At 39.3% G+C, this 56827-nt stretch overlaps 1 long non-coding RNA gene across 1 annotated transcript; it reads right to left on the bottom strand.

Moving 5' to 3' along the window:
• Nucleotides 1-28343: 28343 nt before the first annotated feature.
• LOC134056563 (uncharacterized) lies at nucleotides 28344-32934 on the bottom strand. The gene is made up of 3 exons (XR_009934162.1): nucleotides 32814-32934; nucleotides 30731-30866; nucleotides 28344-28737 (listed from the first exon to the last, which is right to left on the bottom strand). It is a non-coding gene; the product is annotated as an uncharacterized LOC134056563 (long non-coding RNA).
• Between the last annotated feature and the right edge of the window lie 23893 nt (nucleotides 32935-56827).

Genomic DNA, 56827 nt, shown 5'->3' with positions numbered 1-56827 from the left:
TTTCCCCCAAACCTTGATCCTCCCTTTGCTGCCATTGCTAGCATCTTTGGGCAAGTAACTCCTCTACAGGTTATTACTTTATAATTACACTTACTCTTGAACACTGATCCCTTCCTATGTATGTATGTGTAGGGTTGTGTATATAACAAAGAAAAACAGAAAAATTTCCTCTTGATGTAGTGCTCTCTCTTCCCATCTACCACCCATTTCTTCCCTCTGAATGCAGAGAACTGCTGCCATCTCATATATCTATCGTTCTCTTCCCAGGAAAAAAGTCCCTTCTGAAAGCTGCTGAGCTGTAGCCGCAGCAGCAGGATTTGATTGATATATGGTTCATTCTCTCACTGAGTTACTCATCAGTGCTTATGCACCTCGTGGTGATGATGCCCAGAGGATGCTTATGTGTCTCCCTGCATAAGGGTCAAGCCCATCACGTTCTGAGATGATTTATCTCCATCTACTTTTGAGAGATTCAGAGTGCACAGCTGGGATTACGGCTGTAGCACACAGCTGCCTTGCTCTTTTAAATTCACTTTGCAGTTTAAGTCTGTGTTGGCTGGTTTGCCTGGGTCCTCTAAGTTGTTTTGTTAACAGAGTAAGAAAAATACAGGAAGAGGGAAATCAGGTGAGAAGTGGGGCATTGTGGTCTTTGTTGTTATTGTAGAATGATTTGGGTTGGAAAGGATCTTAAAGCTCGTCTCATTCCACACCCGTGCCAGGGGCAGGAGCACCTTCCACTCAGCCAGGCTGCTCCAAACCTCATCCAACCTCAGCTTGGACTTTCAGGGCTGGGGCACCTACAGCTTCTCTGGCACCATGCTAGTTCCTCACCACTCACGGCAAAGAATGAAACTGCAATGTAATAAAGCCAACAAAATTGTTCTGGAAACTTGGTGCTGCACCTAGACCTTGTCATTGCATCAATATTAATAGCCAGCTTCTTGTGCATTGTTTTGAGATTTAAAACTCAAATCACTTTGCAAAGTCACTCTAAGCATAGATGACCACCATGCAAGAATGAGAAACCTGCTCACAGCCAGATTTTCAAAGGCAAAAACTAATTTTATAATGTTTTTCAGATAATTTTTCATGTATTTTCATTTTCAATCATGTGAACATACTGTGAGACCTCTTGTTGCGGCAGGAAGTCTACATCAACCAACCTCAGTGGTCCAAAACAGGGGACTTATCACTGAAATGTAAAATAATTGGTTGACTCTGATTTTTCTTTTCTTTTTAATTATTCCTATGTCACCCCAAGAAGGAACCAAAAATACAAATGCTTGGACTCAAATGTTCAGTTAGTTGAAGTTGCTGAGATCCTTTTTAGCCTTTACATTATAAATGCTTTACACTGCCAAGTGGTCCACATTCAACAAGTTCACATTTTGAAAAAAAAAAAAAGAGCTTTGGTTACAGAAGTAAGAATATACTAAAAGGTGAACACAGTGCTGTCAGTTTCTCTTGGAATTGACTGGAAAATGCAGTGGCAACATTTTACTTCCGTGCAAGTGACTTAAATATATGCATTGATGAAGGCAACAGAATTGCTCATGTTGCGTATTAAGAATGATTAAGTATGCTTATTTGAAATATATTTCATTAAGCACAATTAAGTAAACATCATTATTAAACTGAAAATGCTTTTGTATCTGACTGATCAAAGTTGAGAGAGTGAAATTAAGAGCCTTATACTTCTGTGCCTTCAATCAGCTGCTTAACCAAATAATTTTAAACATTCTGATTTATCAAAGCAGAAAGATTTTTTTAAATTTAGAATTGCATCATTTCAGATGCAGATTTACAGGTTTAAAAAATAAGCAATTTCCTATAGACTCTGAGTTCTGCAAAGTGTGGACTAAATAACAATCATTAGAAAAATAGATTTTTAAAAATAAGAGGAATTGAGCCTTCCGTTTCCTGAGGCTGTAGGTCTACTTTGTTGCCGGCTGCAGGGCTAACTTCAGCAACAGGTTGTGATGTTACTTAGCTGACTTGAACATTTCAGATTTTTAATAAACAGCTTTGGTTCTAATATTTTAGGCTGTATCATGTTCATGTGGCACATCAGATGGGACTACCAAGGGGCTGGGGGTACTCTGGCATGCAGAAGTTGCTGAGGGCATTCATCACCTCTGGTCTGTGGATAAAGGATCTCAATGCCCCATGCCCCTCATTGTATCTTTTCCATCTATCTATCTATCTATCTATCTATCTATCTATCTATCTATCTATCTATCTATCTATCTGTCTGTCTGTCTATCTATCTATCTATCCATCCATCCATCCATCCATCCATCCATCCATCCATCCTGTACCTTTTCTGGGAATTTTTCCTGCATTTGCCAACTGACTGTTCACCTGAAATAAATGGTTTGGCATATGTAAAAAGACCTTCTTGGGAAAAAAAAATAGGATAATGATAAAGGCTCAATATTTTAACAAGAGAATCCTACAATGTTTCTATTGTATCAAATTTGAGGTGTGAAAAGGAAAAACATGTTGGCTTTTCAGGAAGGTATGGATCTGCAGAACATAAAGATTTGTTTTACGTTGTTGATGATGATGATGATAATAATAAATAATAGCAGCTCATGTGTGGAAAGTAAGAAGACCATTAGAATTAAGTGAACTTGCTATAAAGTCTCCCACAGGCTTTCACTATGGAACACTCCAATCCTAGTGACAAAATCAGGAGTGGAGGTAACGCATCAGCAATTAGTCCAGAAGTAATTACTCCAAAGTAAAAGACTTCGGAGTCTTCTACTCGTGGGATGCTTGTGCATTGCTTGCTGGAGTGGGTAAGTGGGTGAGCAGTGAAGCAGGGCTGCAGAGTGAGCCCTGAGTGATTTGTCTGGGGGCCTTCTGCCCTGACACCTCACCTGCAGCCTGTGCAGGGTGGTGACATGCTGCCTGGTGCTGGCCCTTAGGGGTGGCTGCCATCCCTCCAGTACATGCTGCCAAGAACCCAACATGCTCCAGCATCCAGATCATCAATGAAATAATATTTTCTTCACTTGTACATAAACAAGACTAGAAAAACAAAGAACTTCTCACCTAGTAAAAGGGTGGAATTTTAGCAGTGCTTTGCTTTTTTTGCAGGGGTTTTAGGTTTTTTTGTTTTTTGTTTGTTTGTTTGTTTGCTTGTTTGCTTGTTTTCAGCATTGCAATGAAGCCTCTCTGGCATTTGGCATTTTTTAAGTAACCTGGTCTTTTTTCTCTCATTTCTGCCATGCTACATTCATTTCTCTATATAAAAAACCCTACGTATCCAAATAAGTTTCTGTGTCAGGGAGATGATTGGTTCACATTCCTTCCTATGGAATAACATCAGAAGGAAAGCATGAGAACTGCTGAGGACTTGTGTGCACAGCTCTGTGGTAAAGCTGCTTAACCCAAACACTGCCAAGTTTTACTCATTTTGGGACACAGACCATATTCCTATTTCCTGGAGATGGATGGATGTGAATTCATTCTATTGCTAGAGGAAGAGTACAGAAAGGGAGCATCCACAGCAACCTCTCTAGAAGCATCACCTCACAGAAAATTTTAAAACTTAAGAGGGATTTCTGCAGGTAATTTTTCCAGCTTTTAGATTATTTATAAGTATCACAAAGCAGATGCTTTGAAAAGAAAAAAAAAATGAAAAAAAGAAACTGATCTTCAATATTTTTATAAAGTTGTTTTTTTTTCCCACCATTTCCTTGTCACCACCTTCTCCCAGAGCTACAAAAGGCATACTTGCAACTGTGGTACCCCAGTCTGCTCTGGCTGAAGTAGAAGGCAGGTCGTGGGTTGAATGAAACTACTCTTGCAGGAGAGTCTTCCTGAAATCATACAGAATTGCTATAGGAGTTTCAGTAATCATTTTGGTGTTTCATCTGTGTGATGTCTATTCTTGCTGCCCATGCAGTATTGTGTTAAACCGGATCCTATGGACCCAGAACAGAATTTCAGAATATGGCTGAAGAAGGATTTCTTCTTTGTGTTAGTATTCTTAGGTCTTTTCTTGATAATTAAATTATTTGGAATACATTATTTTGTGTGAATATGTCTGATTTGTTAAGAACTGAAGACAGCTTAAAACCTTGTCTAGCTTTATTTGTAAATTTTTTTCTTTTGGGGGTGAGAAAACCATACCATTACAAACTTTTCCTCTCAAACCTCAAAGGATTATGGTTACAACAACTAACATAAACTCCAGTGCATTTTGACAGAATCAGGCTACAAATAAACTTTGGGATTTTTTAACGCTTGGTAAAATGTTTGGTCTGGATGAAGGAAGGAAAAGTTTCTAGCCATTGCGCAGTCTGCTGACACCCAGAAGAGACATATCTTATACAGCCCTTGATTGCCTAATTGATAAAATGAAGCCTTCATTCTCAAGAAAAAATTGCAAAATAACGAAAAGTATTAACGTGCTCAGCTCTGGTGGCCATTTATCCCCTGACAGAATACTTCAAAACATTGCCAGGAGCAGGAAATTCTGACATGACAGACCTTTCCCATTAACTTCCCCAACCTTTGTTTTTCAAAAAACAAAGTCTCCCATGGCCTGGAGATGCCAGCACAGCTCCCTTTTGTTCACAGTGTTTGGTGCTCTGCCAGGCAGCTCTCCATGAGCTCTCTCCTCCCCATTGAAAGGAGTTGCCATAACTGCAAACAGACCAGGGTTTTTTTCCAGGCAAACTAGTTGTATGTGTCATGACAAGCACAGCAGAAAAGTGCTGTTTGGAAGCCCCAGGTGCTCTCAGTGATTGAAGCACAAGACTAAAGCAGCAGTTGAAAAATCCCTGCACAGAAATATATTGGTTTAGATTCAGTATGGTTTGAATTAACATTTTATTCTTCCATAAAATTGAATTACCTTGGGTTATAATTAACCAGATGTCTGTGTCATTTTGCAAATACATCTCTCACTATCAAAAAAAGGAAATAAACTTGCTCATCCACTCTCCCCTTATTAATTTAATCAGTAGCCATATTGAGAGTTTTCTGAAAAAGTGTATGTTAACTTTTGACTAAATCATAATGAAGTTAGTGATTTTTCTAAAGCACCATTTGAATTTTTGCAATTCCTTCTGGTATCATATAGTCCATGCTACTTATTATTAGGAGATTGATTAAAAATATCTACACTTCTGTTACAAATCTAAACGTACAGGGAGCAATATTTGTTATCCTAATAGTGTTTTAAGTGTTTAAATAGTTTTTTTAAGTGTTTATTTTGCATTTCATATTTCAGATGCCATCTTCCTGGCATCTTTGCTAAAGTGCTTTGGAGTTGTCTGTTCCAAAATGCTGCAAAACATTGTAATTAACTAAAACTGAAAGCAAATTTAAAATATATGTAACAATTATGATTTAATTATATTGGTCTGCCATAATTGAAGTGGACTTTAGAAAGAAAAGGACAGTTTATGTATTTATAATCATTAAGGGAGAAACATAGAATAAAGGGGGAAAAATGAAAATATCTTTTAAATCTGTATTTCATATTGAATGTAATAAAAGTTGATGGAGAATAATGCAGGGGGTTATGTCACAATTTTTTCATTGAAAATTTTTCATTATTACAAGGCATCCATTGTGTAGCAGGTCCTCTTTTAACAATAACAATACAAGCACTGGAAAAATTGCAATCTGTAAATGGTCCTGGATCTCTATCAGAAAAAAATAAGTATGAATCAGTAACTCAAACATGATTTAATAAAATAGATACCTGATACATGCAACTAAATAGTACTCCAAGTTGGGTGGGGGTGACAGCTGTTACTATTGAATTATTCAGGTCTTTTATTCTCCAAAATATTTTAATCTGCTTGAGCAAAATACTTTCAGTAGAGCAAACTAGAAACTGCTGTTTTGATATTTGCAAACATTAATGTAATGCCTCACATAAAAAAAAAAATAGATTACAGCTCCTTCAACACTGGGTGAATTGAAGGGGGAGATGAGTGAAAGCATCTGCTTTAAAACCAATAATAATAACTGTGGAAGAATGGCTTAGAGAGAAAGGTGATATTCCCATGCAAGAACTAGCTGACAGGGCTTTGGGAAAATACTGACAGTAGATATTTTGAAGGACAGCTTTTCCTTGAGCAGTAGATATGTAACCACTTTTGTAATAACAGGGTACTGCTGTTAAGATATCATGCAGAACCTCCACAGCTAAGGGACTACAAGAATGAGGAACTGGGTGGGACTGACCTTTGCTGTGGTAGCCAGTGATGAGCTTGCTTTTGCACTATGTATGAGCTTAATTATTGATGATATAAATGTAACCAAAAGCATGCAATAAATCGAGACTTGCTGATCATTCACATTGAGTGCTGCATCTCTCCCGCCAACTCCGACAAATGGTGACCCCGACGTGATCCTTTTGGACCGCCGTGACTGTTAAGAGTTGGTGCCCGGGGAGCGGGTCCCTTCTGCAGCGGGGACGGTGACAGCTCCAGAGCCGCGCTTCAGGCGACCTCAGAGGAGAGACCTGACCGCTACGTGCTGCCGGACCTTGTAGGGCTGCAACAGCGCTGACGAAAAATGGAAAGGCAAGCAGCATATGATTTGTTTAAATGCTTTTTAGAAAAGCGACAGGTTAAGGGAATAGATTTGAAAAAGGACCTCCCTGGACTGCTAGAATATGGGTACGCTTGCGGTTGTTTTCAAAATCCCCAGACGATATATGAAAGTAGTGAATGGCGAAAGTTTGGGGATAAGCTGTGGGAGCGAGTTTTAGATGAGGACAAAACCTCAAAAAGGTTAGGGAAAGTTTGGCGGGTGGTTCACAACACTTTATTGCAACATCACGCGGAACAAAAGACTGCTCGGCACGCCGCTGTAGTCGTGGGTAGATCTGACCTCCTGGATGAGGCTGCAAGTTGCCCCCTGCCCCCAGCTACCACCACCGTCCTGTTGCCCCCTCCTGAAACCTCAGAATCCTCCCCAGAGCCCTCGGCGCCACTGGGGTACACCGATCCGGTTGCTGGCGCCTCGCCTTCGGTCCCTCCGCCTCCATGGGACGGGGAGCCGATCCCGGGAGCGGAGAGCCATCTGGTGGGTGCAATTGCAAGACAGAGGAAAGAGGCACGGTCAGCTTTGGTACGGGAGGTATTGGGATTGGGCGATATGGATGGCACCGAGGCAGCGCTGGAGCTAGCCTGTCCAGTTACCTTTGCTCCAAATGCAGGGGGAGGTCTGGCGGCCACTATAACACCTTTAGGCTGGAAGTGGCTATCTCAACTGCGTGTCACAGTTAGTCAGTTTGGAGTAACCAGTGAGCCGGTTAAACAGATGCTTGATTATTTATGGGGGACTCAATTATTACTGCCAGCGGACAGCAGGAGTATTATGAAATTGATTCTTTCCCAACATCAAAAGTTATTGTTTGATGTGCACTGGCAGACACTCATCCAGGAAAGCGTAGCAGTACAGAGAGGCCCTGGGGATCCACTGCAAGGGGTTACGTTACAAGAGCTCATGGGTTTAGGACCTTTTTTGCGTGTGGAAGCCCAAGCACTGTTAGGACCGGATAAATTGCGAGAAAGCATGTGATTGGTGAGGGCTGCCTTTGACAGGATTAAGGATCCAGGGGGTGATCCGGCATTTATGGGATTAAAGCAAGGGCGAGATGAACCATTTGGCTCATTTATTGATAAGGTAGCTAGTGCCATAGAGAGAGCCGGAGTACCAGACTATATGAAGGGTGCAATGTTAAAACAGTGTGCTATGCAAAATAGCAATAACACTACCCGCTCTGTAATAAATACCTTGGGACCAAACTGGTCAAGAGAAGACCTTCTGGAATGCATGACCAGTGTCCCGAGTGGGCTGCAAGCATTTTTAGTGAAAGCTATAGAACAGCTAGGTGAGGCACTTAAAGAACAGGCTGCTGCTACACAAAGTCAAGTGTTAGCAGCTCTTGCACCCCTACAAGCGACGGCTTCAACTGGTGGCCAGCGGCCAGCTGCTCAGATGAAATGCTTCCGATGTGGTGTGACGGGACACATACGAAAGGAATGCCGTGCTGGAGCGGTTTGGTGCCGCCAGTGCCAATCCGATACTCATGCCGAGGGAGCCCGCCGCTGCCACTCGGGAAACGGGAAGCGCAGAGAGCAGGGTCGCTGCGCCATGACACAAGTAGCTGCCAACACCTCAGTAAAAGTCCCCTCCAGCCAGCCACCTCTGGAAGCCTTGGCTTGGACCTGGCAGCCTCAGTAACCATCACCCTCATGACTACACAACCAGAAAAGATCCCCACAGGAATTTATGGACCTGTTGTTATCAATGGACAGACTATGGGAGCTCTTTTGGTGGGGCGATCACCTGCAAGTATGCTAGGGGTATTTGTTTTGCCTAGAGTTATAGATGCCGATTATAACAGAGAAATTCATGTAATGGTATATACTTTATTTCCTCCAATACAGATCACAAAAGGGCAACGTATAGCACAATTGGTGCCGTTGCCTCAGCTTACAAGAGAACTCCCACCATTACAAAACAGTAAGAGGGGTGACCAGGGGTTTGGCTCCACTGGCGGACTTGCACTATTAACCTTAGATCTCCAATCGCGACCAAAACCAGAGGTTATTATTAATTATAACAGTGACAAACAAATAGTACAAGGGCTCTTGGACACTGGTGCAGATTCGTCCATTTGTGCCCCTCAGTATTGGCCAAATCATTGGCCCCTTTTACCCAGCATGATTACAGTAACCGCGGTGGGAGGTTTGACATTAGCCAAAAAGTCACCTCAAATTACCCTTACTATTGAAGGAAAAACCATGCAAGCTGTGCTCTCTATTGTGCCACTACCAGACAAGGTGCAATGCCTCATTGGCAGAGATGTCTTGACCCAAATGGGAGTTGTTTTAAGCAATGAAGACCCTTTAGTCTAGAGGCCATTGCCTGGACCTTCCTAATCCCCTTGAAATGGACAGACTCTAACCCAATCTGGGTTGAGCAATGGCCTCTAAAATGGGAAAGTCTAAAACAAGCCCACTTGTTAGTGATGGAACAGGTGCGGCAAAGACATTTGAAGTTGTCAACTAGTCCATGGAATAGGCCTGTGTTTGTCATTAAGAAAAAGTCTGGCAAATATTGTTTGTTACATGATTTACAGGCTGTAAATAAACAAATGGAGGCTATGGGGGCCCGGCAGCCCGGTCTACCAAACCCATCTATGTTGCCACGTAATTAACCCTTGTTAATTGTTGATTTTAAGGATTGTTTCTTTACCATTGAGTTGCATCCTCAAGACACTTGTAGTTTTGCATTTAACGTGCCAGCGTTAAACCGCTCAGGGCCAGACCAACGTTTTGAATGGACAGTTTTGCCACAGGGAATGCGTAACTCTCCAACCATTTGTCAGCTTTTTGTTGACAATGCTTTGCAGCCATTAGGAAGAAAATGACCTCATGTATTGATATATCTTTACATGGACATATTGTTTTGTCAGGAACACCCATTTGAAGAACAACAGGTGCAAGCAATTCACCAGCAGCTTAGTGTTGCTGGCCTGGTAGTCGCCCAAAAAGGTACAACGCACAAACCCATGGAAATATTTGGGATGGGTGTTAACAGATCAGATGGTTACACCACAAAAATTAAGCCTTGAGGTAAACATACGTACTTTACATGATGCACAATGACTTCTTGGAGATTTGCAATGGCTGAGACCTATTGTAGGCCCTTGGATAACATCTTTATTACAACAATTAATTTTGATTAGTGTTGTTGTTTTAGTTATTTTGATTTTTGTGCCCTGTATTTTAAACTGTATACTTCAAGCCATTCAACGACTGGTCAACAAGGCCACTACCAGTGCCTTTATTTATAACTCCCTTAATAAAAATGGGGGAATTGTGGAAGAATGGCTTAGAGAGAAAGGTGATATTCCCATGCAAGAACTAGCTGACAGGGCTTTGGGAAAATACTGACAGTAGATATTTTGAAGGACAGCTTTTCCTTGAGCAGTAGATATGTAACCACTTTTGTAATAACAGGGTACTGCTGTTAAGATATCATGCAGAACCTCCACAGCTAAGGGACTACAAGAATGAGGAACTGGGTGGGACTGACCTTTGCTGTGGTAGCCAGTGATGAGCTTGCTTTTGCACTATGTATGAGCTTAATTATTGATGATATAAATGTAACCAAAAGCATGCAATAAATCGAGACTTGCTGATCATTCACATTGAGTGCTGCATCTCTCCCGCCAACTCTGACAAATAACATTTCAGTGATTTCTCTATCAGCTCAATTCCGACATGGCTTTTCCAACCCAGCCCGTCCTGGCAAGGAAGGATGTTCCTGATCTGCTGGGAAGCCGTAGCAAAATGAGACAGCAACCTCATGGCATACTTACTCTTCCACCCTCCTCCTCCTTGCCTCCTGCTTTTCTTTGTTAGTTGTTTTTTCATGGCTTTAAAAAATTATTTTTAGGGTTTTTTTCTGTTGTGGTTTGTTCGGGTTTTTAGTTTTTTGTTCGTTCTGAAAAGGTTAAAAGCATTCTGCCTAGGCATCGATGGACAAGAATAAGATATATTGTAAGCAATAAGCTAGCAAATATTAGCCACAAGCTAGAGACATAGGATGAAACTTGGGAAGGAATAGGGAGCAGGGCCTGCAAACATGAAGGACAGAGCTTGCTAAAATCAGTGAGGAAATCGCTAACAAGAGAGGGCACAGCCTAGAGAAGAAAGGCGAAAAGGGCATGGCGATAAAGACGTCCAGTATCTTTATCTTTATTATCTTTATCTTTATTATCTTTATCTATCTTTATCTTTATCTTTATCTTTATCTTTATCTTTATCTTTATCTTTATCTTTATCTTTATCTTTATCTCTTTATCTTTATCTCTTTATCTTTATCTCTTTATCTCTTTATCTTTATCTTTTCTTTAATCTTTATCTTTATCTTTATCTCATCTTTATAGCGACCACCAGGGTGCACTGCGCCTGCACCTCACCTGTGCTAGCGACAGTAACGAGTGCCAAGAAATAGTTTTCATAAGCACACCTTTTCTAAGGAAAACTATGAATATGCATTAATGTAGCCGTTTATTGTAACCTGCCATCTACCTGTTTGTGCGCTGTTAGGCGGGGTGATCCCCGCGCACCAGGTCTGCCCGATAAACCAAATACCCGCGTGTTGGACTTCTTATCTGAAGCCTCTCTTGGTCCGGTTTGGGGTGATTTCAGCTCCTTTCCCTTCTGTTGCGTTCAGGAAGAAGTGATGGAGTTTTTAGGTTTGTCTTTTTTTTTTTTACCGTTTGTTTTTGGTTGGTTGGCGTTTTTTGGGTATTTTTGTTGTTGTTGTTTTGTTCGTTTATTTTGTTTTGGTTTATTTTCTTTCCTTTGTTTTGTTTTGTTTCGAAAGACAGTTCTCAGCTGCTGAAGAAGTGGCCGGCAAGCCTCGGGGGAGGCAGATCCCCGAGGGACATCCCCCCACCCCTTTCTCGACTGACTGCCAGCCGCACTGGACAGGCGCTCCCCTCCCACAGGGAATCCCAAATGCTTCTCCTGCCCGCAGAGCCCCTGGATCGTTCGCACAGTTTTCGGGACCAGCAGAGCTAAGGGAAGGCGGGGGCTGTGTGCATGGGTGAGGTGCTGTGCCCGCTCTCTCCCGCGCCCCTTCTGCCCCCTCTGTACCGCTCTAGTTGCGCGCAGGGGCTGCAGGGTGCAGATCGTTCCCTTTGCAGACTTAAAGAAGAAAACAAAACAAAACAAAACAAAACAAAACAAAACAAAACAAAAAGCCCCCAGGAAAATATGAAAAATAACTAAATTTAAAAATTAGAAGAGAGGGTAAAAAAAATAAAAAAAGGGCGGAAGAGGAGAAAAAGGGAGTGTGAAGCAATAAAGAGGGCAGTTGGAGAAGATAAGGGAGGTTTTTTTTAGGCTGATTCCCTTCTGCGTGAAGGGGAGAAGGCATCCACCAAGACAGCAAAGCCTCCCCTAATTTTACCCTGTAGGGAGCTGCATGACAGAAAGAAATTCAAGGGGAGCGAGAGGGCACCCTGGGACCCCTTCACCCAGCAAAATCCAGGGGCGGGAGGGGGGGCCGGGGGAATGAAGAGAGGGAAAGTTCCAGGTGCCCTGTGCCCTGTGGAGGGAGAACAGGGATGATCCCGGCCATGAACAATTCTGAGATTTTCCAGTCAGTGTACATGTTCTGGGAGCCATGCAAGGGAAGGGCAGGAGGGAAGGAGAAGCTGGAAGGAGTGGGTTAAACCCCGTGCTTTTCCCACTTTGCACAGAAGTAGTTGGATGCATTTTGCCCTTTTTGTCTGGTGTTGCAGGACCAATCTGGCAATAGTTACTGAATTATTTGTTATCACCTTCTGTGTTTTTTTTTTTTTTCCACAAATCAGCTTTGTACTTCCTTACTTACTTTTTGCAATGATGATCAGGGCCAGAGAATAATTCCTCTATGTCACAAATGCTTTTCTGTATTTTCCACGTTTCTGATTTGGTATTTACAAGCATTTTGCAGTCCAATACGCTGTGAAGTTGATTTTTTATCTCCCCGTTTTTAGAGTAAAAAGAATGTAACATGGTCTATTCAATAAAAATATTGATTTCCATGCTAGGTTATTTTTGTTATTAAACAATAATTATATTAGCATCTTTTAATGGCAAATGCAAGTAATGTTTTGCTACTACTATCAAATTCATCTACAGACACAGATGATGAAGTAATGGAAGAAAATTAGTTGAATACAATGTGTGGATAAGTGTTCAAGAAAAATAAGAGAAATATGGAATTCATTATTTTGAAAGGTGGAAATTTTTTTCTTCATTAGTAGTAAGTATAAAATTAAATTTATCTTAAAACTACATGGAGGAAATATTTTTAGAGTCATAATAATAAGCTGTAATGATATTTTACCTTAACTGTGGCAAGAGAAGTGACACTTTGTTCTGAAGGAAAAAGAAGAGGTAATTGAGGTATCAGTCTTCTCTTCACCTGCTCCATAAAACCTTCAGACTCTGCTCTAAATCCCTTTATTCTCAAACATGTTTAGTAATTTCAAGGTTCAAATATTTGAGCAGAATGCCAAAGATGCAGGAAGGCCATAAAGGTGTATCATTTTAATAATTCTGTTTGTCAGGATCACCCAGACAAGCTCCACAACACATGTCCTGCTTATGTGCCCTCATTAAATGTCACAAAATGACAGCATTTTGCCACCACGGTTTCATAAAACTTAGCCATCATTGATCTCAATGAAATGATTTACAGACTAGAAGATTACAGTTTTACCCTTAAGTGGCAAGGCGAGCTGTTAAAAATGCCTATTTGAGCTAGGATTAATTTTCAGGGACAATGCCTTACTGAGATTTTGTTGAGTTTTGAAAATTTGTCTTGAGCTCCTGGAAGGAGGCTGAGACCTTACCATCACATTCTTCAGATGCACATAAACTCTAAAAGATAGGTGAAAAATTTCTAGAAATTAAAAGAAAAATAAATCTGCGTGAGGAATGAAATTACATTCCATCTCCACAAGGAGTAACTATTTTTAAACATCCTGCTTGTGGGTTAGGAGAGATAGTATGACTAAATAACTGCAACATAGTGTTGACACAATTCAGTTACTATTTGAGTTGTGGACTTGCTGCCATTAGCTTTTTTTAACAAATAAATGAGGTGGACTATGGCTCTCCAAATCACAGTACTGAACAAATTAGATGATTCAAAGTATCCTTTCCCAGTGTATTTTTTAAGACTTGAATGATGTTCAAAGATACACAGCATCTGCCTCACATGGAAGTCACTGCATGAAGGAAGACATTTGGATTTATGGCAACATATTTTTTGGTATATGCTCACCACAGTCTTCCTAATAATTCTTGAAGTTCTTTTGTGTAGGGATTCAGCAATATTTGATAGTAAATATTATATTACCACATTTTCAGCAGTGCACAATTTTTCTCAAGAAAATGTGAAAGGATGAGAGCAGGACCTTTTGCAAGACTCCCATCTAATGGGATGGCCATCACCCTGGTACGGAACCATTTTCAAGATGATGTAGTGCTGAGAATGCTTCTATCAAGCATTTGGTAAACTGGGTTTTTGTTTTGGCTTGTCTCCTCCATGATTCCTATAAAGTAATCAATCCAGGTAAAATTTCTGGGATTATCTTCACATTACTGGTCCAAGCTTCTTTTTGCTTGATTTTTATTCACTATATTCTGTTCAAGTTCAATTGCGGCTTTCTTCATCCTTTTTCCCCTTGCCCAAATGGTTTCACATGGTAATGATATTCTCCTATGGTTTTGGAGGCTAAAATGTCTCTTAAAAGGCATTCCTTTGGGGCCTTAATACATTCTTCTCCCCTGGAAGCAGAATGCTTTCTGTGGTATGTGACATAAACCAGCAAAAATAGTGAAGCACCTGAAGTGTTTCAGTATAACACATGCACAGAAGATCTTCTGGAAGCCTCAGTGTGACAAGCTTGACATTCCATGTTGCTCTGCAGAAAGTAAAATTAGATTTCAGTGTTTTATAAAACTCAGTCTCTCAGAGTCCTCCAATAACCATGAGGGTACTCAAACCAGAGACAAATAACATCACAGCATGTAAAAGAAGACACTTCTGCACATGAATTGGCATTTCAGGTTTGGATGTATAGACAGTAAACATAATGCTAAGGAATTTAAAGCCTTTACTTCTAAGCTGCACTAAACCAGCAGGACAATATTTCTTTTGTTTTTTTAAATGCCGCAGCAGTGAAAGTCAAGGCCTATGTGTAGCTTGACCAAGCAAGGAAAGTCCCAGAACGAGGTTGACTCAGCAGTACCTGACCAAACTGCCAGATGAGCTGAGGAAATATCATTGCTATCAGGAATTAAACACAGAGGGGCCTTTAGTTTTTGTAAAATTTTCTGTGCCATTTTAAATGGTACTTGGAGAAAAAGTAGAGTGGTTTTCAATTTTAATGTTCAAAGACAACTCTGGTTTGTTTTGTTATATTAGAGCAAGCATTCCAAGCAAGTAGTATTTAAAACCAAGCACATCCCTCTATTTATTCTAAGATCAACTCAAGAACAGAGATATCAATGCCTACAGGTTTGTCTTTCTAGCACTAAAAAATTCAACAATTATAAAAACATAGGTCACTTCATGTTATCTTCTAAATGGGCTAAGTTATTGCATCCTGATCCAACAGGATAATGTGGAAGTGATGTTCAAGATCTATTATGTGGCAGGCTGTTCCAGGTATGATATCCAAACAGCAAAACCAGCAAGACTCACAGAGTGGCTCTTTTCAATTTCTGTCTTTATTCTGCTATGCCATCCTGTGGGAGATGGCTGCAGTTTGCTCACCATGCTCACCTTCCAAATCAGAACTTCTGCCTTGCCTCAACAGGAGTCTTTCCTAAAATCCTCCTCTCCTGTAGCAGGCCTAGTTCCAAGTCCTCACTGTTGCCCACTTTCTTCCTCTTTGAGTGTTCTCTGCCATGATGGACGGTTTCATGGTCTCTGCCCCTCCAGTGGGGATGACAGCAATTGTTTCAGATTAGTGTGCACTGATATTTGCTCAGAAGAGTTAGAGAGATACACCCTCATGGCTAACAATCTTTTGCCACCATCATGGGAGCTTCATTGGCTCTTTCTACTTTTCAGCCATCTGCTGCACAACTGGGAGGAGACAGTACTCAATATGCCTTTGTCACTGTTCTACTGGTAGATTGAGATGAGAAGGGTTTAGAGCTGGAAGGAAAAAATAGATTAAGAAGACAAGCCCTCATGAGGCTTAAGAGGAATATCACAGTGATGAAGAAGACCAGGGACTGTTGCTACTGTGGTGATGAAAACAGTAGTCTTTTTGCAGCTCTGAGTGCTCCTGACCCTATTCCCTTCTGTGTGTAGGGGGCTGTCTTCCTTTCTAACACTGGTCCCCCTCCACTGTATCACCTTTTCTAATTCTGGCCCTATCTTCTCTTTGGCCAGACCTTTCCATTTCTTCTATCTTATCTGCTCAGATATTTCTAATCTGCAAAAGCTAATTTCCACCTCTGACTTCCTGCTTAAAATCTCCATCTCCATCCTCAGGTCTCCCTGATTTTTCTTGAGGTTTGAATAACTCCCTGCAAGAAGGACTGCCAACATCTGAAATGGGCGCTCCCCACCCCTTGTCTCTCTCTACTTGTTTACTACCCTTTGTTTTGGTTTGGTCCAGTTTGGTTTTTTTAAAGCCTGTTTCACAGGATTTGATGCACAGCAATGGGGGCATAGTTTTGGTGCTAACATATGCCGCTGAAATGGAGGAACACTGTGTGCAATCCTGTTGCAATTATTTGGGTGGGGAGGGCTCTTTTAAGAACAGCACAGTTTTCTCTGTTTCAAACTAGGGCAAATTATAAAGACAAATATCCCTGTGTTCACTGAAAATGTATTAATCTATGAAGTTTTGCAGGTGGATGTGCTACATCAGCTTCTGACATGTGAATTTTGTGCAATAAAATACTGGATCTGTTATTTGGCAGCTCACAGCTGTAGTTTTCTTCTATTTCTCAGCATTTCATAATGTGAAGCAGAATTAACTGGGTGGCAGACTTACAACAACCTCACATCAGAATATTGCTATTTATTGTAGTTCGTGCTGGCATACACACTGATGGAACATCAGAAAAAAAGCACACGTTTTAAAATTTGGCTTAACTAAATTGGAATAGTTCTTCTCCTAAAGGAGCTTGAGGGAAAAAAAAGAAGACTGTGATATATTCATACCTTTTCATATAGAATCTAAAATTGTTAATGCTGTCAATCTGAGACACATACAAACTTCCCATACCTTCTGTAAATTTTAGAAAGACATCTAATGGAAGAAAACTGTGCAATGAAGACCTCAAAAATTCCTCTAGTAAAGAATTATACAATAACTGTTGTGACACAATTACTATTAATTATATTACTATATTACTTTTTAGCAACACAAGATGCATATTTATTCTGTACACTTTCCCAAGAAACAGAAATAATTTCCTAGCCTAGTATCATATATGTTCTGAATGATCTCCATATAGAAGGTAAGAAAGATGAGTATAAATCCACTGTTGAGATTTCTGGATTATTTCATAGCATTTAAAATTCAATTCCTTTGCATTTTCTTTAGATCATCTCCTGTTCAGCCATGCTGCCTCGTAACAGTGAAGCCACACTAAATTAAAGAGAAGCATGGCAACAAGTGTGGGTAAGTGTAACTTTTTGTTGTGTCCCCTGCCCAGTTGTTGTCGGGCAGGGGAAAGTTCCAAGGTTTGTGAGCGCTGGCCTTTCAGGCACTCAGCTTCATGGTTTCTCACAGAAACCTGTGGTTTACAGCCAGCATAAAAAGACCGGGAGAGCAGCTCAGACTTTTTCCACAGGCTTTATTATCGTCTGTGAAGGGGTCAGGTAACAAATCCAAAGACGGGGGATCACATATGTACTTTTATAGGGTTTGGGGGGATCACAAGTAAACCAATGGAAAACAGGGTTAACACATTTTGGGCAACTACATTATCTTTCTTTGTTTGGGACAACCAATTATAAAGAACCAAACCTAACCAATAATATTCTAAAAAGATAAGAAGAGCTTGCATTTTTCTAACATGAGTCATTCTAAACAAGTAGTTTTTCTTATCTCAAAGAAGGTTCCAGGGGGCTGTCACAGGACTGATTGCAGAGGGATTCATCTCCTCTACAGGTAAGTTTTGTGGGTATAACACAACTATGGCATCACAGTACATGCTTTTGTCTTCATGCAGGCTTTAGAAAATGTCCCTTTCTGATGCATCTAACTTCAGTGCAATCCAACAGGACCACATGGGATTTCTGTGTGTTACTTGAAAACAATTTTCTTCTAGAAAGAAAAGGAGGAAAGACAGGAAAAATAACATTTTGTGAAGAATTAAAATTTCAGAAACCTGGAAAAAAAATTCATATTTATGAACCACCATCACATTTTAATATCTTTTCCCTGAACTAGACATTTCCAGCAAGGATCATGTGAGGTGTTAACTGGTTGACCTTTCACTTCCATTAGGATATGTGTACCCAAGACATTGGAAGGCTCTGTCCAGCTTTAGTACAGATTTGTAAGTCAGACCTTCATCTTTCTAAATGATTATAAAATACTTCCACATTATATTTGAATATGAATATATTCATATTTATATATGAATGCTAAACATGTAGAGCAAACTTATGAGAGAATTTTCTTCTGTTAAAATCAGAAAAAGTTTTGTAACTGATTACCGTATAATCTTACCTTGGATATTTAAAGATACAAGTTAACACAGCTCAAAGCAACCTCACTAGGAATTCAGCATTACAGAAAATAGTTCATATAACATACGATCACATAGCATGTTTTTGTTTTAGTAGTTAATTTCCTGTATTCTGAAATATGACATTTAATTCTACTTCTTGATCTAATAATAAAGCTTTGTATCAGCTGATATGGAATAAGCTGACTCAATAAGGATCTTAAGTCTGACCAAGTAATATATTTTCTAAGAATGAAACCCCTTCCAGTCCAGAGATATAAAACCATGTGAGAAACCATTCTTCCTGCTCCAAACAGCTGAAGATGTGTTAGTGCTCTTTTGTGTGCAGGGTCCTGACAGCAAATGAATAAAATACTTAAAATTTTTCCTGTCAGATTTCCACACAAGTTTAGGATTGTTAGACTGATTTTTAATTCTGGGTAATGGCAAGCACATACACAGAACAGTCAAGCAAATACACAAAACAGTCAAGCAAATACACAAAACAGTAGCAAATTTGTTGAATTTGGCTTTAATAATATTTTTATAGTGAAAGCCATGTCCCCTTTTTCAAACAAGAATTTTTAATACCTTCAAAGTGCTTCATGTGTTCCTACATACATTCCTAAGTACTTTTCTAAGTGAGAGCCAGAGACTCTCACTTGAGCCACAAATCCAGTGAAACCAAGCTTCATTAGAAGCGTTGGTCCGTCTTTTTATTGATGCCTCTGTCACTTGCTTCATGTTCCCTTTGTTGTTTCAGCAAACCATTATGAAACCTGCACACCAGACTTACATAAGCCTGACCTTAATTTTATAACTATTTCTTAAACTGGCACAGCGATCTTCTTAAAACAGCCAGTTAGAAAGTAAATTATTACTATATTTGAGCATAACTCAAATCCTAATTCTGAAATTTCTATTTGTCTACAGTTGACATACCTGAACTCCAACTAGAAGAACACCAGATTTCAACACCATTATCTCAATAATGAGATTGAAAAATGTTGTGAGGGTTGTAGGTCAGTAGTACCTAACACTAGTCTCTGCATCAGAAATTTTGCTAACGCTCATGTTCCAGGAATTGCTTCAGTTTTTTAACATTTCTGGATGTGATTGCATTGTAGTCCTGACTAACCTCTACAGCAACCTCTAAAACTCAGTGCAGAATCTTGAATCTATATATTTTTGAATAAAAAAAAAATCAGGGAATCATACAATGGTTTAGCTCATAAGGGTCCTTAAAAGCTACAACCTCCTGCCCTGGAGGGGACACCTACTAGACCAGGTTGCTCCAAGCCCCATTCAACCTGGTCTCAAACACTTCAAACACTTAAGGAGGGGGCAACAATAGCTTTCCTGGGTGACTTGTGCCAGTGCTTCACCATCCTCACAACAAAGAACACCCTCCTAATACCTAATATAAATCTGTCCTCTGTCCATTTGAAGCCATTGCCACTTGTTCTATCACTCCATGTCTTTGTCAGAAGTCCTCTCCATCTCTCTGTTACTGGGAGGTGCTCTAAGGTCTTCCTAAAGATCATACATGTACAATCTCTTTCAAACACAAAATATTGAATTCTGGAAAAAATATGTGTACAAATGAACTTCAGATTCTATTACTCTGAATTTGGAAACAGAGAAGTCACCATGAATTGGAGATACATGACTGAAAATGCAGTTTCTGATGGTGGATTTTGTCTAAATACTGCCTGTTCCCACAGATGTATGCTAGTTTGTGGGGAGAGACATGGAGAGATAAAAGTTACTAGGTTCTCACTGTATGAAAGCACACTGGGAAACCCTGAAGAGTTTGCTCTGCATTGCCCTTTGCTGCTTCTTTTGATGTTGTTCAGAAACCTTTAGATGTAGAGGTATGGAATCAGAGCAGCAAGGACTTCAGGGCATGGCACAAAATAACACAAGTTGGACTGCAGCAACAGAACAAAATATTGTTCTAGAGGAAATTTATGAATATCTAGAAATTTTACGAACGTCTATCTATTCCCGTTTGATTCTAGCTCAGACTACCTTTGGTTTCACAGTCCTAATTTTAGTTTTTTAAATGTTATGAAATATTTTGTTTGCTCACTTTATTTGCTTTTATGTAGTTCTTTCAAAATTAATACTGCAGAATAAGCAAGAAAAATAAGCTTCTATTGGTCAGCAAACCCAAATATATAAAACGACAGTTAATTCAGGCAAAATCCTAGGCTAAATCAGTTTCTAAAATTTAGTGAACACATGCATAAAATTAAATCTTCAATGTAGGGAACTGTAAATATATGGCAAGATGCTGTGAATATGGTCATGTGTATGAAATGTTTCCTGTAGTAAAGAAGTCAGTCACCTGAGACCAAATACCAAGCTGAGGTACTGACTCTGGGCTGTGGGGACAGGCAGCATGACCAATGTGCCATGAGTGCTGCTCTGAATTCATACTACTTGAGACTCTAAGAGCACTCATGCCAGTTGAAACATATTTTGCAAAGGTTCAAGAAAATAAAATCCTGGTCTTGTATCTCCCAGGCTCATACACTGACTTTGCGGAAGCTAAACCTTCTGCCTGTGCATAGAGATCAATATTTGCCTGTTATAGTTTGGGTTTGCCAATTTTATTATATTTACCTTTTGTTGTGAAATAGAATCAGGAGTAAAAGCAAAGCAGGCCTAAAATTTAAAAGGGGATAAAGAAAAACTTTATTAACAACACAAAGAAAAATAATAATAAATTCAGAACAGATCTTCAGTCCACTCCCTTCTTCTCCTTTTCATACTTTAACAACACACAGAGACACTTCAGTCAATTCCTTACTTAAATGATCTTTTCCAATTCACTTTAGGGAGAGGAGCTTCTTCCTGTTCAGCTATAGAGATCTTTTCCAAGAGGGGAAATAACTAGTTCTCTCCTGACTTCACTTTACTCATTAACAGCAGCCACCCATAATCTGCAATCATGAAACTCCTCCAGCCCTCACAGCCTTCCCAGAGCTGTGCTTGTGGGCCATGTCAAACTCATGGGGTATTACTTTTAAGGAGAAGCTACTCAAAGGCAAAAGTTCTCTTTAGGTCTCTTCTCTCTGTTCATACTTCATTCCCAGGAACAGAGATCCCCTTTTTCCCTTGGGGCAAAGGATCTTCCAAACACTTCAGACCTCACCCCAGCCCCTCATGTCTTTTCTCCATGGTTTAAAGGAATTTTTAGTGTAGTACAGTCCACCCCTATAACTTACAAAAAGATTTTTCAGCCAACCTTCAAGGGGTCTCCTCAACCTCCTTCCATCTAGAAACTTTGCTTTTGCTTCAAAGACTTCGGTGTATCCTTACTGTTCTTCTCACCCAAGGAAGGATGGAAGGTCTGTAAGGCTTATCTGAGCATTGGGAAAGTTAAAATGTCACACAGAAGTTGCAGGGCTTAGGCCAGGCCACACTGGAGCTGTGTCAGGATCTCAGGCCGCCCAGGACGCGCTGGGGGGAGCCGGACGAAAACTGCAAAGTGCAGCCAGAGGAGAAATGGGTGCCAAGGCTCTGGCTCCAAGGCTGCCCTCCGCTGCCAGCCGCACCCAGCTCCGGCCGCGGGCCGGGGGTTCTCCCTCTGCCCTGCCCAGCACACAAAGCCGTGGGGGGCTCTCCCAAACTGGGCCCAGCTGCCTCCCCCCAGGCTGTGAGGGCGGCCGGGCGAGCTCGGCCACCCCAGGGCTGCTCCGAGCCGGGGCCGGGCAGGGCCACACCGGGGGAGGGTGAGGATCTCAGCAATGGGCTTTGCTTCTTTTTGGCTATCGGGGCCCCGGGTGGAAACGGGGCCCGGCAGCCTCCTGAGCCTGGGCCTGCCTGGCCCGGGCCGCATGAGAGGGGCCTGGGCCGGGTCGGTGTTACCTTGGGAGAGGCCTGAAATGCAAGAGAGATTTTCCGGGGGTTTACTTGCTTCAAAATGTGATTCACAGAGTGAACGGACTTCTCCAATTGGTTTTTCAGGCTGTCAACAACTAAACCAGCCTCCAACTGGTCCCATCAATTCACAGAGGAAGTTCTCATGGAGGAAAACTTCCTAGTGTGCCCTGCTCCCAGCTGCCTTCAAGCTAAAACCAGCGCAATTCCTTTTCATCAAGACTTAAATAGAAGTTCATTAAATAGGAGGCAGCAAAATGTAGTTTCTCTGCCATAGTGTAATGTCCCTGTATGTGATTCCTAGAAGTATATCCTGACCATCTATGGCAGAAATCAGCTTCAAACTATCTGAAAATATTAATGATTGTGCAGTACCATAAATTGCTAGATTTATTACAAACATAAGTAAATATATGAAGACCCATGAAAAACAAAATAAATTAACCTACCCCCATAAGGCAGTGCCTCTTTTTCCTTTTCCTGTGGGCCAGATGATACGTGTTTTAAGAAAATTTATTATATTTGCTGTGTACCTTGTACATCTCAAGCCAAATGTGTAGATTGAAACGTTAGCGATGTGGTCACATGTCTTCTTTCCTCCTCTTCTACACTACAGCATCAGGGAGGATGGGGTGTAAAATTAAACTGTCTTTCTTCCAACATTCCTGTTGTTGTACCACAACCTGGCCATTTGATGCATTGCATTTTTGAGTTAAAAAAATTCCCTGATCTTTTGTTTTCCTCAGTCTAAAAAATAGTGCACCATGGAATACTCATTAAAATGCAGGAAGTATTTTGAAGTTCCTAGTTCTATTACAGTGTGGACAATGCATACGCATACATATTAGTCCCCTTTCCACTTTGAGGTTAAATTGATCAATGAATGGAAATCTGCGTGGCAGCAGAAAGAATGCAGAAAAACTGCAGATGATGATGCAGGCAGAAAAACACCAGGCCAATTTTCAGGAAAAAACACAATATCTAACCTTTTTTCCACCTTCTATGAGTTCCCATTAGTATGCAGTCTATATATATGTGTGAACATTTCTGCCTTTCCCTAACCTCTTTATTCAATAGCTTGCTGAGGAACCCCACAAAATATTGCCTCTGTGTGTCTGACTTTTGAAAAACATGTTTTATGTGGTGAGTAGCTAAATAAGCCAACATGCATTTATTATGCCTGTATATTACTATACCTCATCACCCAGAGCTACTCTTCACTGTGCTTTCCAGACTGAATAGCATACTGTATTATCTCCACCAGCAGCACCACAGGATTCTCCCTGCTGATTTGATTAACCTATCATATTCCTACTAAAAAACCTCTTAGATAATAAATAATGGCCTTTCCCATTGTGCCATCCACTTTTTGTGAGGACCATTTTCCCTGGAGAGAGATGGTGTGTTAAGGTTGAATCTACCACCTTCCACTTTGCTCAGGAAAAAAACCTTTCACTTCCTCTATGAATCAATACTACTGAGACACACAAGCTTAATAAAAAAATCTGATGATTATGTGATTTACAGGTTTGGTTTCCTGAGGACTAATTCTTACAGATAAGAGGTGGGGTATCACAGTGCATGAAGAAGAGGAGCAGGATTAGACCTTTTTTTGCTTCTGGCTGTCTCTTACAATGTAGGAGACATCCTGCAGTTCTGACCATGACTGTTCTTCCCATGCTTGTTGGTTCTATCAGTGCTGCTGGGAACGTCAATCAAGTGCCATTTTCTATACTGCTCCACCCATGAAAATGTAACCCATCAGTGTATTGAAGTCTTTCAGCAAATCCTTCACACACAAGATGGTGGTTTGGCATAGAGCACAATCATAGAGGGCTAGCAGTTATCTGGAATGAGGAAGCTCTTGAGAGAATTTGACTTGTTAATATTTCACCGGATGATTATTAGATATGAACCCTCCAAGGCTGAGTGTTCTGTAAGACTTTTGCATGAGTTGAATTCATGGAGTCGAATAGCTTCAAATTAGGACCTTTATCACTGAAATGGATGTGAATTTTCAGGCTGTGAACAATTCATAGATATTTTCCCTTCTTCACTAGAGTGATGTTGAACCAGCACTACCTCAAATTTGTTAATCCATTTCTTTAAAATCTTAATTATTTAGGTAGCTAAACAAGTAAAGTGAGAAATAATTAAAAATAAGAATATTGATTTATTTATTAAAATGCTGTATTTCATTGAGACACATCAGATACACCACTTTAGATGCTGTTGCAGTCCATTCAGAATCACTAGATAAATTTGTATCTTAGTAACATCTCAGTAAAAAACATTAAATGTTATCTAACAGTTTACCATTAAAATATCTGTTGAAGAGCCTCTATTAATATGAAGAAGAATGCAGAGAGACCTTATTTTTTTGGCCTAACAACTTATTTAATAGGCCACCCTAACTTGCTCTTCAAAATTACAAAAAAATAAAGCATTTATCCAATAGCAGATTTTATTTTCTTTTCCTGTTATCTGTAATTGAGATAATGTAGCAGATTACTCTGATTGCTACAGTCATGATTTTATGTGAAAAACCTATTTTATTAATTAATTTGTTTTGAGGTCTAGATTAATAACCTTCTAAATCAACTAAGTTCTAATAATCTACATCCTTGTGAAAAACAGCTCTTGGGTGTGCTGAGTCACGTACTTATTACTTTCCATGAACAAAAGTTCAGGACTTCTGACACTGTATTTGCTCAGCGGGACAAAGAATTCCTTTTTGCCTGGTTTCAGCACTGTAAATACATGAATTGCATGCACAGGTTCATGGTTTAATGATGTGGTAATTTCTGCCCATAGGGAAACCGGCAAGGTCCCTTTTGTGCCTCATCAAGTAAACAAATATTAAGTCAACAAACTCTTTACTCTTGATAAATATGCACTTCAGAATTTCTTAAAAGGTTTTCCAGAAGGTTCATCTCAAAATAAAGGATTTTAATGAGTTATTACTGCTCCTCTTCTGATATTCTGGGGAAAGGACTGCATTTTGTATGTAGTCATACTGAGCAGAATAAGGCATAACACTTGACCATTTTTTATGCAGACAATAATGAGATTTTATTACTTCAATTAAAATTAGTATCTACAAAGCAGCTGTGAGAAAACCACATTAAAAGAAATACAGTAAACAAGCCTTTGACAGAATAAAATATTGCAGTGGTGTTGAAAATTAAGATTAATATTAGAATGAAGCATGGAAAACTCTTCCGGTTTATGTCTAACTAGTATATATTTATTTTAGTGTTGTTCAATATAACCCCAAAGTCAGAAGCCTTCGATGGGGCTGATGAGATCAGTGAGACAGAATCAAGATTAAATTTTTATCCAATTTTACCTGACAGCTTCAGCTGCATGGAGCTGAATATAATGCTGTAGAAAATCATAGTTTATGATGCCATATCCTTTTAACCACTGTCCTCATTCAAACCTGTGTAAATCAACTGATACAATTGTTATAAATGTTTGTCACACACACTGACTCAGAGCCAATTGTCCATCAACAAGTGGAATTTATTAAGCAAGCGGGAACAAGCAAAAGCAGCGCTGGGCGGCCGGGAGTTAGTGCTCCACCAATGGCGCGCACTTTCCTCTCTCAGACATTCTTGTGGGCTACGGGTGCATGACTTCTGCTCTCTCAAATCCGGTTCTATTTTCTGTTATTTTATTTAACTCCTGGTAGTCCTTTTATTTTAATGAATAATTCTTATGTTGTTTTTATTACACAATTAAAGTAAAAAATTTCACAAAATACAGTTTTTCCAACTGAATATTATGTTTATTTTCACAGAATCACACAATCACAGAATCACAGAATCAGCTATGTTGGAGGAGACCTTAGATTCCAAACAGTGACCTTACACCACCTTGTCATCTAGACCGTGGCACTGAATGCCACGTCCCCACTTTTCTTGAACACTGTTGCCACCTCCCTGGGCAGCCCATTCCAATGCCCAATCAACCTTTCTGTGCAGAACTTCTTCCTAATGTCTCCAGCCTAATCTTCCTAATCTTCCGGTGTAGCTTAAGGCTTCGTCCTCTCATTCTGTCACTGGTTGCTTGGGAGAACAGACGGATCCCCACCCGGCTACAGCCTCCTCTCAGGGAATTGTAGAGAGTGACAAGGTCTCCCTTGAGCCTCCTTTTCTCCAGGCTAAACAACCCCAGCTCCCATAGCTGCTCCTAATAGGGGTTGTGTTCCAAGCCCCTCACCAGCTTTGTAGTCCTGTGAACACACTCCAGCACCTCAACATCCTTCCTAAACTGGGGTTGATTTTCTTCCTTTTTTTTTCCTAATTTTCTTCCAGTGTGTGGGATTTCTAAAAAAGACTCTAGATGACCTAGTACTACACCACTTTCCAGTACCAAAAAAGGCTGCAAGAGAGTTAGAGAGGGATTTTTGACAAGGGCATAGAGTGATACAGCAAAGGGGAATGGATTCAAACTAGAAGCAATTAAGTTATATTAGATATCAGGAGGAAGTTCTTTACTGTGAGGGTGGTGAGGCCCTGGAAGAGGTTGCCCAGAGAAGCTGTGGATGACACATCACTGGAAGTGTTTGAGGCCAGGTTGGATGGAGCTTGGAGCAACCTGGTCCAGGGTAAGGGGGGTTGGGATGAGGTGATTTTTAAAGTTTCTTACAATCCAAATGAATCTATGATTCTATGATTCCGTAATTTTACCACTAGGCTCTGGCATCTCCTATTAAATCTTTTCCAGTAGCTGAAGAGACGCAACTATGCTTTTCTGTAGAGCATTAAATGTCTGTCTGTGTTAACCTGCATTAGTAAGATTATGCTGTAGAGAAATCTGTCTTAGGAATGACATGTAGACGGAGAGAAACATACTACACTCCTGTGGGGAATGGAATCCCCAACTACAGGTCCTTGGTTGAAATTGCTGAAGGTTTACTTGTTAAATGTTAAAGTTCTAAGGTTGTAAAGGTTGAGGTTCAGTTGTTAAATGTTCTGAAATGAATTGTCTGTCGAAGCTTGTACCCCTTTCACCACCTACCCTGTCACTGTATCCCCTTCTGTCAAGTATCACCCCTGCTGCTCCCAAGAAGCTGTGCGTCCAAGGGTACATGCAAATTAGAGAGATCCAGCAATATTTGGAACAAAAAGACCTCTAGAACAATGAGCCAATGTAAAATTAAAGACTGAAAATAACACTACTGGGCCAGTGGAAAGTGAAGGACATCAGATTACCAACCAGAGTAGCCTTTGATGTGTTGCCATGACCTAAATAGCACCTGACCACCATGACACCCCTAGACCAGGTACCAACAGTTGTGTTTCTAGGAGGAGGGGAGCCCCAACTCTGCCAAGAGACAAAGCTGAGGTTGGTTTTTCCTTAGGGTCATCTAGTGGGAGCAGTGGTGGTGTGTGCAACCCCTCAGGGCCCCCCATCCAGAGCTGTCCCTAACAAAGACCTTTGAAAGGGGAGCTGGTCTCCTGGCCCATTCATAACAGCTCCTTGCTCTTTTTCATTTGTGGTGTGTAAGAGGTATCAATGGGAAGAATATTTTTAAAAAGTGTTCCTTTTGGAGTTTTATTAGGTCTATAAATTCAAAATGCCTATCTTAGGTATACTTTTGTTAGAACTTCCTCTGCTAACTGAAAATGTCACAATACTGTCATAGAAAGAATTATCTTTACTACTCCTTTTAAAACTTTTTTTCCACACACAATTATTTGATGTGAGGGCCTTAGAAACACTCAGGTGTAAAAAATGGTCTTTGTTAAGATTATTCATTCTCTAACTTTTGAGATATGTATTATATATTTACAGCCTACCTCTTTAAATCCTTCAGTGAGCTCTCGAGAAGGAATCAGAGAAGCAACATTTTGTCACATTTTTTATTTAACATGATGATGATGTTACAGGAAGAAGAAGGAAAAATAAACCAGCAAAATTTATCGAACAGCTTTAGGTTCTTTTACATACATCATTTAGGAAGAAGTAATGTATGCGTCAAAGGAGCCTTCAAGTACCTCCTTCAGGTCCAAAATAATGAGATATTTTGGAGCAGCCATATCAGATGGGAAATCAGAGGCACAAGACAAGGGGCTTGTGCAGGTTTTTACTGTAAAAATAACGTATATTCTAACATCACTGAATGCCACTTCAAAGACTAAGAAGAATAAAGTAATGCTAGGTTTCTTGCTATTATCCTGGACACTCAGGCAATGAAACCACCACAGCTTATTTATTCAGTGTGTTTTTCAAAGGCAACTTTCAAAATGTAATTTTCCATTAAATCTTCCAGTTTAGTTTCAGTAGTTCAGTTTTGGTTCCAGTTTAGTTTTAGCACAGCAGTTGCAGATTCAAAGCACAGTATTCTGTGTGCTTCAGTGTTCTGGATACATACAGATAATATATTTTGTGTTTACATACTCTCAACACTACAGCTGGTGGCAGAGCTTTTTTTAGAACATCAGTGTAAAAAGAAAGGAAATCACAATAAAGATGTTATAAAGAAAGTAGCGAGATGCTTCATAAGGAGTAGTTTTCTTCAGGTCTCTAGGTGAAAGCTGAAATTCATTCCAACAGTCAGGTTTTCTTTCAGCTACAAATTTCTCATCTGGATGTAGAAAGTATACAATTATATTCTGCAATTTATATTATGAGTAAAGACAGACTTGACAATTCTAAAAGTTGGTATGGATGAATCAGTAAGTTGTCCTAGCAAATAAAAGAAGGCCATCTTTTTTTCCTGCACTCCATGCCTATGTAGAGAAATTAACCATCATTTATGCAAAACCTCCAGTCTCTGTACATCACAATAGTATAGCATAATAAATTTTTGAACATGGGAATTATTCTCATATAAGAATGCATAATTTTTCTACTCTTATTATATCTGTAACTATAGACAAATGAAATTTTAAAATAAAATATTTTAATACTTTTTATGGAGTTATGCAGAGAAGAATATGTCCCACCAGAATCATGAACACCTTTTGTTTAAGAGGAAGCATAACCTTAGAAAACTGAGCAACAGCTTGTATGATGAAATTGTCCTATGTATCTAAAATATAGGTGATAATTATAATCTCCACTGAAAAAGTAAGATACCTACTTTCCAGAAGCAACTGCTATCCCATCAGTAGCAAATTTGTAGTTCATTCTCTGAGGAAACATTTCTAAATAAAATAATTATCAACACCCAAGGTCCAGTATCTGGGATATGGGCAGGAAGGCGGCCAGACTGACATAGCATTTAGATGTTAATCCAGTAGATTGCACAGACAATTCTCTTAGTAAAGTGAGAAGTTTCCATAAAGACAGTTTAAAGCTCAAATGGGGAGACAAGCAGGCAGAAGTAGACTATTTTTAAATTGTCCAGGAGAAACTTGCAGCCTGGTCTGGCAGTCCTCTGAAGACTGTGTGAGAACATATTGGCTCACACCTGTAGGTTTGGATCAGACCCTAATTAGGGAGTACATTTCAAATCTTTTCAACTCAACACCATAGGAAGGACCATGAAAGGTTCTTACACTCAAGCACTTTCAGTATGCAAGGAACAGGTGCTGCTGCTAATTCAAAGGACTGCAGCACTGTGCATGGGGTCTCTCAGAGCTGGAGGTATAAACATTACAATTCTGTGACAACTCTGAGCAATTATACTCCCACAGTGCCAGAAAGTCAAAGTCCTGATGTTAAAATACCAGACTGCCCTCATGTCTTCAGCTTAATAACCTAGATGGTTCTCTTGCTGCAATGAAAAAAAGAAAAAAAAAAAAAGACCTTCCAGATAAAGACTGTGAGTAGGTGCAGCACATCTGAATAGGCTGTGAAACCAGCCCTCCCTCCTTGCAAAAGGAAGATCTGAGTGTCTTCAGAGGAGAATTCTTCCTACAGCTTGCACAGACAAGTACACTTGTAGTACTCCAGTTTGCACAGACAGTACACTTACAGTATGTGAAAAGTTACAAATCCTTTTGATCCAAGAGGGCATAGAGAGCTTAAACAGGGATCTGCCCTAGGAAGTTATGGTGAACTTTTAAGGAGAACTTCAAGCAGGAGTCCTTACAGGTTCAAGGTGCTCATGGGAGTGCTCCTTTTTAATGCATACTGTGACAGCAAACTTACAGATAAATTCAGAGACAACCTTGCTGCTCCACCATACCAATTTTAAAAGAACAAACAAATTTCATCTTTTTTAATGATAAAAAGTGTCAAAGGTCATTATATATTGAGTTGGATTTCATTTGAATACTTCGCTGTCTAGAAGTATTGAGATGGAAATAAATGTTTCTAGCACTGGTTATAAGTTTTAACATGGGAAGCATTTGAAAAGCAGCTGCAAAGAGGGAAATACAGGGAGGACTTTCAAGGGAAGTGCTTTATGAGAAGGAAAAGAACTCACACAGGTCAGTGTGAGTGTGTGTAGTGAGCTAAAGTAACTCAAAAATTCAGATATAGAGTTAAATGTATTGAAAGTGCAGTGAAAAATACACTTCAATTAATAGAGTCACCCCTTAAGCAAAATGTATCAATGCTTTCAGAAGAAATAAATTAATTCCTCAAAGACTGTGTAGTTAAAGCAAAGCAATTGTACATACTTCACTTACTCTGAAAAATATCACAGGTGTTGCTGGTTGCTTGACATAGAATCACAATACCCTGAGTTGGAAGGACTTACAAGGATCATTGAAGTCCACCTCCTGGCCCTCCATAAGACAACCCCATTGGAATCACATCATGTGCCTGAGAGCAGAACATATGAAGATGCATTCATTGATCTGTGTAACTAATCAGTGGAGGAGCAACTCTTTGAAAGCTAATGTCACATGTGATAGGAATACAAAACCTTTTGGTTCATCATTTGTGTAATAGGGTTTTCTCAGAAGACAAGCCTTAGTGAGTTGTAATTCAGTTCATTTCTGTTTAAGTAGAGACAAACTTGGCTCAGACTTTTTGAGGCACTGCCTTTCTTCTTGGGAAACTGCAAACACTGCAAACACCTTCAGCAAAAAATTGTGGGTTTTTTGCAACATAATTAAATAAGTAATTGTTTTCAGAAGAAGCCTTGTGGCTATCAAAACATCAAAAGTTGAGGGATTTCTGGGAATTATAGGTAGGGTAAAAAATTATGTTCACTTTCCTGGTAATTTTAAAAGGTTTAATAAAAAAACAAACAAACAAGTAGGACACAGTGATAATAAAGCAAAGGGTTAATATGACTGAGTGCTGGGCATTCAGCCAAGATCACACACCAACTCAGAAAACACTTCGTTAAATTCATTAACATGTTGCCTATTCATAGATCTTCATGCATTATTCAAAATCATCCTCTCCCCCACCAACCTCTAAATCAACTTTTTTTTTCTTTTTCTTCCCACTTTCCCCCCCTCCCCCTCCCACCCGCCTTGTGGCTCCATCCTGTCACACACTCCCTGAACAATAAATTCCTTCCCTGGAGTTCTGGTGTCCCTCACTCCTATCTTCATCCAGATAGGATAATCCAAGAATGTGAAGAATTTCCCGATTATGTTTTTGTCATTCTGTGACTTAGTTGCATGTACAAAAGCTTCTTACATCACCATGCTATAGTCCAAGAAAAATATATTTATCACACTAGTATTTCTAAGTTTTGTAAATAGCAGAACTAAAAGAAACTATATTCATACAGCAAAGTTTTCCAACATTATACATATAGCATTCATTTTAATATTTGTGAAAAGCCAATAATGTAATATGTACTTATAACAGTAGTACACAATTCTGTTGCTATGGGCCTAATATATTTTAGTCACTGAACTAGAACTTTATCTTGCTAATGCTATTGTAACCATTTTATAAATGAGAAAAAAAATCACTGTGCTACAAAGCCACTTTGTATCTTGTCTACAAACAAAAACCATATGAACCCTTTCCAGTTAGCTCTGTATGACCAGAGCTCAGGTTCAGCTAATCACTCTGTGTTGGGCCTCACAGCTCTCAATCTTTATTCTCTTTTTAAGATAATAAGCTCCATGTGCTTCCCGGAGCAATTAATTCGGATTTCTATGTGATTCCTTCATACATTATTTGGATGAGGTTTTTTTTTTTCCTTTCATTTGTATAGATGGTGAGAGGGACCAATCCAGTTCTTAACTATGCTTCAACATTATGTTACACACGAGGTGAAGGATTTCTATTAAGCTGTGTATGTGCTGGCAGCCCTGTCCCCGGAGAGGCTTCGCCTGGCGCCAGATCAGGACAGAAAAAGCCTCCGTGGTGGGACAAATACCTGGATGCCAGCCAAGAATGCCCGGATGCCTGGAAAATCAAGCTGTGGGAGGAACCTGAGCAGTTATAGCAGTTATCTGCGACACAGCTGAAGCCACTGTGCTCTGGTTATCTTGGAGAGAACGGAGGCTGGCTTGTACAGTCTGCCCCCACATTGCCTTTTCCTTCCTGTGGTCCCGTAAACTAGGTGTTATAAGTGTATATTTTGTTATTGGCTTTTCTCAAGTATTAAGATGAATGCTGTATGTATAAAGTTAAAATAGTTTTGCTCTGTGGGTATAGTTTTTATTTTCCGCAATTAGCAAAAGTTAGGCATAGCATTAGTAGTTGATAGTGCGCTTGAACTGTCTGCTCGGTTGGGATAGCAAACAGTGAACACATGATGAGGACCCTGCTGCTGACATGCCAATTATCAACACTCACCGTCTGTGGAAAGAAGGAGCCAAAGCCCAAATTAAAGTCGATAAGATGTATTAAAACCACAACCAAGAAATACGCATGTTCTAAAAAGGCGGACCCAAGGAATGGCCATGTTAAACAGTTCTTGGAAAATGTAAACTAGTTTGTGGGAAAGTTTGAATATGCATAAAGGTCTATAAATATGCAACAGGCTAGTGTAATGGAAAAGGTATTTAAGAGGTGTCCCAGGAGTAGCGGGTGTGCGCTTGGCTGATTGCCAAGCACCCGCCCGTATTAACCCTTTACTTTATTTCTGTCTCCTTTTGTCTTTTTATTAAACCTTTCACCAGCAGAGTGAACTTCGTTTTTCACGCAGGTTATGGTCGCGACAACCCGGTGTTCCGGTGCCTCCCGGACGGAGCGGGCTGTGCCCACAGCCAGCCACCCCTGTCGCGCTTCTGCACTCAGCCCAGCCCGCGGCCACTGTCCGCATCCACCCCACTGACACGTCGGGTGTTTGTTTCCCGTGCTGCTGCCTGCAGCCCAGCCGACCCTGGGAGCCTTCAGCTGCTCCAGGATGGCGCCCGTAGTTAGGACAGCCTGTTCTGTGCCTGTTCTGTTCTGGAGGGAACATGCAGCCTGCTGCTCTTCGGAAATCGTCACGACGGGAGCTGTGCAAACGCACCGCGGTTCGCAGCTCGCAAGCTCCACCTGCTAAATTGATGCTGACAAAAGGCCGGGGCTCTGGTGGTAACCCTGTCCCCGATTTCTGTTTTTCCCCCATCTCTCTTTTTCTTCTCTCTGGTTCTTTTCCTATTCCCCTTTAGTAGGAACTCTTAACCTTCACCCTGCCCTTTTTTTTTTTTCTTCCTTAAATCAATAAACTGTTCTCCGATGTAGTATTACTGCGTTTGTGCTTTAGTTTCGACCGAGAAATCTATCAAAAGAATCCTCCCCAAGTCCCACTTTTATAGCAGAACGGGACAGATTGCTAGCAATGTGCAGGTGTGAGAGAGTACCTTGTACATTCAGAAGACACTCTGGGAAGTTAATGAGGGAAAACATGTCCAATTTTCTGGTCACTTCCAGCAGTTCTACCGTAAGTATAGTAAGATGGCATGATGACATGGTCATGGACTCAACTTGTGTCGAAACAGTTCTAGAAGTGGATAAATACCTAGATTTGCTTGGTATAGGAGGATGAGGAGAAAAGAGTTCATTAGCGATGTAAACATAAGAATAGTCAAATGAGACAAAAAAATTTACACTTTCAGAAACTCGGGAAATTAAGCTGGATACTTGGGTCATACCTAAAACTGAATGGGTAAATAAGTGGGGTTTAAAACAGTTTGTTGGGGCAAATATGGCTTCTGTGACCAAGAAGACGATCTTATGGAAAGGTCCTCCATTTGTGATTTCAGTTTTTGTTACTTTTATATTCACAAAGCACATGGAAGTGTTCAGAAATCTGGATGTGTGTGCTAGCCTAATATTTCAAAAGATCTGAGCTTAACTGTGGTAACACAGATTTTACATAAGCTTGAGGTCTTTGTGGGTGAAAGGCAGACAGCGGTAAGTTGCTAATACAGCCCTTTCTGCTGCCAAATATTTATAGATCAGTTGGCACCATTCCACACAGAACAATGCTAAATAATTGACAAAACTTATTTTGGCTGCAATATACCTTGCGATGATTCATTTAATTTCCATCAAACAATTGTTATGTCAGAATAGATAATTTAAATATTTCCTTGTTTTTAATTTGGCTCATTTTTCAAATTAGTTTTAATTATCCTCATTTCTCAAAGCAAAGCAAGCTTTATTGATGCATTTAGACCTGTGATAAAGGATTAGTTCAGTAAGCTGAGGAGAGAAAAAGCAAAGTAAATAAATCTAAAAAATTACATAAATACTATTAAATTGTTCTTGTCATTTTATTCAGACTGAGTCCTTAAATAGATTTATATTAATAGCCTTATACAAATAAGAAAAGTGGAAAGTGTTTGCTAGATTTAAGAATAGATGGCAAAGTCCCCAGTTATTTACTTTAATAGCAAACTAGTAAAGAAAAGAGTATTTTTTAAAAAGCATCCTTAAAAACTTATCAGCAGAACCTAACCTGCCACATAGAAGTCTTTTTCTTTCCAAAAACAAGATTTTTTTGTTCCTTTTCATTTTCAGAGAAAGCTGCCTTGGTAGGCAATTAGCTATTGACAGCAGATGGAAGATTCTATGGAAGATTCTGGTTTGGTTGGAACTCTAGGCTTTATTGAAAACATATCCAGATGAAAAGTTTGTGATGGGGGTTCTTTGGACAAATTAACATGAATTAGCCATTTTGATATCATGATCTCTAATGGATAATAACAAGGCAGGGATTTTTAGGCACTTTTTAGTAAAACAAATTGTTCCGGTCGTAGCAAGTGCTCATTCTGGTCTGTATATTTCCTCTTAATTACAGTAATAATCTGCTCTCTGTGGTATTATCTGCTGTGTGCCTGAGTGCTTTCTGTGAAAGTGTGTACCCTATGATCTGAAAATCTTCTCTCTTCTGTTGTCTCTCCCTGATGTATATGTGTGTGTGTGTGCAAACACACATATAAATGTCTGCAATACATGTACAACAGTATCCAAATAAAAACTGTCTCCTCAGAGAGCTGGGATTTAAATGGAACTTAAGTATAAGCAGTCTTGCAAAACTGTCATAGATTTACCATCTGAGACAAAATCATTGCTCATCACCCCAGCAGAGTGATGATGAGGGTATAATCTAGAAGAGAAAATGGTGGGGAAGCATGAGCTGATTAACATATTTTTCTAAAGAAATAAAACATCCTAAAACAGATGGAAATAGTTGTGAAATAATTGTTATAACTGATACAAATATAGTTGATGAAGATTTTATTTGGTGAATACAAAGAAGATCCAAATCTCTGGAAAGCACAAACCTTACATTTAACATGTTGAATGTAGACAATTGATGCTTTCCAAATACAGACTCTCAAATGCACAAAGAGCAAAGCTTAGTCAAGGTTCATTCTAAGGTCATACACTCAGTGCAATCATCAATCTGGACAACCTCTCAGTAACCTCCACATGTTTCCAGAAAAGATCTGGGATCCTTTGTGTCCTGATTAGAGCATACAACAGTTAATTGGTTTACAACAGGAAATTAAACAGTCTTCTAAAGTGCTCTATGAGGGTCATAAAATGGTTCTTGAGATGTATTGATGATGGCTTTGGATGGTAGGATTTAGAATTCCTACTCCAACTCTTGCTACAGCCAAGTAAAAGAACAGAATGATTGAAAAGTAATTTTAAATTCTTCACAGTGAAAAGTCATGAAAGAAGATGTGTGGACTAAGCACTAAAAGGACACATCCCTAGATAGTTTAATTTTTAGAGACACTGTCTTTCTGTCCCAGTTTAATTTTTAGAGACACTGTCTTTCTGTCTCACTGTCAGTAGGCTGTGCAGAACTGGCACTGCAGAAGGCATACTGCATGTTGCATGTTGAGGCTGGAAAAAGCAATTTGGGATTAGGAATGTCAGAAGGAAGGCAGGAAGGCAGGAAAGAAAGAAAAGAAAAGAAAAGAAAAGAAAGAAAAGAAAAGAAAAGAAAAGAAAAGAAAAGAAAAGAAAAGAAAAGAAAAGAAAAGAAAAGAAAAGAAAAGAAAAGAAAAGAAAAGAAAAGAAAAGAAAAGAAAAGAAAAGAAAAGAAAAGAAAAGATCAGCTGTTCATGTCCTCCACACAAGTATTGCAAACAGGGTGATAGAGGAATACCATGTGCGTTTTAGGTGGTGTTTTGGAAGCTGCATGTTCCAGGAGCAGCGGCATTCAGAATCTGGAGAACAGACAGTTGGTTAAATGGGGAGGGTGAGAATGATGGGAAAGACAGAAGGTCAGCAGAGAACACGAATGGGACTTTAATTCAGATTAAGAGGATCCTCATTATGGATCTAAACCAAAGATGACAGTTAAGGAAGAGGACATCCTTTCAAGACTACAGTCACATCATTTTGTTCAAAAGTCCAGTTATGTCCATGATCCTCAAAACTAACAGCATTTTCATAAAAATTTTATTTTTCCTTTCTTGATCAGTGAAATGATTCCAGACAGCTGCTTCCTGAGAAGCTGGCCTACTGACCTACAAACCAACCAAATGAAAAACCCTAACAAAACAAAACAAAACAAAACAAAACAAAACAAAACAAAACAAAACAAAACAAAACAGAAGGAACGGAACGGAACAGAACGGAACGGAACGGAACAGAACAGAACAGAACAGAACAGAACAGAATAGAATAGAATAGAATAGAATAGAATAGAATAGAATAGAATAGAATAGAATAGAATAGAATAGAATAGAATAGAATAGAATAGAATAGAATAGAATAGAATAGAATGCAAATATGAGGGGCTTCATCACAGCAAAATGAAATTTACTTGTTACTAAAACTACTGAAATACTAACCTTGAAAACCATAACTTATGAATTATAATGGAAACCCTGACAAGACCCCTTCAAAATCACTATTGTGGAAGAAAAATATTTTTAATCTGTTTTTATATCAAGTAACAGCAAAGGCCTGATTCCCATGCCTTGGAAAAGGGTGGTGGAAAAAGGGCAGAAGTTAGAGGAAATAAAATTAAGTCAAACGCTGTTACAAACAAGCCTTTGATGATGTGGTAGTGGTGTGATTCAGGGAAGCACCCAGAAGTTTTATGTTTACTCATAAACCTCTCTTACCTATATGTTGGGTTTTCCTGGGAGATTCTGCTGCAGTTAGATTGCCATGAAAATTAAGTTTCCTGGTTTCAGTATTCTTCCTCTTGTAGGTGATGGAAACATGAAGCAGATCAGAAAGAGTAGAAACAAAACCATTTTAATGACTTTAAATTAATAAAAATAGTTACCCTTTTTATACGGAATAAGTCTTGACTGTATTCAAATCAGTTTTTATTGTTTGCCTGCATGGTGTTTCAATACTAACCACTCATTCGGTTCTAATATTTTTGGCCAAAAACAAAGCAACTTTTGAAGATTACTATTAACACTACATAAAATATTTGTAGGGATGAACAGCCTAGAGTGACCAAAAGATTCCCTCATTCCCCTTCAATGTTTATCTGAGGGTCTTGCAGCAGAGAGGGAAGAGACAGGACCAACATGGGTAGTGAATAAGATCCCTGCCATTTCAAGCAGTGAATCAGCCTGGAAGAGGAAATGTTTATTACACACATTGGACAGGGATAATTGGGATGCCAGGAGAAGCCTAGGATTGGTGATCTTAAAGGTGTTTTCCAACCTATGGTTCTATAATCAAGACAGGGTCAGAACTTAAAAAGGCAGAGAAGTTGATGACAGCTGGCCTGAAATTCCTAGGGGTTTTTTGACATTGCCAAAAGTAAATTTGCATTGTCCGTGAAAGAGGTACTGTTGGTGAAGACCTGCCCAAGCATGCAATGCTTCTTACACTGCAGTAGCCATAGCTCAACAGAAACTTACTGAGGGATTGGTTCAGAGGTAGACAAAACCTTACTTGCTGAGACCATAAATTTTTTCCTATTTGAAAAAGTTCAAGCCCTGGAAAACACATACACAAGATAACACCACATTCTTCTAAACTGTTAATACTTGTGTGAACTGTGCTACCCAAAGAAACAATTCTTATGTATTACATGAATTTTGCAGTGCTTTATTGCTTACTGTTAACTTGCTCTGCAGTGATATACAAGTAGCTTGAGTCTTTAAGTAGAAACAAAAGCATGTTCTGGGTATTCCCATGGTTATATTTTCACTTGGAAAAGAACAAATTCTCTGATGACATAAACTGAAAGAATTTATTAGAGCTGTTTAGTCATAGGGACCCTGAGACGAGAATTGTAGCCTTGAAACATAAACAGGCAAGACTTTATACATTAACAGCATTAAGTGGGCCATCCATGATGACATCTGACCTTGACTAAAGACTTGAGGTTCAAGCAACATGGTTTTAATTCCCAGAAGATGAGAATGCATACATAAAGATATTTTGAGGAATAATACACATGCAATTAAATGTGTTTTGTTTCATATCAGTGAATAAGCATACTTACATATGTAGTTCTTGGAATTCAGAGAAAGTCTGAATCATTCTTACTCACAGTCAATTGTCTCATGTTTTCTTTGTTTATTCCTTTCATTTTTTTATTTCTGTTACAACACGTTACCTAATAGGTCTCCAAGACAGAGGTTACTAAATAGGGAAACAATATAAGGGAAAACAATTTTTAAGATGGTTAGATAATAAAATCACTTAGGAAAACTCTCACATGTTACTCAATATTTTTCCTGACTCCATATCTACTTCCATTTGAAAGTTAATTGTGTTTTCCAGAGTGGAAACAGTATTTTGTTCCCAGATTTTCCCACTTTCAGCAACATAGGCAGTTCAGGGAAACACATTAATTTGCATAAACTAATAGCCAAGATGGACAGGGCCAATATTGGCCACAAAATGCTAACTTATTTGCCAGTCTTTTGAAACAACAGATGAGTGGCTTTCATCAGTGCTTGCAGTTTGCAATTTATTGGGCACTTCAGATTATCTTTTGGCATCTTAATTTCTCCCATATCAAAGGCAACTGACTACTAGCCCAGTTATTTATATTTCCAGACTGACTTAACAAAAGCAGCTTTCATTGTTTTCTTTGGTGTTTCATACCACAGATATGCCTGCTTGGAAAAGTAGATTTATATTAACTAGCCATTGAAAATATCTTAAAGATGATTTCTGGAAAAGGATTTCACGTAATAACTGCATTTGGTAAAGCTGAAAACTATTTTGTTGATTTTGTAACTTTGAAATGCTCATAAGGCTTGAGGATGAGCTCTATTCTTCAGCCCCTCTCCTCTTGACATGCAATCCACTACATTAAAAATGTCCTAAAACTTATTTCCTGCATTGTTCCTGTCCTTCCATAAGGATCACTACAGAAAATAAACTTACAAGGAAATTCAGTCATTTACTCAGAGATTTATCGTGTGTAATTTGTTACTCTTACATGAAAGATTATTTTGTTTTTTAACAACGCCCAGTAAAGTCCAATGCCAGCTCCTGTGAATGCAGAGCACCTAGTGATAATGCCAGCTGTGCTCATAGCTGTTGTCTTCAGCAGGCACTTGTGGGTCTTGGAAATTTCCATCAAGCCTTCAGTACTTTTCAGTATTTGTCAGCAAATAAACATGATCCTGAATCTATAGGACAATAAAATGACCATTCCACAGCTCTCCAGGAAGGATCTCAAAGGAGTTGTGGTTGTTATCATCCTGGACAATAGTCATGACTTTATTCAAAAGAAACAAATGCTTATTTTAATTGGCAGAAAAAATATTAGTTAAGCCCACTATCAATTAATGAAGGGAATGAATGCCTGGGAAAGGGCAACATGTGATTGTGGGACAAGTTAGAAACGTTGGAGATTAAATGGAGAAATTAACACCTGAAAAATATCTAGTTGCTTGTATGAGTGACCAGCTCTGTATTTGACCATTTTTCTATGTGAGCCTATAAAAAAGCAAAAAGCTTCTTTTTCTGTGTCGCCTTTCACCTCATGTTCTGTCACTTAATGCAGAAAATCATCCCTTACATAGTCAAAGGAAAGAACAGCAAAAGAGTAAAAACAGTTGTAAAAAAGTGGTTTTATAAAAGCAGTTCAATGCCTCCTTCCAAATCTGTAGGAAATGAAAACAGTTCCTCATTTTTGAGAATGAAATATTATAGTTCTGAAAGAACCATTAAACTAATTACACATTTGCACTGATTTGGTGAAAACTAAATGAAGTTAAATTAGTACAAGACAGATGTAAACCAATTTAAATGTGTGTACATTGAGGTTTTCACCAGTTTAATCGATTTAAAACCAATTTTGAGCATTAAAAAAACTGTATTTTTTTCTTTTCCTTCTGATTTACAGACTGAAAATCAGGTAATCATTTCAACTTGGATGTTGATAACTCTGCATTAAACACACCCCTGCATTGTTATGTAAGCACAAGTCTCCTAATAATATACTGTATATCCTTTCAAAAAGAGAACCCAAATTCACATCTTTCTTTGTACCCAAGTCTCACATGCAATGAATTGCTTCAAACCTGGTCCAAAGCCACCTTGGCTGGCAGAATCAAAATCATAGCATTGTGATTGTATTAGCTTTTTCCTGAGTCCACATTTGTACATTGAAATGTAAGTAGTAAGCTACATGCAAGCTGCAGATTAATGCTCAGGAAAGTTGAGCCTGGCCATTGGCACAATGGGTTTCTCTAGTGCAGAAAGGAGATCACGTTCCCCATGGCTTTTCTCCTTCCATGTCTCTTCATGCTCCATCCTCAAAAACTCTGTCTAATGGGCATTAGTAGTAACTTACTGTCATGCTTGTTCCGTGGTATTTATCAGAAGAGAAAGAAGAGAAAAATCCTTCTTAAGACACACAGAAATGAAAAGTGTTATTTAAATTTCACATTGATATGAGCATAAAGTGACAGTATATTTCTTGATTAAAATTCTGCAACAGCATTGTCATGAAATGCATGCTTAATATCAGACCTCTGCCTAAGTACATGTCACTGTACTGTCCCTCTAGATCTTTTATTTTCCATAGTTTTTAATACTGAAGCTGGGATATCAGTTGAACAAGTATCTCCTAGTATTCCATTTAACAGTGAGACAGATTTGGTATGTATGAGCAGGGTTGGGAAACCATTCCTCTGCTGCAACTAATAGCATTTCTGGCTAAGTGGACATTTTTCTCTATTTTCCATCAATATTTATGGCATCTCAAAATGTCAAGAAATCTTCAGGCATTTCTGGGGGAAAGACAGAGTTTTATAGTCTTAAACTCTCTCATTATCTGTCATCTTGTCACCCCTCACTGACTTCCAGCTGGTGAGTTTTGACAAGGTAACAAGGGATGGGTCAAGGTTTGTACCTGTGGTCCATAAAATCAGAAGTTTGGTGAACTTGTAGGTGAAGAGGGGGAATTCACAGATATCCTAAAATATATCCTAAAAATTGCTTCAACTGCTGAAAATTGAGGAGTGAGGATGCTAACATCAAAGTGATGGAATGGAGAGGGCCACATCACTGCTGCACAGCACAGAAATTAATGAAGGGCCATTTCTGACATGTAAATTTGTACACACAGAGGTAAATGTTTCTGCATGTGCATATGAAAGGAGGAATACAAGCATATATAAAAAATTGAACTATGCTGCAGAGTCACTCTAAAACCATGTATACAAACACATGTAGGAGAAATAGATAAATCTGCATGAACTAATACTTGTCTTCTGGAAATAAGTGATTTATTTGTTATATTAAACCAATTAAAACAAGAGGTTCAGTGTATCTCCTCGGAAGCCAAGATGTATCTCTGACATGCTAAACCCACTGAAATTTATATTTACTCTTCCTAGCTTGTATAGAACAAATAATTCTTTATTTGTCATAATAAAATAGATGTTATTTGTTGTATTTAATTTTAACTTATGAAAAATTTAACTTAATTATTAACATTAAAATTATTTAGTGTAATATAATTCACAATAATCACAGAACCACAGAATAAGCTGAGTTGGAAGGGATCCAGAAGAATCATCCAGTTCAACTCCTGGCCCTGAATAGGATCATCCCCAAGAGTTGACGCAAGAAATTCATTCACCCAGTTAAAAATTTAGCACTTGATGTATTTACTTGTAAAAAAAGTGTAAGCCATTTTAATGAAAAAATTATTAACTGTGATTTTTCAAGTCATTTTCTGCCAGTGTGTGGATGTTTTCATGATTAAATATTTCACATCTGGTAGGTCACTATTTTCTTTCCATCAAAATAGTGTGCACACTGAATTCATTTCCATACTCACAAAGTAGGAAATAAACTTGCAAATCTAAATCATCCGTTCCCATGGTTCCATTTTCTTGGCTCATTTCCATTCCAAATATGTGCAGGAGTTCTTCACCTGAAAATGATGAACTCCTGTCAGTGTGTCATGCTGTCATATTTTGTTTCAGGCTTTTCTTGGAGTTTATGGATGCTTGAATTCAGGGATCCTGGCACCTACATCAAAACTGTTGAGTATCCTGAACCTTTGTCACATACTGCCCTTCCAAAGTACTCACTACTCACAAAGATTAAAAAACCTGAAGAAAAGAATTCCCTGTGTTAGTTTTGCTGGTTCTCTGATTAGGAGAGGTTCCTCCTGGGTAAAATGTCTTGATTTTAGGTATTAAACAAAAGGTTATATATTTCTCAGAACCTGGAAACTCTCTTTCTATAAAGCAAGGAGTAGTAAAAAGAAAAAGTTTGAGGAGATTTAGTGTTGCGGTGTTGGGTGATGGTGAGGTGCCACAACCCTCCGAAAGTGTTTCCAGTAGTGGAATTAGTCAGTTCAGTGGCACAGGATCGCTCACAGTACATCAAATTGATACTCTTAATTAATGTCCTATAAATGGTTATGCAGGAGTAAACGCAGGTCTGATTCATCTTCATGTTAATATACTAATTAGAAGCATTTTTTTGGCCGAGGAGCTTTAGCTCATGCTAGCTGAGATGACTTAACTAGGAAATGTGGGTGTAATGAACTTATACTGCAACATGGATTACTTCAGTCACATCACCACTTTTAATTCTTCTTGATCCTTATTGCAGCTTTTTGATGTTATATGCAGCATGGGGTGGCTTTTAAATCCTTATGGCATACTGTGTGCCTACCTGACATAGTTTTCTATTGTCACTTCCCTTTGCAGTATTTCTTTGTAAGCATAAAACAGGTGTTTCACAGAATATTTTCTGTGTGAACAGAGGAGGCCCCTAGAGCTTTTCCTCATCTGTGCTTATGTAGGTGTAGAGGAGACGAACCCCTCTGCAGATACCCATGTGAGGCCCCCTTGGTATTCTCTCTGAGATAAGATAAACCAAGTACTCAGAAATGTCTCATGTTAGAAAAATGTAGACCCTCTCTTATATTTTTAAAATATTATGAGTTAAAATCGACGCTTTATAATTGGTTGTTTCATACAAAGAAACCTTATGTAGTTGGCTAAGTGTTTTAATTTTGTATCCTATTGGTTTAATTTTGATCTTCCCTGAACCCTATAAAAATTACATGTAGTACCCATATATTTGGATTCCTACATGACCTCCCTTCACAGAATAAAGCCTGTGGCAAAGTCTGAGCAGTTTCCTGGTCTTTTTATGTCGGCTGAAGAAGGTTCCTGTAAGCAAAGATGAACTCACAACAGAGCTGACTGCCTGATGGGCCAGTGCTTACATACTTTGTAAATGAACCCTGCAGGAGAAAAGGGGCGGGGGGGAGAAGTTACATGTAGGTATCCTGCATGCATCTGCAATTAGCTTTCTGTCTCATATATTTAAATATGCTAATTCAATTTCTGAGTTACTGAGTGTAACTAATTCTATGTCAAGTTTCTATCAGTGTTACTGATTCTATGTCAAGAATCTGTGTAGAATGAAGGGGAGGGAGACCACACAGATAAAGCATTCTCTATCTGCAAAAATCCCAGTCAATCCTGAAATTGTGTGGGATCTAATGCTCCAGCTGGATACCTGCAAATATGTGGTACCTGATGGGATCCATCCAAGAATCCTCAAAGAGCTAGTTACTGGCATAACAAAATCTCTCTCATTTAAGTCCTGATCATCAAACCTGATTTCCCTTTATGAAAAAGAAACCCACCTAGTTGATCCAGGGAAGCCAGCTGGGGTAATGTTTTTGGATTTCAGTAAATCTTTCAATACTGTTTCTTACAGTATCCTTCTGTACAAAATTTACATAAACACACTATGTGATGGTGAGCAACTGGGTCATAGGTTGAGCAAAAAAGGTTATAGTGAGTGGAGTGACATCTGATTGGTGACATGTCACTAATTTGGTTTCACAAGGCCTGCGCTTTACAACATCTTCATAAATGACTTGGGCACAGGACACAAGACACAGGACTGGAAGGGATCCTAAACAAGCTTGCAGCCGATATAAAACTAGGACAAGCTGTTGACTCCCTTGAAGGCAGGGAGATGCTAGAGACAGACCTGACAAATCAGAGGACTGGGCAAGCACCAAGGAAATGAAGTTCAACAAGAGAATGTACCACATTCTGCACCTGGGATGGGGCATCCCTGGATGTTGGACAGACTAGGGAGTCTGGACAGCAGTGCCACAGAAAGGCACCTGGGAGTCATTGTCAGTGGAAAGTTGAACATGAGTCAGCAGTGCTCTGGAGGGCAAGGCATGTTCTGGGGTGCATCAGGCACAGCTTTGTCAGCCAGGCAAGGGAGGGGATTGTCCTGCTCTGATCTGCACTGCGGCGGCCTCACCTTGAGTGCTGGGGGCAGTTTTGGCTTCCACAAGACATTCAGATTTTAGAGAGCATCCAAAGGAGGCCCACAAGAATGATGAAGGCCCTTGAGGGGAAAGTGTATGAGGAGTGGTTGAGGTCACTTGGTCTGTTCAACCTGGAGGAGACCGAGGGGAGACCTCATAGCAGCCTACAACTTCCTTGTGAGGGAAGAGGAGGGGAAGACAAAGGCAAATTGGCCACCATTCACCCGTTGGTGGTAAGGGCCCCCATCACCCTATGGGATAGGAATGTCCTATCCCAATGGGGAACTTCTCTCAGAATTTGTGACCAGGATTTCTAGTGGGGGTCACTGCCGCATGCACATTCCAAATCACCCCTCGCCTTACCTGGAAAACAGAGGAACCCTGTTGGGTCTGTTGGGAGTTGGTTCTTTCCCTTTTCCCTCTGTGGAATTTTCCCCATTGTCATGCTAAGATACCTGTTGACTGGGACCTAGAGACAAGGGGGGTGGGAGGAGAAAGAAGAGGGAAACCCCTCAATATCCAAACATCCAGAAGAGCAGACGGAAGGCTCTGGCTCTCCCCATTTCGGACGAGAAGGACGATCGGTGCCTCAGCCCCATCCCTGCCATTCCAGCGCCAGGAGCCATCCTCACTGCTGTCAGACCCTGCCCTGCTGCCTTCTCACTGTAACCTGCCACCATCCAGCACTCTGCTGAGCACTGGGACCCACACCGTGAGCGGAGGGCTCTCTCCATCTCTCTCTCCCCCTGGGACAGCTCTGCCATCACCCCCAGCCCTCCTGCAGCTCTGTGGGACCCGCCCGCCCCCAGCACCGGGAACTGCAGCTCAGGGAAAAGGTGCCTGCAGCCAAAAAACACTGGGACTGAGTTACTGTTCTGTTTGTGGGTAATTTCATAGCTGTTGTTGTTCTTGTTTGTCTTGTTAGATATACTAGTAAAGACTGTTATTCCTACCCCCATATCTTTGCCTGAGAGCTCCCTTAATTCCAAAATCATAATAATCTGTAGGAAGGAAGGATCACATTTTTCAGTTCAAAGTGAGGCTTCTGCTTTCCTCAGCAAACACCTGTCTTTCAAACCAGGACACCCTCACAATGAAGCTTTCTAAAATTTCACATGATTGACTGTCTAGTGCAGACATCCTTCATAACACAGCTCTCTCAAAGATGCACATACACATCTCTAGTGTAGAAAAGAGATCATTACATCACATTCAAGTCCAAACTTTGAAAAATATTAAATTCCAATTTAATCTCTTAAAGGAGTGAGTGTCAGGTACTCAGAAGAGCTCAATACCAAACACCTCAGTATTGTCATGTACCTGGTCCAGAAACTTAGGAGAAAAAAATAACACGTAACAATTAACTGTAGAAGTTACAAGGCTGGGGCTATACTTAATACAGAAAACATTTTACAAAATTGAAAAAAAGTTGACATATGTAGATAATTGCACCTGTGCTTTTCTATTTTGTATACTTGCATTTTCTAGATTTTTAGATCTCACATGCATGCACACAGGCATGAACATTGATGCATCCATATACATACAAACATAAAACCCACTAATTTACCATGCAGAACTCACACAACCACTTCCACTAAACCTGACTATCCTGGTTCCTTACCATGAATTAATATGTTATAAACACTCTCTTCTATACTGCAAAATCTATCACTGTCAAGTCGATCAGTTACCATGACTCTGAACTCAGAAAATCTATTTCCATATTCAGTTTGTAGAATATACTTGTTTCTCTCAAATTATTTTGAAAAATGAGTCATGACAATTGAATAGTCTGATAGTCCTGAAATACATTGCTGAAATCAAAACTCAAATTTTCTACAAGACTGCAAATTTTAAAAATCTGATTACGTCCTTTGTATCATTTCACCAATAATCTGAAGGCAAAGTCCCTTTTGTTATTAGAAAAGAAGATCAGTTTATGACATGAACTCTAGGAATTACATTTACCAAGAGGATTTTTGTCATTCACATTGGCATAGATCATCAGTTAATATTGTAGCAGGTCTTGGGCAAGCCCCATGGGGAGAGCCATAGTAAATTCAGTTCAAATGAGAAAAACCTAGCTTTACTGCCTGTGAAGCACTTGGAGCTCTGTGGACTGAACAGACACACAGACAGGATCTAAAATGAATTGTGGGAGAGTAATGAGCTACCAAACACTGGTTGATCAATCCTCACTAATCAGGTGTATCTTCCTTGCCCATTCCAGTTATGAGGTAATTAACCCCCAGTGCAAGAAATTCAACTGTATTCAATGCGCATTTTAATACTCCTTTCAATGAACAAATCTCAGAAAGTAACACAGGTTTTTATACAAGGTGAGCAAGTTCTTTCCACCTTGCACTTTATCAATTTGACTATGAAATTCTTTCCATCTCACTGCCATGACTGGCACATTAACTGTCCCCCCTCTAAGTAAGTAGGAGTGGTCAGTATGATTAAGGAGGATAAAGTTGACTGAAGAATGGTACTCAGAAAACAGCTATTATTGTACTCCTATCAAACCAGGAAGATAAAAACAGTGAGACCTTGGAAATTGCTGTCTAGGGTCTGATAGTATATGGTTTTTAATATTCATTAAGGACTTGGCTGACAGAATATAAGGTAAGTCTGAAACATCTTCAGGCAATTTCTGCCTGAGAGTTATTGCCAGTTGATTTGAGACAGGATTAGAATTAAAAATTACAATTAACAAGTAGGAAACATGACTAGAAAGAAGATGATGGTCTTCAATATAGGCAAATGCCAGGTATTGTCCTCAGGAGGGAATGATCAGACTCATGGCAGACTGAGGTAAAGAACTGACTAGATGAAGGAGCCAGTAAGGTACAGGCATGAAGTTTTGCTTATCATGTCTTAAAAATTTCCCTCCAGGTAAATTATAAGGTGCAAAACAGGCAGCCCCTGTAGTCTAATTATCCGATGTACACCTTGTACCATTACATCCCACATCTGAATCATCTCTACAGTCAGAACATACAGCAGTTAGCTACTCTGATTTAAAAAAAAAATAGAGGATGTTTGCTTGGGATTGGACTAATGATACATCTACTCTGTACAGAGGAAGTAGGACCCCTGTTAAATGCATTTTTTTGAGGGATAGGAAATAATTCAGGTGAAATAGGCAGTGGAGCACCTCTTCCCTTGTTTTCTTTTTAAAGAAAATATTAGCAGTATCTGATCCTTTCTTGCTTGTTTGTTTCTGTTCAAAGCAACTCTTGGAATATCAATAAAGCATCAGTCTTAAGTACCTTCATGAAATATGAATGCAGATGGATCAGAGGTCCTTAGATCAATGTTCTTGCAGAAGGGAGATGAGACATCCAAAGATATTGGCTAATCATTTCACAGAAAGAATAATTCTAAAAACATTCCTTTATTACAAAATACACCTCCGAAACAAAAGCTTATTAATAAAATTACAGAATTACTGACCTCAGCTGTTACTGCTGAAGACATAGATGAAAAATCTCTCACTGAATTTGACAAAAATCTACATTTTTTACAATTTATATTACAATTACATATTTTAAATGCAGAAAAATACCTGGCAAACAAGCCTGACCTTTTATTAAATGTCACCAAAGTAATCATACTTATTAGCCTGAATAAGTCAAACTAAAGCTATTAAATAACTTTAAACTGGAGGTCTAGCCACATTCTAACCAACTCAAGGGGTTTTCCAAAGTGATCATTGGCTTTTTTTACACTTCTTTCAGTATTACAACCCCAGACCCTACCAAGCCCACCCTTTGTATTGATAGTTTTTGCCTGTTTAACAAATGGATGATCATGTTATAAATAAGCAGTTGCTGGAAGAGAAGCAGTGACAAGCACAAAAAGGGCTGTGTGCTGAAGAGCATCTCTTCCTTCAAATATACCTTCTCGTACTGCATGCCAATCTCTCCAGGCTAAATATGTTATCACCCTGGAAGAAAAACAGTGCTCACTTATTCTTAGTAAGTGCATTAAGAAGGACTATTTTCCAAAGGACTTGTTTTTGTGGCCCTTAAATCTTTCCCAGCTGCTTGTCCATCTCCCTTTCCTTTCCTCTGTTTGCTGCACTTGACAATGTATGACATGATCATGGGCGTGCTGATGGATCAGCCAACATGTGCATGCTGTTTGACTTGCTGGCTGTTGCCTCATAGAAAAGACAAGGATCTGAATTGTAATTGTCTTTGCCTCACAGCAACTAATTTGGGAGCACTAATTTGGGCTTTCATTTTCCATCCTGTCCCTACTTGGCTGGCTGCTGCCAGCAAGAAGATCGCCAAGTCCTTCACATTTCCCACTTCAGTTTTATCGTTGATGAATCCAGCTCCCTCTCTGTGTCTAGCTGTCAATTCTTCACAGCATTCACAAGAAATTTGCATCTCTGAACAGTCTGGCTGGCTGTCAAAGCTGGCCAAAAGTTTAAGAATTATGCATTGAAAACTAACAGACTGTTAATACAACCACATATGTATCATTTTCCTAAGAGTCAGGCTGATAATATGTGTACAACTGCACTTATATACAAAATCAATGCCCAAAATAAGGATAACATATGAGTTTTAGTGACTTCATACGTTACCATCTTTCAAAAAAACCAAGAAATCAGCTAGGAGAACAGAGTCACTCTGTCTCTACTGTGAAAATAAAACTAAAACTTTCACATGGTTCTACAAACCTTTACCTTTGCAGATTTGGGTCTGAGTTCTCCATCATCTTAATTCAAGCATTTATAATTCCCTTCTGTTTTTGACATGAAGATTTTTTTTTCAACCTGGGTGGAGCAATTTTTGGAGGGCAAAAATAGCTTTTGTAGACCTGCTATATGATTTTACACTGTTGAATTGAGGTTTGGTATGTGGTGTGGTGATCGTGGCCCATCTTTCAGACATAATGTATAGCCTTAGCTAAAGAAAAGGGAAAATTCCAAAGATGATGCACAAATGAAGCACAGTACACATTTAATTTTTCTTAAAGGATTGCTTTGAAAGGCTTATCCATTTCTCCATTTAAACAGATAATTTATTTAGTTACAAGTCTGTCGGGGTTTTTTAATACTTAATGTGCAAGACTCGAGGGCAGTCTCCCCGACCAACCTCTAAGGGTCCCCTGATATCAGGGCTAAGGTGGCAAAACGAGGAACGGGTCCACAACACAGCTCTGGAACTAAATACTTTAATAACCATAAAAGAAAATGTGGGACGAGGCCCAAAACACGTGCGCACACTGTAAGAGTTAAAGGTAGAAGACGAGGCTGAGGGAAAATCCAGGGTATTTATAAGGGATGATGAGAGGTGGGTCCAGGGTGAGAATCCAATGGGTAAAGGGAAAAGTGGTGCAAGGGAGGAGCAATATAGGGCAGGGGCCAATAAGGTAGGATGGGTGGAACAATGCAGTGAACATAAACCAGTGGGGGTACAAGGATACAAGAACTTTCCAGAACTGGGAGGAGAAAAGGGATGACATAACTGGGAATAGAGGAACCAATAGGAAATGAGGGTTATAAAGCTTTACCATGATCAGTTTTAAAACCTTTGACAACTTTCTTAGGAACTGTTATAAACTTAAACAAATACCCTCCAAGGTCTGGGGCCGAGGGGCAGCTCCTCACCAAAAAACACTGGTCTGGCTTTGGGATGTCAGCCAGTTCGATTCCTACACAAGTCTTCTAATAAAGTGTTGCATAGTTTGGAACTTTTGCCAGCATTAACTCTTCTGTACTGCCAATAGAATGGGAGCACCCGATGATAGAAACAGATAAATACCAGAAGCTAACAAAAAAGTAATGAGCACTGAAATACAATTTTTAGTTAAATGTAGCCTAGCTCTTGGGCTGGTAGTTTTATTTCCATAATGTTAATAAGAAACTCTGAAGCCTAGAAAACATTTAGTCGTCCTTCAACACCCATTATGCAAAGTTTGAGATGGAATATATTTGTGCTAATTGCAATTAAACAATTCTTCATTCTTCACAACTTTATACCTTGCCAAATCACTTCCAATGCAGTATAAAATCATGACAGATTTTTCCACCACTACCTGAGGTGCTCAGAAGAAACTACTGGGCAGTCAATTTTTCAAATATCTCCTCTTTTTCTAGTTTCTTAGTTTTCACTCACTAATTTGGTGCCCATCATTAAATACCAAAAATGTTGAATTGCTCTTAGCACAAGACTTCAGCTCATTAAGTTCTTCATTTCTCCAGACCTCAGTTCTCCTGGCAGCAGCCAACAACTCTTACAACCTTGCACTCAGCTTCTCTGAATCCTTATCAAGCAAGCCTGATTTTAGTGGTCCATCAAAAAAGCTGGTAATTATAGACTTTCCCAGGTGACCAGCAAAAACTCTGGCATTGCCATAATCCTAATGGTCAGAAATCACGTATTTTAATGTTTCAAACAAGAAACTGCATGTAAAACATAAACAGGATATTTTCTCAGCATTAACTTTTTACTCACCCAATCAGCTTTCTTTTCTATTAGGGTAGTTTTATCTGCATTTTGATGCCCAAGAAATGCTTTGGAGCAAAACAATAGTTCAAATAAATCTATTTTATTCTAGCTTCTGAATAATTTTCAGGCTTTTATAGCAGGTTGCTCTGTCTGCAGTGGTGTAAAACAACTCAATAAAAGCCCTATTTGCAAAGCGTATTCACAAATGAAGAAGGGGAAGTCATGCTGTTTTGGTGTTAAATAATGCTGAAACCAGTCTGACTCACCAATCCCAAAGTGGAACATCCTGACATTGAGATGAAGATGTGGCAGGCATTGTGAAGTACCCAGTAATGAAAAAAACAAAAACAAAACAAAAAAAAAAAAAAAAAAAAAAAAAACAAAAAAAAAACACAAAAAAACAAGTGTAATAATAACTTCTCTACAGCTACAGAACTGACACAGCTGACCTGGAGGCATCTGACAGTCAATCATTTTATACTGTAAAACCTAATCCTGTACTTTAACAGCAGGGTCTTCTAACAAATCACTTCTTGAAGTGTGTATGAAGATTCCTCCCTTGATTGTGGATACCCCGCAAGGTTAGTACTCAAGGTTAAGCAAACAGGATTTGCCCAAAGTCATTGGTAGGGGTGAATAACATCCATCTTTATTTAACAATTGTTTTTGCTCTTCTATTACAATTGCTTTAATATACTTTTTTCAATATTGCTTCAAAATAGTGCATTGTATTATACTAATAGTTACAGGTCGTATACTGTGTAGTAAATAATTCTGTATAATTCCTCTCGTCTAATCATTATTTTAATAAATCATATATATTTGTGTAAATATATCTGGTTTGCCATCCTTAATCTTGCAGGACAGAGTTGTATAAAGGTCCAGTTACACCTGTATAATTCTTTAAACATAAACCATTGACAAAGTCTGGGACTAGGATTAGATCCTGCTGCACCTTGACTCTTTTCTGCGAAGGAGTTTACAAAGCAAGGGGGTCCTTTCTTCACCTCGTGACTCAGTGGAAAGGATTCTTTATTTATAGACTATGAATCTCCTACTCTCCCCAGGACAGCTGTCTTCTGGAAATCTTGCCTCATACCACTGTGGAAAGAAATTGCATTTTTATATTACAAGAATCAGTAACAAGATGGAAATGTCTTTTAGAATGGGAAGACGAGTCAGTATGGTACAAGTACTGGCAAGGCAGGTGGAGCTCCCAGCCAACAGCACAATACATTCACAGCAACACTTGAGAATGTGCTGGGAAAGTATCATTCTTTTCTGATAACATTTTACATGTGGTACAAAAACTCTTCACAGCTGCATTCACAGACAATTTTTAAGTACAAGGCAAGGAGTTGCCAGACTGGTAGTCTGTCTTGAAATGGAGTGCCAGAGGGAAATGTGCTTTTTCAGCCCAAGTTCTCTTCCAGTTCATTTACATGAAACTGGAGTGAAGAAAAAGTTGCAGAAAATAAGTAAAAACCAGCATTTGTAGCAAGGACAGGCAGGGAAACAACTTCAGCTTTAAAATCTTGGGCTAAATTTACAGTTAAGCCGCTGAGATTAAAGGGGAAGGAATGACTGTGAACAAAGGAATGTTTTAAGTATTTGGCTTTACAAGATGTTTGCGAAAAGGGAGGACTCCTTGGCCATACAGTATAAATTCCAAGAGCAGTCTGGATGTCTAAGACATCTGCCATCAAAAGATAAAATGTAAAGAAAATACATTGTTTTTCTCCCATTCTTGCACAAAGGGTAGGGAAACAGGTACACATTGGAAAGCACGGTACAGGCTTAACATAAAATCTTTCAGCTACCTGCTTGGATGTGGTAAGGCTCTTCATAACCAACAAATTTCAATTATACTGAGGAAAAAAGGAAGCCTGAGCACAACAGTAGTTTCTTGAGAATATGTAAACAGCAAACAAATTACTCATTATGAGTCAAATTACTCAAATGAGTCATTAGGCAAATGATTCTAGATTTTTTCCAAGTTGTATTACCCATCTGCTTGAGAAGGCAGGATCACAGTGATGCTTATAATGACAGCTTCTGCACTGCATTTTTTAACAGGATTGGACTCAGATTGTTTATAACTCAGAGTTGTAGTACTAGACCAGACATGACCTGCAGGAACACAGCAAATGACAAACCTCCATGTCTTAAACCACTTCAGACCCTCTGCTAATCTCAGGCTGGAGACTCCTGATAGTTCCAATGTCCCAGAGCAAATATAAAATTTCATTTCAGACTCTTTCTCTCTTATATATTCTATATATGCTGCCATATATATTTTTTTAATACATTAAAAAAAAATCTGGAATTGTTTCTGTGTAATGACCCTCCTTTTCCCCACAGCAACCCCAGCCAACAAGGGCACCACATGAAAGCCAACTTACTAAAATAGTAATGTGAACTGGCTGCAACTTTCTGTTTATTATATTGTCCTGGTTTATAATACAAGATATACATTCTATTACCATCTGATAAGGATGATCATCCTTATCTCTGTGGGAAGTATCTTCTGTTAATGGGCCATTCAGTCCTACTGTATAACGGATAAGATTACATCATCCCATTGGGAGATGCTCCAGCCAGGAGGACGAGCCAAGCCTTTCCTCCCTAGATAAAAACTGAGGTTTAGAACGCCAAAGGCAGCCTTTTTCCACTGGATTCCAGAGGAAGAACCAGGCTTTTTTCCCACATCATCGCTGGACGCTTTGGAGGAAAACTGCACCTTCTACAAGACCACTGCTTCAACTGAACCACATCTGTAATCCAGGAGGACTGTAGCCACCATTTAATGGGACTGCACCAACACCCTGAGTGACAGGGTATCAGGTTGTATTCTGACTCTGTCAGTGGTTTTATTTTGTACTATTGCATGTATTTTGTTTTTCCTTTTTCTCTTCCCTATTAAAAATTTTGTTACTGACTTAAATTCTCACTAGTTTTGCTTTTCAAACCAGTACATATATGAATAGAAGCACCCCGGTCACAGTAAGCAGGGCCTTCACAGGAGGACATAAAGAACACACATTCACCCATGTCTTTGTGTCAGTGTGCTACAAGCTGTGCAGAAACTGAATGCAAATAATTGCATCATATATGTCAAAAATCAGCAAGCCCAGGAATTCTATTAGATTACTAGAAGTTTCTCAGCAATAGGTTCAGGGCACATAGGGGAAATATACAAGTTTATGAGGAAATTATTTTCTGTAGATGAAGTGATTTTAAAATCAAAATGAATTCCCTCATCATCATCCCTTTATGGGAAATCATATTCAGATCAAGAAAACGTTTATGCAGCAAACACAGCCGGCAGATAGAAAGCTGGCTTTCAACTACAGACTTTCAGACTACAGCAGTCATACAAATGGGTCAAGGTGGGCTGCAACCAATGTAGCTGAAACATAAGATCTTGAGAATTATGGATCAGTATTCTACTGGATAACACCATAGCCCAGACCATTTTAGAATTCTATTTTATCATGCTTGACTCCCTTTTTTAACTTAAATCAGCATACCTGAACCAGCACTGGTTATGCTTCAGCTTTTTCTTTGCTGCATTGCATAATTCTCAAATTAATAAAAACAAGGTTAGGTTCAACCAAGGAAAGTGTTTGTCTTGTCATCTCTTTACATTAGCACAATAACAAATAAAATACATGGAGGTGGCTGGGGCCAACCCCTCCTATCCACTGCAAGAGGATATAAACTTTCTACTATGAGGTAGTTCAAAGGCCATCACAAGCTCAATACAACAGTGAGGAAAAGCCAGACCTAAAAAACCCACTTTGAAAGGTGTAATAGAACATAGGCAGTCTTCATGCACAGTCTTCCCACTGACTACAAGGGACAATGAAACCCTTACATTTATTTGCTTACATAGTTATTGACATGATAGATAGAAATCTGATGCACAGGTGTCACAGGACAGAGTCCTGTCTTCTACTGGATCTCTATTTCTTGAATTACACAAACAGATTTCAGTTTCGGATTCAAATGCTGACCCTAAAAAATGAGTTGAAAGAGAGAAATATTGCAATCTATATTATGCTTTCCTGGACTTAACAGTTCTGGGATTTGAGAATTCATCCACAATTACTTCCTAAAGCAGCAGAAGAAAGTGTCAGGAAATAACTGATATTTGAAAATGTATCATCATCGCTAGGTACACACATGCCAGTGATGAACCAACCAATTGAGAAATCCTGGCTCTTACACTAAGGTTCTGAAAGGATTTACAAAGTATAGTTTATTCACAGGGACACATGAAAGGAAATTCCAATTTTTTCCACTAGGGTCTCTTTGATGACTAACCAAGTTGTCATAAAATGAAAATCTTGGAAAGAAAAGGAAGAGAAAAAGGTGAAAGCTAAGAAATCTGAGACAACTGCAAGTTAATTGAATTAATTTGGGAATTTTAGCTAAATGGATGGATAAATCCATAAGGATAGCTTCTCTTGGATGCAAACATAACTCTTCACAGACTTAGGTTTTGGTTAGTAAGACAATGGGGAAAATATAGGATGTCACATATTTCCTGATGAATGTAAGTATCATTCAGCAGAAAAGGTTTGTACCTCTTCAATAAAACTAAGGGCATATGATCAGCAACAGTAAAAATCATACAGTTCCATTATAGTCATCAGATTCACCATGTGAATTCACAGCAGCTTGTCCTGGGGTGACTGCCCTAAACCAAGACACAGATAAATATCAGTCTACCAGCATTCTGACAACAGCTAGAAAAGTTTGTCATATCATAATATATAAAAGTAGGTGCTTCCCCAGGAGGAAAGAAAATAATGTTTTCTTATAGCACAGGAGAGCAGATAGCAGGGTCTGTTAGAGAATTTTCCTCTCTGCCCATTCAGGAGCTTCTCTGTACTTCTTGTTTGCACTACCAGAGACTGTAACTGGTAGGACCCAAGGTGGCTCCAGTGACCTGATGTGTCCCCTCTTGACTCTCCACACATCCCATTCATACAGTCAGACAAGTGGTTCAGCCTCAGGTTTCCCACAGCAGTGTCTAAGACATCCACATCCTTAAAACAATCTAATCACAGCACAATAATGCAGAAATATCTGGAGTATGTGCCTCAAAGGAGGGTCCCCCCAACCAAGGAACCCCTGGGCTTTTATATTCTCACACCGTGGGGTAGACTGGAGCCTTCCTG

Source organism: Cinclus cinclus, chromosome Z (assembly GCF_963662255.1).
Source record: "Cinclus cinclus chromosome Z, bCinCin1.1, whole genome shotgun sequence".
Lineage (NCBI taxonomy): Eukaryota > Metazoa > Chordata > Aves > Passeriformes > Cinclidae > Cinclus > Cinclus cinclus.
Note: the sequence above shows the minus strand (reverse complement) of the source record. Positions and strands in the feature narration are given on the sequence as shown.